The sequence below is a fragment of the Cyrtonyx montezumae genome, unplaced genomic scaffold (genome assembly GCF_038088225.1).
Source record: "Cyrtonyx montezumae isolate F1298 unplaced genomic scaffold, pur_monq_1.0 scaffold_0, whole genome shotgun sequence".
NCBI classification, from domain to species: domain Eukaryota; kingdom Metazoa; phylum Chordata; class Aves; order Galliformes; family Odontophoridae; genus Cyrtonyx; species Cyrtonyx montezumae.
The window spans coordinates 8,670,614-8,725,399 of record NW_027071824.1 but is presented as its reverse complement, the minus strand read 5'-3'; the positions used below and the strand labels follow the sequence as shown (position 1 = coordinate 8,725,399).

The window sequence follows — 54,786 nt, the reverse complement described above, 5'->3', positions numbered from 1 at the left end:
TGTTCACTTATGCAATCACAGTACTAATGCAAAGATGAAGCCAACCTGACTTTAGGCAGACAGAACTCCTCAAACACTTTCTAGCTATTATTGTATTGCTTTACCATTAGCCATTTTCAGAATGCATAGTGACAAACAGGGAGTTGACTGCAATGAATTAATCTCTACAACTTTTCTCCATGGGTACTGGCAATTTGCATACTGCAGTGCAAGGCCCCAGTTGCAAAGACTGCATGCTGTGAGGTCAGTCACCAGGCAAAGCTTTTGTTTTCTTCAGGCCTATTCAAGTTCAGTTCAAGTCAACATTCACCAGACTGACCGACTTGATTTTTGGTAAACTCTTATCAACAACCAGTCAATGTTTGTAGGTCAAATCACAAATAGAAGAAAACTAAACAATCCCTGTTGCTGTTATTAGGAAAGACGATTCTCACATTTAACATTCTACTAAACAGCTCACTATAAAATTAAAAAAGGTATTCCAACTACCTTATAATTCCTTATGTTTGTCAGATTATATATCAAGTATATCAGTATTAAATTTAATATTGATGGCTCCAAAAAGCATTGGTTTTCCAGTTGAAAAAGAAAGTAGAGTCCAATGTAACAATGTCAGTCACCTTTGCAGGGAAGTATATTTGTTCATGTGAATTCCAGAAACTTCAAACAGCTCTGTGCAAAGAGCAAAGATCCATTCCAGTTCAGATGACTGAAGCACTGGGGACAAACTAATCAGGTCTGACCAAAGGTCCATTTCTAGGAAGCAGGAGTGGGGGAATAAATACCAACAGTGAAATTTGGTCAGGACTGAGGATAATTACAGAAAATAACTCATATTCTCTCCACTGTTCTGTACCATTCAGCACAGCATACAAACCCCTATCCTTATGATGACATACACAGCTGTGCAGCTCTTCTGCTTAGCTTCCTTAAGACTGTGCTCAACTCAGATACTGAGTTACGGCGGTAATAAATATGTTCATGCTGCAAGCTAGTTACACCGTTTTTGCACAACAAGCAGAGTGAAGAAATAGCCCAATAATGGGAAATCCGAAAGAAGCAGCTGCACCACGATTTGCATCTAAGCTGCATTCACCCACACCCTCTGCAGACTCGCTGCCTGATTGTTCCACATCTGAAAAACACCATTACTTAATACAATACAGTTGTCTGCTAACAACAATTAATCATTTCCTTGGGAAAAGTTCACTTAAAGCTCCTGTTGGCATTGGTTAATTAGTAATCATTAATTTTATTAGATAACACTATTAGTTAGGCATTGAAGGTAGCCTTTCTCTTTGGGGTTCAAAATGAAGAAAGAGGTCACAATCCAGAAAATCCTTACACCTGTCATTTCACCTTAAGTTCATCAACCTAAGCTAGGGACAGACTGAGTGTGAATCAGAGGAAGACAAAGGGAAGAGGCTGAGTTACAACTGTAACATCATATGACTGATGTCAACAAGATCACACTCATCCTCGCACTGTAAATCCAAGCTAGGCCACTTTTATCCTGATTTAGACTAACAAGCAGCAAAAATTTAAGACATGGTAATCTTCAGATGAAGAGGAATTTTAACCTAGAGTGATGAAAGTAATGCTTTCACGTACTTCTTGATACAGACATCCAAGCCTGGTTTCTTCAAGCCTGTGCCACAAAGCAAACGTATGTAATGAGCAAATTTTCATGCCACAGAGTAAAGTGCTGCCCCAAAGGCCTGCAAGTTGGCATGGGCAGTAAATACTGGAAATTGTTCTTCCTAAAATACCACAATTGTTTCTCATCAGTGCCATTGATGCATTTCAACTTAATAAAATGTTATAAAATCCATTATACCATTGTTAACTGTGGCTAAGAAAAGCAATCCTAATGGCATGGGTGATTCCAGCCAGACCACGAGGGATTACAGAGCCTGATTTATCAGCCAAAGGCTCATAACAAAAAGGCAGAGGGAAGCAAAGAGTTCAAGATGATCAAGATAACTGTAATGCTACTTTTGATTAGATTTATTCATTTATGACATCCTTATGAGAAAATTAAAAAATGAATCAACATAAAAAACAATAAATTCCAAGTGAAGGATCCTTTCCTACACAAAAGAGATACAAGGGGAAAAGAATAACCTTTCAAACTTTTGCTTAAGTTATTCCTTCTTCCCATGTAGGAAGGCTCTGTCCTCAATTCTCAATAGTCCTCATTTCACTGATCTGCTCCTGACACACAAATGCCTTTTGTGATCCCAACTATCCAATCCAACCTGACACGAGTTTCATACCTGCTTCCTCACACTATCTCAAACCCAGCTTTCACTTCCAGTGCTCTATACGCTCAAGAATTCAAACAGAAGCTGGGCCCAAAACAGCCCAGAGAGGGAGGAGGCAGAAAAGCATAACCCAATCTGAGAGCACATCTGAGCAGGACATCCTATTTTCAGCATCCCCAGCACACTCAGATGGGGATGTAACCCCAGCTTCAAGGGAAAAAGAAAAATGTATGTAGTTAGATGTAATCATGAGACTGATAAACAAGACTGGCTGTTGGTAGAATGAGTCCTTCCTTTTGCTTCTGCTAACAGCTGTCAGAACTGAATACAACGAAAGCCACAATATCTAGGTTTTGTGGGGGAGGGGAACAGGAAACAGACTGATGTGTTGAAGCTCTGAAAAATTATCAAACAAAATGTGCCTTGTGTTAATCCTGAGCTGAGCAGTAAAATAATACATCACAGCAAATCCAGTATCGTAGAACAGTAACTGCTTATCACATTGAGCTGCAAGAACTCTGTACTTAATTGAGGTCAAGATTTAATCGCATGTCTTTTAGAAAACATTTCTAAATGGCAGCATCTGTCTGCAGAGAAAGCATTAATTAAAACCTTTTAGGCCAAAAAGTTACAGAGAAGCAGAAAGTTCCAGTGAGAACAAGAATTAAAAAAAATAAAAATATAAAATTAGAAGGATATCTGGTCATAAACTGTGTCTTGATTGGCAAACCATAAGTAAGGATCAAACCAGTAACATGCTGGAGGAATAACACAATATGGAACATAGTCTTTGGTATTTAACTCACTATTCAATGTTATTTTCACTGTACAAAAATAAAATGCAGCAGTCCAACAAATTGCATTGAATTTGTTATAGCTTGCTAGTAAGCAGCAGCCCTAGCTAGCTGCGACTCCCAAAGGCAGGAAGAAGTGGAAGCTGAGGCTTGACACCTTGTAAGCAACATTGGCTATTCCTGTCTCATGCCCAGGTGGAAGTCAACAATTTGGAGTATGCAAAATACATACGCCTTCCACTCCCTGTAACACATACTTAGTGTGGTCATTCCTCACTCCATGGAGGTAGGTTCAGAGTTGCTACATACTTGAGGTATTGATCACTTCTCCACTAAAGACAAAGCACAGAAGGGTCAGACAAGTGGCAGAGACAGCATCTAGAACTGCAAGCAGGCAGGTGTGTGTGTCCTCACGTATGAGGGAAGGGCTTAGAATGGAAAGATGAAAACACTGACTTGCAATCCGAGTCTTACAATCCTGCAGTCCAGAGAGCTGCAGCTGCTGCTTTCTCATTCTGTCTCTGGTCACTGTCTTTATGTCTATTTCATTTATCATGTTTTAAAAATACAATAGATTCATAATCTGTTCTGATAGGAAAGTGGTTTATCATAGAAAAACCTGAATACTTGCTGTTTCAGTTAAACGCCTGCATTTCTCCAATATTACTCCTGCTTTTCAATAGAATTTCTATTCTTTCTAGGTCTCTGTGTCCTTGTTAACTGCACTCTTCATCCTGTGAGCTACATTGCTGGGATCCTACCAAGCCTGTAGCAGCTGATCTGCTTCGCATTTAATCTCACTTGAATGGTTATGAAAATCCTTCAGGGTTTCTAACAAAGGTCATCACGATGTATACAAACGAGCAGCCATTTGTGTGCTTTCATCATGTGAGATAAACCGCATGAATTGTCAATCAAAAACTGTTCGTGTGAGCCTAGGTATTATATATATAAAACAAAGAAGACTTTTATATAATCTGATACCAATTAGTCAGTGACTTCATTATGCAGGGAAACATGAGCTGAATACTCAGATTTTCAGACTAGTCTTCAGTTTCCCATATACAGACATTAGCATGCATTCAGTTCTTGGCCAAGTCCACTCTTGTACATTTGTTGTCTTCATACGGAGTTCAACAGGGATTAATACAAACACAAAAATTCAAAATCAGAATTTGTGATACAGTTATATTGATCATTACAGAAAAAAATAAATAAAGCAAGAGCATGTAAACTCCAGCTATTCCTACCAGCTAGACTAAAGGATGCTTATGAAAAGATTCTAGCTTTAGCAATTCAGAAGTGCTTAAAGATTCCAACTTCTCCCTGCCCCTTCTATGAAAATACACTGCTAAAGGACATCCCAGATCTTCTCCAGTGTGCCTCCTTAGCACAGCTCATGCTCTATGCAAGCCACATTGTATCTATCCTATTGCAGGCCTGATGTTTATTTCGTATTGAGCTTCGTTGTTTCTAAGAGCTAAAGCAGGGAACTTCATCAACAGTTCTGTTTTTAGTCCCTAGTTCTAATTCTTGTCACATTGGACTTGATTGTCAAGTACACTTTAATTAGTTTTCAATCACTGAGTTTCATTATTTATGACATTTGGCTGTATTTTCTTAAATGCACCATTAACATCTTATTCCCCCAGCCACTCAATTACCTTGAGATCCTTCTCAAATTCTCATTTGGAATTCATCTTTAATCTTTGCTATTACAGTAATCTAAGTTTGTCTGGTCTCTCTTCCCACTTCAGAGTAACAGATGCTTGTACGCATACAAATACTTCAAAGACTTAAGTTTCTGAAGAAATGTTAAGAAGCTTTCATGCATCTCCAACATATTTCAATAGTAGAAATACTCAGTTATAGCTCCTTCTACCCCTAGGTTCTCAAATCAATAAAGAAAAAATTTAAATAATGACACCATTAATCACAAGTGCCATTCTTTGCAACAATTGCAATCTTTGCCATTCGCTGGATAACAAGTAAATATTTCACCATATCAGGCTCTATGTCCTGCCAGGTTTGTAATTGAAGCAGCCTAGAAGTTTTAATATTTTAGAGTGGCACAAATGAGTCATAGTCCTGTCTGCCTCTGCTGAGCATAAATTATGTACCTTGTTTTAACAGAAGTCCAGTACAGAACTATAGCAGAGTTTATACCCTGTGTCAACCGTCCTACGGCACTAACAGTATTTGTCCTACACTCAAAGAAACTTTTGACTATATTCTGTTCATACATTTGATCCCTGTGAGCTTCTTGTGGCTCCATCTTGAGTTACTAAATGTCTGGCAAAGAAGTTACATAGCAGGCAGCATATCTGTGGATTGCTGCTCTCGTTGGGCAAGGTCCTTCTCATTTTTATCCCTGTGTGATTTCCAGCCACCAGTTTTTCATTATCAGCAACAGAGTTAGTACTCACAGGCGATACAAATGAATCAGTGCACAACTAGCTCAACTGCTATGAGTAACCCTGGTTCTGTAGATTCCTCGGAAAAGTTGGCCAAAGTTTTCCCTTAAAGGCAAAAGTTAAGAGTTTTGTTTCCAGTGATAGCAATATTTCAATGATGTATACTCAGTGAACTGGAATTTTTATTAACTGTAATCATTTCCATGAGCAGGATCAGAGGGCACCTGGTTTTTAATTTGTGCAAAAGGTGTAGGGCGTGGAAGAATTAGGTGATGATCACAGTGATATGTTTTTAAATTGCTAACCTGACGCAGATAACTTTTGTCCATTAGCAAGTTTCACTCATGCACCTCCCACACAAACTTCCTCTTACACAGGTTTGAGTGGAAAACACTCATCTTGGAAAACTTCTATTTATTTGCTACATTTATTCATATTCCACTGTTCCTTTACTCCTTGAATGGCCAAATACGTCAGGCCCAGCCCAGCAAGACCAGGAATTTGAAGGCCAAATCTGAGCTAAGTGAATTAACAATATTGTTGGAAGGACGGATGATATTGTACGTTAGGTTCTCGGTGGCTGTTTCTTTTTTGGAGCTGCACTTCCTGGAGCCAAGTACTAAAAATAAAAATGCAGAACGATATTATGCAAATCATTATTTACAGCCATCACAACTGCGGAGAAGCAGCTCAAATTAAAAGCTCAAGAGACTAAAAATGGATTTTTTACTTTTTTAATTTATTCCAATTGCATCGCAGAGTATTTGAGGCTGTCAGTGCCAGCTCCTCCTTGGGCTGCCTCCCAGCCCTTGGAAGCAGCCTCAGATTTACAACAGGAAGTGGCCTCGGGCTCCCAGCAGTTTCTCCTATCAAAGAGCACTCATCTCTGCCAGCAGAAAATAAGTGGTTGGGCATAGCTGAGGACCAGGAATCAGGAAAGGTACCACACATCACAGACAAACAATGTGCAACTGTTTATTCACCCTTAAATATCATTATTAGTCATGACAATAAAGGGAAGAGCTCAAAAAACACAAAGCCCAAGAGAAGCAGAAAGGAGCAGCTCAGGTGATGAGGCAGACACTGCAGAGGGCTCTCCCATCTGTCTTATCACAGTGAGTGCTCATGATGTTTATACTACAGAATGGGCTTCATCAGAAACAGATTTTAAATTACCATATCCCTCTTGGTAAGCTGCCTTCTGGCAAGGCAGTGTTTACATATATGCATAAATGCATCCAATGAATCGCCAGCATTCTCATCTGCCATTTAGTACATTGAAAACATTGAAAAATAGACCAGGACACAAGCATTTGGCCTAATGTTGGCTTTTTTTAGAAGCTTTCATTAAAAAAATAGTAAAAAAAAAAAAAAACAACCCAAATCTTTAGAATTCTGAAGTACAAAACATAAGGAGAAAGCTCAACTCTCTGGCTCCTTTAAAGTGGGAAAACCAACACAAAGTAGTTAGGTGCTTTGCTTCTGGTCAGGCAGAAACATCAGAACGGCAACTGAAATTACAGCATTTAAGCTACTTTTATCCTTCCTAAATCTTCCCACATTCAAAAAATAAAAATCAAACAGTACCTTTCTGGTTTTAACCTGGGGTATGCATGATTACAGAAATACAGATGTCTACGTGATCCACACTGTGTGGGCTGCACTACTGTTCATGTGCACTGAGAATCACTCCTCTCAGCAACCAGAACCCAAAGCGAAGACTGTGCCCACACTTAGCACACAAACCCTTACAACAGACTAACCAAGGAAAGGTTAAAAACCAGAAGAAAAAATAAACTTACTGTATCAATCTGCACACAGTAGGCAGGATTAATTCACGTTGCTCTGGAAAAACATGCAGCAGGGTGACAGCTTTACTGAATGAAGTACAACAATGGGCATTATCAATTACAATAGCTTTTGCTCCTCCCTCACAAGACGGTCAGAGCCTTCTGAAGAAGACAGACAACATTTTTTGTGAATTATCAGAACTCAAAGAATTTCCTCTCCACCACAATCCATGCTGCTTTTTCACTTTACTCAGCAAGATGATGGCAAAGTTTGAGCACTGTCATTTGCACAGTGCAATTTCTGCAAATACATACCCACAAAACTAGTTCCAGGAGATTTTAGGACAAGTGACAAAAGCTTGGCTCCTAGACAAAACTTTGAAGCATTTATGGAGGAATAACAACAAAAGCTAAATAATAATGTGAAATCAGAACCTTTAACATTTGCATAGTTCAGGAGTTTGTTAAACTATGAGTCAGACAGTTGCCAATGCACACAACTGTTGGCTTTATGCTGTTGACAAAGTACATCCTTAGTACTTGGACATCTCAGAGCAGCCTTGGCCTCATCCTTGCTCAACTCAGGGCATTTCTTCCCTTTTGCTCTCTCCCTTTTTGGAGGTGACTCCCAGGGGAAGGGAAGGCCAGGCAGCCAGCTGGTAGCAACTGCAGTTCAGTGAACTCTGTTCTCAGACTGGTCACACAGAAATGTCACAGTTTAGATGCTGTTAAACAGACTGTTCCCTCTGGACTTGTGTTAAACACAGAAATATACCACACATGCACAATCAGTTCAACAGTTGAGTGTGACTTGTGGGATACACTTCCTCCACAGCACTCCCCTTGTACTGGCTGTGATCCACTCGCTGCAGTCAGCCTAGACAGACCTGCTGATTCAGTTGGAAAAAAACCCTAGCAAAGTGAAAGCCTCAACCAGATAAACTTATGATGTAAAGAACAAAGGCATGAATAAACAGCAGAGAGCCCATTTCAGCACCGAGAACAAACAGCCATCCTGCCTTAAGTGTGAAACTGTATCCTGAAGATTGTTAAACCATCATCTTTGGCAGCCTAGACTTTCACACATCATTTAGCACAACTACTCATTGTTTTCGCCCCGTAGTTAAAAGCAGTGGATGTTCATTCTTAATGCACTAATTTCAAATTAACCGTATATCTGAATTTAGTACTTCTAGGAGCTGGGAACAGACCCACAAGATAGGCTTTCAGCAAGCAACACACTTCCTAGAAATACATTTTAAACCATCCTTTATTTTATCTTCTTTATTTATGTAGCCAACACTAATATCCTTTAAGAAAGCACTCCACATGTCTTTTATTATACTACCTTTTACTTCATCAATCTCAGATCTAAGGGAACGTGAATGTAACACTTCCTATCCATTAAAAAAAAACAAAGGCTTCAAGCTGAAGTGGCTATTTCCTCAATTTCATTTCTATGCAATGGAAACAATGCAGCACCTCCTGAATTGCTCTACTGGATCAACAGGTTCAGTGTTGACAAAAGGGAAAAAAATGGACTTCTTGCTACAGAAGTGTCTTGTAGACTCAGCTTAAACCATCGCCACAGGCTCTTCTTACCCTGAGAAAGACTTGTTATTGAAGTTCAATGAACCCCCTTCTTCACTCCTCTAACAATCTCTCAACTAATGGTGAGGTTAACTGAAAACCCCATTAACAATGTACCCTTAATTTGGGCAGCGTTACTTAAAGGTGGGCAAGCAAGAAGCAGATCAAGACTTTCTCCTAAAAGCAAAAAAGGTATGCTCTATTTCAGAGCACTGTGCTGACAGGCAGCAGAGCAATTTTCTGGAAGTATGCAGTACAGCAGCAGCAATGGCTCACTGGAAACAGCTCACTGAAACACTGGAATCTGCAATTTCAACAGTGAGTTTGAGCAGCTGCTGTTTTAACAGGGAGGTGGCCCTAGGAGAACAAAAAACCATAAACTGTCTAAGGTTGCTGCTAAGATTTATTTCCCTGTAACACAAAACAGAACCTAATTTTAAAGCTCACATAGGCAAAACGTAATTAACACTACATAATATGTCTAGTAGGAAAAGTAATGTAATGCTTTCCACAACGGCTTTGGTCTCTACTGATCTCTCTGCCTTGGAGGTTAATAGGCAAGGTTCTCTGGTTTAGCATCCAAGCTTGTGCACCTGGAAGCATCTGTGTGGATGGAGAGCAGCTCTAATAGAACTGGATGCTGAATTACAGCAGTCAAGCAGAGAGAAGGACAAGTTTGTAAGCTCTACTCTCACCTCAGAACTGCTCTGTGAGCTACCAAGGCTCCTAAATCCACTCCTTCCACACTCTCTTACTTCTCCTGCTGGCTTCTGGGTACAGACAAGGCAGACAAAAGGCAGTTATTTTCCTTCAGTCATTCCAGGTACTATAGTAATCCATCTTGAAAGACAAATGGAATTTCACCAGACTAAAGGTTAATGTTTTAAATTCTCCTGCATGCATTTCATATTTACCTGCTCTGAAATCTACTCCCCAAACCAGTATAGACTTGGTATCTACACATATTCCCAGGCGGTGTAGTAAGAACATTACAGTGACAATTAACAGTCATACAAGTTCAGAATGACATTTTAGCTTTTAAATAGAGAGCATCCAGCTTCAAAAGTGTACAGGCTGATATATGTTGGTACTAAATAAAACAACTGCTTTTGATGCAGCCCAGGATATGGTTGGCTTTCCAGGCTGCAAAGCCACAGTGCCAGCTCACATCCAGCTGTTGGCTTTTTTTGTTCAATTTTTTTTTTTGCACATTCTCTTCATGTATTTGTATACGTTGTAAAAATCCCCTTGAGTCACCCATCTGTGAAATTCCTCCTTTGCATTCCTGACTGCAATATTCAGCACACAGCTCTAGAGCTACCATACTTCTGTAAGGGTTGTGCTATTCACACCACTCAAAATGAATTTCAGGAATGCAATGTATTTAATTAAAACCCTACTAATTTGTTACATACATAAACTAGAATTGGGACATTTGTAAATAAACTTGTACAGAAGTTTTCTGTACAGTGCTGCAGCTTTAACATCCTCACTTCTTGCTGAGTATTTTGAGTCATTAATTTCTATGAAAAATCTTGGTTGTTGTTTGCCAAGATTACCTCACCCTGTATGAGGAATAAAAAAAAACAGTGTTTAAAAACAAAAATACAGCCAAAAAATAACTTTACCATTAAATCCACCTAACTCAGAGCACTCTACTCATTTAAATGGAAGTTTAATACATTCAAAGCTTACACATTTAACTAGCCTGCAAATGAGCCAGCACGAGAAATCCTTCAGAATTTGTGGGAAAAAAAAAAAAAGAAAGAAGAATTCACTTACTTGCACAGAAAGCCACCTTCTTAAACAAGTTAATTCCTAACAAATGCTACATGGCATTCTCCAGAAGATGCTTCCCTTCTACCCCCAACCTCCCATCTCTAGTGTTCAGATTTCAGTGATTTGCCTGGCTTTAGAATTGATGCAAGTCCTTGGAGGTGTACATGCCTATCAGATCAGGTGAACAAAGTTCTTTAGAGAGAAGAAATGCATTTTTGAATTGTAGCAAGGTTAATCTTACTGGCTCACAGAAAATTAAGACTCATCCAGGGAAAGCCCTGACCTGGCTTAACTTTCATCTATTAGCATTCTCACATGTTCAGCTGCACACTGTGAACATCATCTGACCTATGAGGAAAGACTGCTCCCTGGTGTTTCTGAGCTGGTCTGGAATGCTGACATCACAGGTTTTCAGAATCACAGCTGTCCATGGCAGATCAAGAAACAAACCATTCATTATACAAAATAAAAAGCTGTTTGACATTTTAATCTGGGGCTCTTTGCTTTCTTTTTCAGTGTTCCAATAAGAAAGGTTCTGTGGTTAAGACAACAACCTGAGACTTCGACGAAGAAAGCACCAACCACAAACAGTTCAGATCTCCAGTCGCACGTACAATTGGTGAATCATCTCCTTCTGGACCTTACAGCTACTTGTGGTCATAGGTTTGTGCATACATGCATTTGGGAACACGTACATACACACACCCACAGACGTAACTGCATAACAGTCAAAGTGGGGACAGAAAACATCACTTCCCTTAGCCAGCGTGAAGTGGTCAATGATCACAAGAGTCACTTCCAGGAATTAAAACCGTGAGTACGCTGTTCTTTGTTGTTGCTGCTGTGATGGTGGCTGTCCTTGCTGTTGCTGAAGACGAACTTGCTGAGAATATGGATCCTCAAGAGATTTAACAAAAATAGTTGTTTTAGGCCCAGTTTTCCAAACAATACCATTGGAATCTATTACAGAGGACTCTACTGTAATATTATGGGTGCCAAGTATCACGAAGTTCAACAGAAACTGAGTGCTAAAGTAGTCGTTGTGTGGCTCTACCCTCTGCTCCATTTCATTGGTCATGTTGTCAATAGGAATCTGAGAACACAAAAAAGTTACTGTTACGTAACTGCTAAAATCAGTTTTCTGTTCTCTGTTTGAAAGAGAGAAAAAAAAAACACCACCTTTGTCCTGAATTTTCCTAAACCAACGCACATGCTTGCATCAGCTTTGACATACTTTCACAGATGAATGCAATTTTACATTTTTTTTTTAAGATTCCTCATTGCTCTAGTCTTACCCATACCTTATAGTCTTGTCCAGATTTGCTCTGCAGTACTGAAGATACATTTAGACAGACTGATTGGATTTTACGGAAGAGGCCTGGTTTAGACCCATGCTGAACCACTCCTTCTACCTTTAAGGCCAACTGCTGATTGTTCTGTACTGCAATAGGTTCTGCAGGGTTCCTCGGAGATGGGGATAGAGCAAGCTGTAATACAAGAAGGCAGACAAACATATAACCTTGCACCTTCTAAAAAGCAAAGATAATTACAAGATGAAACAGAACACCTTACAGTACAACTTCAAGGAAGGATTTAGTAGAGAAAAAACAGAAGATATAAACATTCAGTTTGCATCAGAAAGTGGCTACTGTAAAATTAATAAGCATCCTTAGCAATACCAGGCATGGTATTTGCATCTCTTCAACACCTTCAAAAGACGTAGAAGTCTTCTGTAAAATAGGTAAAACAAGTAGGCTCTAAGCCTATAATGATGAAAACAGAAGTAAAAACCTGCAAGATTAAATAATGTACACCTCCAGGCTTCCTCTTTTCCCAGAAAAAAAGGACCTTTTGAGTTAAAAATACAAAATTAGCTTACTCAACTGATATAAAATTAACTTACTCTTGAAGGTGTCATACTGCCATTCTTACTCAACTGATAAATATTACAACTTTTTATTCTATAGTAAATATTGCTTTTTGAAGAAAAAGGAAAAATCATGCAAGCTTGTAGAAGTTCTTTTCCCAAAACTAGAAAATTACTTAGCTCCGCAGATGCAGAATCAAGAAAAATTACCATCACACAGATTTTAAGATCTTGCAATCAAAGAGCAGAATCCTATTTGCTTGGTTAAGTCATAGCCTACTTGTTCATAACAATTACATATATATTCAGTTATGACACAGACGTTATTTAAGCCATTCCTAACGGGCAAGCCCAGATCTGTATTGTGGTTAAGTATCTTCACCAAAAGTACTGAAGCTGTGCCTTCAGTATGACTACTCATGAAGAGAAGACTCTAAAAGGAGAAATTTTAGGCTGCATTTGAGCAATACTTACCTTAATGCTTGTAGATTGCAGCTTTTGAAAGAAGTACCTTTGGAAAGAAAGGGGTACCTTCAGTAAGGCAATGACAGCACTGCACAGACAAGCCGTATGCTGCAAGAAACAGAGCCAAAGCAAATGAGATTATTTCAGACAATATGGAAATGACATGCACTTGAGGTGATGAAACTGCAGTAGCTTCTACTAAACATCCAGAAATATACTGAGAAAGTTACGTGACAACAGCCACTACAATGACAGTGACTACATTCTGCTTATGTTTATGTCCTCTCCTTTATGAAGGAGGTACTTTGCTCTGGAAAGAACAAGCAGGCCAAGAAAACGAAAAATCTAGGCAATTTCAGTCCCAGCACTAGAGTTAGCAGAGGAATATCCCCTTAAAACATTCATAATACAGAACTGATACATAAACCCTCAAATAAAGAATAACCCACTCCTGGCAAACAAAACCGGCACCACCCACAACTTCACAGGGTACAATAACTTGAGTTTTAAGCTTTTTTACCTACTCTTTCTTCCCTTGCTGCATTGTAACGTCAGTGAAGGCAGCACTACTGAAATCATCCAGCTGGGCTGGGACAGACAGCAACAACTAAGTTTACAGCACCTTGGCTACATTTTAGACAACACACTTTTCTATGCAAATAGCAGTTGTTAAGGACTGTTGAACTGAGAAAAAATAGGCAAGAAAGTACCAGTCCTAACAAGTGACTGCCCTGTATCCACCAACACGCACTTCAGCTTTATGATTTCCACTAACAGAAAAAGAAAACACCAGATTAGGGCTGTAAAGGAATACTCTTATCAGGTCCCTGTCTGCATTCAGCACACTTTACATTGTGTTCTCTGATGACCTGCATGGATAAGAGAAACATTATACTCCAGCAACACAGTACTAACTGCCAACAGCCCAGACACTGAAGCTGAGCTAGCCCCGGACCCTCCGTCACTGTGTGTGCTACAGGTGGAAGGAACTCCTGCACCACAACAGCATGAATAAACAGCATTTCAGTATTTAAAAGCAACTGTGGTAAGGGATTTGACAGAGACTTGGTATTACCTCTAGCTATCCCGACATTTATCAGCACCTGCTACGCTCATAGTACCAGAATTTTACAAACCCTGTTTTCAATCAGGACAGTCAGGTTATAGATGTTGAAAAAAAAACTTTTTTTTCCAAGTATTAGAGTATACCCATAGGGACCGAGTGTCTTGTACCACTAATAGCTTACATTTATTAATTGAAATGTGCTCTCTTATGTTGCTTGATCACCTAAGATTTCCTGAGGTTTTAGAACCTTCAACTACAGAATATATATGTAAAGCTATTACTTGCCAAGTAAGACACAGGAGCATACTTCCTGTTGAGGGATTCTACTTCTTCCAGTACATGATTAAATACAGACATCATTCTTCTTTCATATTCACTCTCAACATGTGCTGTTCCATTTGAACTGTATTCCTGGAAGCTAGAAAATAAAACATTCAGCTGTTTGCCTAATGTACTTTCCTCATCCCAGTCTCACTCAGAAACATGCCCAACAAGACCATCCTCTGTTACAACTTGAAATTCATTAAGAAGTAAATTGATTTATTGTTTCCCAGTCAGACTTGCTCCATACATTTAAACCCTTTCTTAACTTCAGCTTCTCCAGCACTTTGCATTCCCATCCTTTCCCAGTTAAAGCAATTACAGGTCTAATAGACTGGGTGTGCTTAACTCCCTGAGGAATTTTATTTCAGCCTGCATGTGTCACAATGATGCAAAGTCACCTTAAAAATCTTACACTTATTTAATGCATATATTTCCAGGACTCTGAAGGAAACTAACACATACCTGCTATTTCCACTTACAAGCATAAGAGTTAACACAGAATGACAGAAATTAAAATATATGGCAACAGATTAAAAGTCATTTCTTATTTTAATTCAAGTCTGTATTTAAGATGAGTGCAGTACAGCTCTCAAAATAAGTATAAAAAGCAGAACCTGAAATGCAGTCCCTAACCTGTCAGCTACAGCACAGCAGCAACATGTCCTTCAGCTTGTCCAGAGCAACATCTTAAGGCTCCAAGGTCACCAGGAAACTTTTCTGAACACTCCTTGAATTCCTATACTAAAAGTCTCCCAAGTGTTTAGAAACTAAAAGCAAAGGAGCAGAAAGTTAACTCTAAAACTTACTTTGCAGATTCTGGATCCAAAATCAGAGCTTCAATTGCATGTGAAATCAAGAGGCAGCTCTGCTGTTGTCTGATATTAATATTAAGGAATTAGGAAACTTACAAACTTTGTTCCTAAAACAAGAAGCACAGTACTATTTACCAGCACTTTTCCTTACTTCTCTAGCTTTTGTGAAATAATCCTATCATTATTCCTTTGGTAAACAGAATAAAAACTATGGAAATCCTGTTTTATGCTATTACAAGTTCTGAGTCCTAACTTATTCGTGAACTAATCCTGAACAATAGTATAGCAATGCCTTTTATTAAGCAACCTGACTTACATTAACTGCTTCAAAATGATTCTGTGCTAGCTTTCACCAGAGAAAGGACTGTTAAGCTTCATGCTGTCCTACTGACAAAGTAAGAGGACAAATACTGAGCTTTCAAAAGGATACAGTTCTACATTCCTGAGAGTTGCTGAGTCTGCATCAAAGGACGACTGATACAGATCTCCATAACGCACAGCCAGGTTTCGGAACTCCTCCATTGATAATTTCATCTACAGAGACAATGTTACCAGGCAAAATAACATAAGAAAAACAGCATACATCCAGAAAATCACTATTTCTTACTTTTAACTAGCATCAAATTGTCCAAGGTGTTTCAAAGCAAGGTGGAAAGGTTTTGCTGCAATTTAGTGTGTACTGAGTGGGATACTACTTACATATAGTAGGAAACTGTAAATGCTAGTGTGTGAAAAATCATGCACACACAGTCAGCTTGAAAACAGTCTGGTTCAGCTACAGAAGAAAACTACGGCCCAATACTTACTCATGCTTTTCACGTGTCCTTCACCAGATATCACAGAACAGCTTAGGTTAGAAAGGACCTAGAGGATCATCAAGTTCCAACCCCCTTGCCCCAGGCAGGAATTGCCAACCACTAGGTCAGGCACCAGCTCAGGCTGCCCAGGGATCCATCTAACCTTGTCTTGAATGCCTCCAGGGATGAGGCACCCACAGCCTCTCTGCGTCAGCACCTTACCACTCTCCCTGTGAAAAACTGCTCCCTGACATCTAATTTAAATCTATGATATGTCTGCTGAGAAGCAAAATACATACTGACATCATAAACGTAACTATACAAGTGTGCAACAAGAACACATGCCTGGTTTGAGATGCGTCCACACCTCTGGAGATCATTGCCTGATGTCATGGCAATCGTTGTGGCAATCGCAGGAGGTGGACTTGTTTTCAGGCTGTTGCAGGTACAAATAAGTTGAGAAAAAGCTTGCAGAAGGTCAATCCTGAGTTTCACAAATCCACACTGAAAGCTCAGAGGATTAAGCGGCGTACTTGCAGCCTGAAACACAGCAATCGTAATGTTGGCAACTGAGGTCAAAAGCAAACACTGTAAAATAAATCTGCAATGTCACTAAACTTTCTTCTCATTGAACAACTGAACTCTCAAGGCCAATACTAAAGCTGATTTAAAAAAACAAATCTAATAACTCTGCTCAATTTAAATCATACTGAACATAGGGGGTAGAAAAATTTAGGTAATTACTAAGCCATACTTTGAGTGTATCACACTTAAAACAAGTGTGACTTGAGCTATTTATTTGGGCACTTACTTCCCCTTCTTTAAAGCACAAGCCATTAGGCCTCTAAATCCAGGCAGTCCAGACAGCCCCTACCATGAGAGGGCACACTGACTTGGAAGGCAAAGAAACACAGAGAACTGACAAAGTGAATCGCTGTATGAGCAAGAGGATAAAGGATCAGCCAGCTAAAGACACCCGGAACTAAAAGCAACAGCAACCATCTTTGATTTTCTTCAAACTGCGATATAGACAGGAACCACAAAGGCACTGAACCTCATGTCTGATGAGGGCAAAGACAGTTCACTGACAACCAAGAATGATAAACAGAACTCCATGAGGAAAGACATGCTGCTATTATTCTGATTATTCTACGCAATTCTGTTCCTTAAGAGCTTATCTGACTTGGAGAAGCACTTGTGACTAAAGAGACACCCAGGAGGGGCAAACTTAAGATGCATCTAACACATTACCAAGAACTATTTTTTTTTTCCTGGCAAAAAAGCCAAATAAGTCTATCACAAAACATCCCATCATCTGAAAACTGGCCTACCACTGATGAAACCAAGGAAACATCAACCAACCGCAATAAAAAGGCAGACGTTCTCAGAAGTGCAAACTAGACTTGATTCTTGTAGATGGAGATACAAGCTTGCCTCATTAATACTGCAGTTTATATTACCTGCTACCAGTATTGCCACAGGCAATAACTAAGTTACTCTTCTTTTTCTGAAAATGACAAAGAAAGTTCTTTGGCTCAGTTAAGTTCTTCAAATGACACCACTTAACATATTTAGAGTCAGTGCGGCTTAATCATACAAATGCTTTTTTCAAGTTCTGGATCTTCTCTAGATTACCAGTAGTCAAAAAACAAACACAAGTTTCTAAGGAAATGCAAGTTCTGTGTCAAAAACAATAGGTCCTATTGCAAAACCTTTGCTAACTATGCAAGAAAGCACACAGTGAAACAGATGGGACTGCAGCTGACAAACTTTGTAACTTCCTGTCCCAAACACTTCTTTCATCTGTAAAGTAATTGGATTTATTCCTTGAGAAGAGTAACTCACTTGAAAAAATAGCTCGCATACAGCAATGCAACCTTCCCCTTCCATGTTACTGAGAAACAGCCTGACAAGATCAGACAGTGTCTGGATATATCAGCATTGCAGAACATCTGCAGGATTACCAGGCGCAGCATTGTGCTTACAAGGTGGTCCAACAGAACAAGCTTCATCACATGCACTAATGGCCTGCAGCACCAATGGTACTGAGTCATGCACTACACTGGAACAGAAGCAACAGAAAAGCAGAAATCACAGGGAAGTGACAGCTGAAGTATTCTGCAGTTAGATTACCACACACCCTTAATGACACTATGCTCCTCTTTTTAAACATTGAATTATGTAGATGTAAGCTGAGAGCTGCTCCTTTTACAGCTGAGATTTGAGCACCTGGAGAAACTTGTCCAGAGCAATGCAACAAGTCAGCAACAAGCTAGCAATAAGTAAATAAATAAATAATAACAGTAATAAAAATAAAGCGGCTTCCTCTTCTCTGGCTTTCTGTAACCTGTGGGCCAACAACTTACAAGGAAGCCACAAGAAGAGATGAGGAAACAACAAAAGAAACAGATTCTATGGAAAGATAAATTAATCTTCTGAACCACTTCCCTGCCTGTATTAAATATTAATGCCTAATTAAATGTCCCCTCCAATGGCTTCTACACGTTAAAGAAGTCTTGAAGTGTTGAAGAAAAAGCCTCGTCCAACTTAGCCAACAACTTAAAGGCAAATACTTATGCCTTTATCCTCCAAGAGAAAGCTCCATAAAATTTATGACCTTCCATGTTATCCAAGCAGCTGTTTACTAAAAAACAGCATATCTGAGCCTTAATAAATACTAACACTTAAGCTGACATAAAACTGACAGCAACTGCAAAAGAAGTTAAGCTGCTTCGTTTAGAAGACATACAGAAATCTATATGTAAAAATTTATTCATGGAAATCAAAATATGAAAGTGTTGTATGAAGCTGGATCATCATGGTTGTATGAAGCTGGTTAAGATGACAGCATGCAATGGAAGTCCGTACTCATTAATGCTCTTGTTGCTTTTCAGAGACACACCACACACAGCCTTCTTATTTTCTCTACTTTAGAGAAACAGAAAATACTTGCAGGTACATAGGTACTTCAAAAGTCCTGTGGATTTGATAAGACTGAACTGTTCCCACTCCTTACTGAATTGGTGTGGCTTTATTATTGTTAGGGTTCTGTAGGATCCCATTGTCAAATACAAGGATATATGAACTCAGTAAGAAGAAGGAAGATAATCAAGCATTGTAACTTTAAGTAAAAAAAAAAAAGAAACATGATTTGATCAAGGCAGGAAGTGAGGAGTGGGAAAACAGAAAAAAGAAATCACCCTTAAAACCTTTTAAAGAGGTTTAAGAACAGAAAGTAAACAGATCTGTCACGGTACACAGAATCATCACTACAGTAAAAGCTCTGTGCTAACCGTCAGTGATGCTATTCCTTTGTGATATGATTTCAAAGCTTCAGCAATGCAGGAAAGCGCTGAGCTGTAGTTGTCCTCTTGCAAACCTGTCAGACACTGCTCTGCATGGGAGAACTCCTTCAAACTGTTCAGCCAGAAGTAAAAGTGCTCTGAAGCCACCTGAGTCAGCAGGCTTTGATACAGTTCTCTGGCCATGTCATGGTTACCCTGTAATGATAAGGTTCGGAAGAGGGGAGAAGAAAAAAAGCTGTGAGTTTTTAAGCAACTTATCCAGAATTAGTCACACTTTAAGAATAAAATCAGTGAACCTTCAATTAGTCATTTGATCATGACAAACCTAAATGAAACCACAAAGCCTTATTTTCAGGAAAGTTCAGCCTGCATGAAGTAATTATTTCTACAAAACAGTTTAAGAAGATGAGAAACAAGTCTAAAAATTAATTTAATACTGAAAACATGTATTTTATCCCTACAGTAACACTGAGTTTGAAACTATTATCAAGTCAGCCCACAGCTGGAATCCTGGCTGATGTACTGAAGCAGTGCTATACTCAGTGTTCTCCTCTGCAACACATGCCTTATCTGCATAAAATTACCCCAGCACCTTGTACTAGGCTTTCTACATAATTCCAACCCCAGCTATGATTTTATTGAAGGGGAGATAAAAATCTCTCTTCACATTGAAGAGAAGCACACAACAGAACAGCCTGTAGTACTTCCTAACGATCAACGAGAAAATGAAGATTAGACACGCTCATAAAAAAATAAAGACTAGGTCATTAGCTTCTCTGTTCTCAAACACTTCAGCTAGGAAAACCACCATAATGGGATGACCACTCTGAATGGAATTAGCATTCCAGAGAATTAAGAAGGAAAATGATACATTCCACAACCACCCATGCTGTTTTTGTTTTTTGTTTCAAGTCCTATTATTTTCCTTCCTTACATTCTTTTTCCAGTTCAAAGAAATCACTAGCATCCTTCCAATAATACCAAAATATTTTCCTCCGGGTATTTTCACATACCATTCTGGAAGCCTGCCTGGCTATCCTGTAGGCTGTCCATCCATTGGAAGCATTCTCAAGCTGCTGCTTGATAACAGTTTTAATTTCTGGAGACAAAGCTTTTTGACTGGAAACAAATATCACTGTGGCAAGAGAAACCTATAGAAGAGTGGAGAGATTAGGAATAAGGTTTTATTTCATGAACAAACCACCACCAACTAAAAACCCCAAACCATCTCAGCCTAATACTATGCGCTTGATTTTGGTCTTAGAACTATACAGAAGACTTAATATAAGTTTTAACTGAAGAACTCTTCTCAGTCATGTATCTTAATATTTGGGGCAACTAAAATATTTCTTATAGATGAAAGTCATTTTAATTTAAATAACCTTTACTGCTGCTTTTCACTGGGATAGTTCAAAGGTTCCAGATAAATAAACAGGAAGCATGTAATTTCTTTCTCAAAATTTAAATTAATATCTAAGTAGATGTAGTAAGAGCAATTTTAGCTATTAAACTACCACATGTTAATTGATATAACTGCCATCTTTCTCTTCCATGAACCCTATTTTACCAACTAGCCCCATTATTTTGTCTAAGCAGTGCCATCTACTGGGAAATCTAGTGGAATACATTGCATGTGCCAACATACAACTATGAAATCACACTTCATAGCTAGAAATGAACTATCTTTAAAAATAAATAAATAAAATAATAGGGGTCTGTACTGGACTGGCACTTCATTACATTTTTGTCAGTGACATGAACAGTGGGATTGAATAGTTCATTGAAGACACCAAGCTGTGTGGTGCAGTCAACTCTCTGGGGGAAAACAATGCCACCAAGAGGGACCAGGACAGGTTTAATAGGTGGGCCTGTATGAAATTCTTATTCAATAAGGTCAAATGCTACGTCACACACTTGGGTTGGGACAATCCCAATCTGTATCTGTATCCATGCAGATACAGAATGAGAAGAAAACGGAGAGAAGTGCTGAGGAAAAGGACTTGGTATTAGTTGAAGTCAAGCTCAATGTGAGACAGCAGTGTGCACTTGCAGCCCAGCATGCCAACTATGTCACAGACTGCATCAAAAGCAGTATGACCAGCAGGTCAAGGGAGGTGACTGTCTCCACTACTCTGATCTTTAGAAACCCCACCAGCAGTAATACATGCAGATCTGAGGCCCTCAGGATAAGATGGGCACAGATCTGCTACATGTGGTCCAGAGGAAGCCACAAGGATGATGGGGGCTGAAGCATCCATCCTATAAAGAAGGCTGAGAGCTGGGGCTATTCAGGTTGGAAAAGAGAAGGCTCCAGGAAGATCTTAATACAGCCTTAAAGTATCCAAAATGGAGACTACAAGAGAGCTGGAGAGGGACTTTTTACAAGGGCATGTGGTAATAAGAGAAGGAGTAGTCACTTGAAGCTCAAAGAAAGTAGATTTAGATTAAAGAAGAAATTCTTCATTTTTGAGGGTAGTGAGGCACTGACACAGGCTGCCCTGAGAAACTGTGGATACCTCATCCCTTGAGGTGCTCAAGGCCAGGCTGGATGGGGCTTTGAACAATCTGGTCTAGTGGGAGGTATCCCTGCCCACAGAAGGAGGTTGGAACTGAATGGTCTTTAACATCCCTTCTAATCCAAACCGTTTCATCATTCCACGATTTTGCTTATCAATGGCTATTCACCAGACAGAGGTCTTACCAAGAGTTCCTGTTTTTTATCTGTGGTAGATCGTCCAATCACTTTATAGAGCTCCATCAGATCTCCTAGCATCCCATCGGCTAACACAGGCAGCTGCATGGCAATGGCTGCTAAACAGTGGCACATGAGAATCCTAGCAGCATCCTGAGCACTGTGCAGCTGTGTCAACAGGGATTCAACCACTGACTGGCTCAGGTGAGGACGGCACTTGACCAGCTTCACCATACAAGTTAAGGTGATCTGTAATTCACAAACATCAACAGCTACAATTAACACAATGCTTACTTAAAAGTAAAACCAAAACAGACACTTCTCTGCAAGTGTGATTACAGAAACATACAAAAATGAGATTTCTTTCGAGCATAAGCCTATCTCTCTAAACTCAAACCACAAGGATACAAAGAAACAAATCTTCTCATGCCTTCTTCCAACCCCTACAATTCTGTGACTTGAAGGTTAATTATTAAATAAAATTACTGGTAGCAGGTCATGAAGTGGGACAATTAAAATAACAGTTCATAGGAGTGTTGTTATCTTGCACATTGCATCCCCACCTCAGAAAAAAATGGGTTCTCTCTCCCCAATAATTTCTTCATCCTCTAGAGATACCCCCATCCCTTGTTCAAGTTTATTACAGCTGTACCTCAGAAAAGTTCACCTTCTCCCCCCTCCATGAAAACAAACTTACACTGGAGTTGAAAGCAATTGCACTGCAGTCATGAACTATCACTCTGAACTTTTAACTACTGACAAAATACAGAAAAACACCAATTTATTTTCAGTATGTTATACTTCTACCAGAAAGATCCAGTGCACTTTAGCTCTTCTGCTATAGAAACGATTACTATAACTTACAGTTCTGCTAATGAAACAACAGTACTGTCACCTTTAAGGTTGCTTGAGCTCCTGGACTGTCATCTTGACTACAAAGAACAAGAAGAGATTCTAAGCCAAAAACTGCATCTTGCTCCAAAGGCAGAAGATCTAAGAAAAAGAAACAGTCAGCGAGTTCCCAGTTACAGTTCCTGATTTTAATTGACATAATACTCATACTGGTGTTGCAGTGATGACAGATGAATATTTTCCTAATTATTCTGACTTCCTTTAATTGGAAGCAATTCTGCGTCTCGGGTAATTATTCAGCAGTCACATTAACTGTGACATTTGTAAGGTGAGCATAAAATTCTGGCCTACAACTTCTAAATGTGCCATTATTCCCTTGCAGCAGACTTTGTGCTAAAAGTCAAAGGCCGACAGACAATTCAGTGGTTCACAGCAAAGATAAGACAAGCCTTTATTTTAGCAGTTTTAGTGTGTCCACTAACTTTCTATAAGATAGCAGAAGACAGAATCTTCCCGACCATTCATAAAATCCTACAAAACATTTGTAGAGATTATGGTCCCCATTCCCCCTAACCAGCATGAAGGATTGGACAGATTTACAGAAAAACTCATGAACCAGACCAGTTAATATGTGTTAAGTGCATAAGTCTGATTGCAAATAGATTTATTTAATTGTCCTTGCTTTCATTTACCTTTCTCCTGACAGGAGGCTGATATATTTGTCAGAATTCTTACTCCATGAGCTGCAATGCCACGGTTATTATGGTAACAGCACTCCTGTGCTAATTTTACTAAATCAAATGACCTTGCAGTTGTAGCCGCTGTTCCTAAAAACAGATAAGGCAAACCAGACATATAACAGCACATAGCTTAATTAGACTATGAATCTTTCAAGTATATTCCTGCACAAAATCTATATTGATTTATGGTGCTTAGTTTCTTAAAATGATTTTATTTTACTTCATATGTTTTTATCCTACCATTTTAACATATATTCCTATATGTTCAATAACACAGAGACTCTCTGTTCTTTCCTAAATGCAACTTAGATATATACAGGAAAAGAGTATTCATGTCTATAGGCTGACGTTTCAGGGACATGGAGATGTTAAGACTCGTCCCTAAGATTTTACTGACAGAAAAAATCCTATCAAGCATATAGAGACTAGAATCGAGCATATTAAGACTATTCTACTATGTAGAATAACCGATGAAAACACGGATGTTTCTCTTCTGCAGCCAGTGTTGTTGAGCTGATTACGCTCATTAAGGCACAGTGGCTCTCAAGAAGAAAAAAAAGAAAACAGTATCAACTCCATTTTGAGAATGAGATACTTTTACTCATTTCAGAACATCTACTATAAGCAATTATAAAGCCTCTATGCTTCACCATTCCCTTCATTCACACTGAAACCCTACACAAGTGCATGGTTTCAAAGTGCCTTAAGGAGAATACAAGTTATCTATTTAAGAGGCAAACTGTTGCCTGGTTTATGAAGAGAAGTTGAAAATCCAAAGGTAAACAAAAGTTTCACAGAACTTATTAGCCACAAAATCTACAAAAAAATCTATCTTGGACAATAATTTCATTAGTGCACACTCCCTCATTTCATGTTCATGTTTAACAAGCACAGTCTGACTCGCAGCTAGCACTGTAAATTCAAAAATACTTTTAGAATATGCAATGATTTTAGATTAAATTGCCCTGTTGTAGATAACCAATCTACCAAAAATGCCAAAATTTGTCATCTAATCTAGTTTTCTTACCTGGAGCACTGCTGAAGTACTGTTTAATGGCAATGGTCCCTGATAACGTGGAAAGAACTGACAGCATGCCCAGCTTCAAACTGTCATATGGAGTGTGAAGAGCAGATTCACACAGTGCCTACAGGTCAAGAGAAGGGAGAAGATACAAAGGGACAGAAGTTCCATGAACTGTCTGTATTAAAGGTCTAGTTGCACTTGTTTGTAAGAAGGAAAGACCTACGACCAAAACAGGCAAAATTGAAATCAAACCAGAACCTCCTTGCTCATCTAGCAAGCACCTAGAAAACATCTTGCATGCATCCTAATGAAGTGCTCTAAGTTTCAGCATCACCAGGTTCTAAAGCCAATGACACATGCTTGTCCTCAGTTATATTACTTCAGTTGTTCATTAGTATTTGGCTACTCGGCTCGGTAGATTATGCCTAATTTAAGGATACGGAGACACATTCTTCCTTCCTTCCCCTCACAAACTGCTCTTTAGGAAAGAATTCCAAAATTAATTGCAAGAGTTTCATAATAAGCTTTTGCTTAAAAATGTATAAACCTGAATATTTTCTCTACTCCACGTATGTGGCATCTTGTTGGCCAACAACTTCAAATCTTGGATTGCAAGCCTCTTCACAGCCTTCCTTGGGTCATTCTTCAAGTATTGCAACAAAAGCTGGACCTGTAACAAGATAAATTCATCATTTAAGAGGAAGAGATCATACTAGAAGGGAGCCCATTCAAAAATATTCATGAAGATATTTCAAGAACACTCATCTGAAACTACAATGCATTACCTGTCTGCTTGCTTCCTACATGGTAAAGACTCTACTGCAGTTCCACAGCCAGTGGAATCAATCCAATAGCTGCTTTCTGCTATCCTCCTCTCTTGTCTGCTCAAGGACACTTCTCTGTACCACCCTGTATACCCTAAGAATCCCTGAGAGCAATTTCAGCTCTCACAGAAATACTGGTAGAACACTCCCAAGGACCTCAGTCAACACCTTACATTGTCATGATTATGCTAGTAGGAAGTATTTCAGGCATTAGACACTAATTCAGGTGTCTGCAGCATCTGCAGTCAACAGAGAGCAGCACAGATAGACACTGCATCTCTCAGAAAAAAATTAACAAAAAAAACCCCCACACACTGGCTGATTTATATGTGCAACATAGGCTGCTGTATTGCAGAAATACAGCCTTAAGTCCGTGTTTACTTTCATAAAAAGCATGTAAAGTGCTTGAGTGTTGCTTCAGTTAGCTCAGATTCAGTACTACTTCTGAAAGTCAGCCATTCCAAAAAGCTTCAAACAGATCAATGCCACAAGCTGAGCAGACATCAGCCTTCCACAGACAAATGGGATTAAAAGGCCAATAGATTTTTATGGCTTTACAATAACTAGTTAGACAAGTCTCAAATGTCACAGTGCATTCATACTTGCCATAGAAATCACATTTGCAAGGCCCATTATCTGAACATAAAGGCACTGTATTTTGCCCATCACTGTTTTTTCCCCACAACTTGGTTTAAAAACATAAAACTAGCAATAGACTCAGTCTTTCAAGAAAAACATTTTAAAATGTACTCTTCGCTGTTGAATTATTCATTTCCTTGTAAGCAAGGATGGCAAAAGGCACACCCATAATTAAAAAAAAACATACAGCAGGGAAAACATAAAGAAGGGAAGCCTCAGTTCTAGAGGCAAAATGAAAGTTGTTTTCTTCCTTGATTTCATCATTGACCTATAAGAAAGTTCATGAACTATGAAAAAGGTCTCTTGGAGGGAGTTATCTGGAGGTGACAGCAGTTGCAGAGTACTCTGCCCCTATGGCACGTAGCAATCACCTTAGCATATCCATCATAATTTATCTTCAGATGCCAGCCGACAGCGAAAGTTTAGTGTTTTGTTTTGACTTAAATGTGCTTTGTACGCTCATTTGAAAGAATTACCTGTTTAGGAATGTCAACCAAAGAAGAAGCAGCAAGCAGAGTGAAGGTGTGCAGAGTAACAATGACCATCTTGGTGGAAGGATATGATGTTACCAGCTGCTGAAGCAGCTGCCGGGAGCTGGAGGCCAGGCTAGCATCATGATGCATGTGCTGCAGAATAGGGATCAACTTCAATTTCAAGTCCACAGGTGTAGCTAAACCTGTAACAGAGACACTGCCAAGTCATCATAGTGGTTTCTAGCAGTACTAAGACACACGACATGCATTACTGAATGCAGACTGTGCAGACTCCTGCATTAGCTTCAAGTAACCTGTCCACTGGCCTAGCAGCTTAAACACAGCACTATCAAGTATTTTAAGAGTTTAAGAGTGTTCTGAAAACTGAGATTTTGAGAGAACGTGTAGAAGAAGAGATACTGGATTATCTAATTTAACTATAAAACTAGAATCATTCGTAGATAAGGGCAACAGTATACTGATATTTTATACAGATGTATAAAAGAAGAACTTTCAGATACCATCACTCAGTGTTTGTAAATACCTTGAATCATCTCACTGATTTTGTTACATATTCCCGCAGCAAAGTCCCTGTAGGGAAAAAGACAAAGCACCAGGTGAAAACAGGTTAAAACTCAACAGAAGAATCAAATGCTGCGTTTTAACAATAAAAATAATCACATTTGCCAAAACTGATTTTAGAACCCCTACACATGTGCATGATCAAATGATAAAATGATCATTTTCAGTATGTTTCAGAAGGTTTTTTAGACTTGAATTCAGATCTCCCTACAGTACAGTTATTAATCACAACAGCTGTAAAGGATGTCGCTAACACCACTGAAGAAAAGACTCAGTTCTCTGGGTAACAATGGAGTTCTTATTCTTTGTAATGTGAAAAATGGAGGTGAAAAAAAATCCACCTTACTTTGACTGTGCAGAAAAGTTGGCAGCAGCAAAAATAGCAGCTTCAACTTCCACATTATCATGGGAATCCAAACTCTGACGAATACTGTGATGTGCGTTCTTCCTTTCTGGAATAATAGATGCCATGCTGCCCAACATCCTACAGACACAGATCAGGAAACTGAGGAAACACAGTGACTATCAAGTAATGCAAGATTAAATCAAAGAGAAGCGCAGGACTGACTTAAAAGTCTCAATTTTTACATAAGTATGGGCTATTTAACATTGACTACAGAAACAAAGACACACTACAGTAGACATATAACTAAAATGTGAAAATATTGTGTCTTATGATAGTTGCTTAACAAAAACAAGGTAAAAAAAGGTAAAAAAAAGGGCAAGTTTTTTTTTTTTAAAGTAACTGTATTTAAATAGTTCTGGATTGATATGAGAAAAGAATAAGCAAAGGAGAAGGAGTGCTCTGCATTTTTATTCAGTTGCAAAGAAATTGAAGATGCAGAGAAGATTATCACGTTGGGTAGTGTTAAGAGATACAGACACCAAAGCAGCAGGACAGTGACATAAAAGATAGCTTAAAGTGTGGGAGGGTATTTTGCCCCTTTGATTCCCAGGATGACCAGAGCAATCAATAATAGAAGTATAACTCCTCAGATATTATGGATTAGAGACCAACAAGCAGTAAGCCTCTAGGACAACAACAAATGAAGAATAAATGAAAGTATTCATTATGAAGTTCACATACATTAGTTTAGTTTACAAGTTAACAAAAGTTATTTCGACATAAATGGAAGCACTTTCCTTCTGGTCTTGCTCTAAATATATCACACAATGCATGCAGGTTACATACAGATACTATCTAGGTTACATGTACAACAGTTTCCTTCTCCTGAGGGCACAACATCTGAATATTGCCAATCCTCTCTTGCCTGGAGCCATCCACACGACGCTCACATCATAAATACATTCATGTGAAAACCTTGTTCTTCCACATACACATCCCTGCTGTTCACTCTCTGTGAGATGTCCCTGCTTTTATAAGAAATGCAGAAGACAGCTCCCACACCTCATTTGGAGTAAGTGCTGATTTTGTTAGAACAGATTAGCACACCAATAACGAGCTACAGCTTTTAAATAAGTTAGGCTCGTTTCTGTACTACGTACCGAAGTGTGATAGCCCGAGCAACGGGATCGTTGCTATGAATCACTGAGAAAACTCTCTTCACAAACTCATCCACGTTGAGGATCTTCTCCAGGTGCTTCTCACTCTGCTGAGTAACTTTCAGCACGCACAGCCTCAGGAAGTTGTTTCTGTCAGAAGACACACACTCATCTTTACTGAGCTGTTTTATAACAGAGACCTAAACACTTCTAAATCAAATGTATGAGGAAAAACTTCAGAGTGTTAATCACAACAAAGAAGCTCAATGCTTTATTAATGGATTAAGTGGGCTGATATAGTTAAAGATAGGATATTCATGCACTATTATTCTGATGCGCGAGTGAGAAATTTCCTCTTGTTTCAAGGCACAAGTAACATACTATGAACGTGGGTTGCAGATATGGGTCAGCTTGGCACCGGACACCTGGAAAAGCTCTGCTTGAGGCCTTGTTATTCACAGTCCTTGGAGATCTACAGAGCTGATCATTAATTTATTTGCTACGATTTTGAAGGCGCCTACAGAGAACTGCCAGTGGAACTAAAGGCACCGGCACACCACTCACCCGACCCTGAAGACGTCGGCCAGCTTCAGGAAGGCCGAGTTGATGAGGATGGGGAAGGGATACTTCTGGAAGAGCCGAGGGAAGCGCACGACAGCTTCACACTGCTCGCCGAGCTTGCCGGACCGCAGGCCTGCACAGAGCACCACAACGCTGATGCCACGGCGGCGCCGCGCCTTGGCACCCCAACCTCGCGCTCCCCCAGCCCCGGGCCTCACCCTTGTCCAGCTCCATGAGGGCGGAGTTGGCGTCCAGCTCCTGCTCGCCGTACCCCGCATCGGCCAGGAACGACTTGCCGCTCGCCGCCATCGCGAACCCCGCAGCCGTCCAGCGCGCATGCGCGGCCTCCCTCCCGCCGCACCGGCCCTGCGACGCCTGCGTGTTCTCCCACGCGCGCCAACAGCCGCGCCGGCCCCGCCTCCCCGCCGCAGGACGAATCAAGGTGAAGAGAGGGCGGTCCGCGCGCACCCGTTGCCCAATGAGCGGGCGAGATGCGTTTGGCGGGTCGGTCGGTGGCGGGAGTTCGGTAGCGCTGTGCCGGTCCGCGCGCTCTTGGCCATGCTGTGCCGCGCACTGCTCCGCCGCGCCGCGGGGCACCGTGAGTACCGTGCGGCCCCGAGCGGAGAACGTACCGCAGTTGGGAGCGGGGTGTGCGGCCCCCGGGCCCTGCGCCTATCGGGTCGCGGTGCCCGGCGCAGTCACGGTCCGCTTGTCTCGTTTCAGGTCAGTCCTCGCCGCTTCCCCTGCAGTATCTCCTGGATGGCTACAGGTGCAGCCGGGAAGATGATCACCTCTCCTACGGAGAAATCGGAATGCCTGTCCCTCCCTTCGGCTGCTGCTTTTCTGCAGGTACGGCCGCCTTCTGGAATGACTTGGAGTGTGGGTCCCGCCGTAAGCTCGTTTCTGTTGAGTGCTTAAAGGTTTATTGACGGGGTTCAGGGTTAGTATGAGCTGGTAACAGGGAACGCACACCTCCACGTCGTATATGTTGTGTCCTGAAGACGTTTAGGGCAGAACTCTGGAGTGCAGTGCTCTGGTCGTGCCATGAGGTTATGGCAATCACAGGCTGTCCTGAGTCGCAAGTGACCCGTAGAAATTGTGGAGTACAAGTCCTAGTTCCACGAAGGACCACCCAACAATCAGATTGTAAATGCCTTTTTCCAGGGCAGCTTTCTGCTCCTCCATCTCTTGTCTAAGGAAAGCGCTTGGAAAACATCCAAGGGATTAGGTCATAAAGATGGAGGAAAGAAGCTGTAACTAATGCTGGTGAAAGAGGACATTGTCTTAGAAGTTGCTCCTTGACTCACTGCATTTCCCACGTACAACTGTTTCAGAGTGGAACACCTAGAAAGAAATGCTTGGCAATATTTCTGCATTTTGAGAATGGAAATCACTGTGTAAATGCTATATTGCTTTTTACATTATTTATATTTTATCCATTTGGAGTTCAGCCCATTTAAAGTGCCTGTACTCCCCTCACATAGTGCAAAGGCATGATTATGGATCGGCCTTGTAATAGGTGATTACGTTTCAAATTTCTTTTCAGCCCCACATTTTGAGCACATATTGGCAGTTGCAAATGAAGAAGGATTTGTCAGACTTTATGACACTGAAGCTCAAAATACCAGCAAACTGATCTCTAAGGGTAAGTATTATATGGTCTTCATTTGAAGTGACGAGTTTGGGATGTAGTGGAACCAAGGAAAGCTTTGTGCAGGCTGTTTAAACTTAATCTGGAAGTACTCATATCTTTTCATATACTTCAGAGTCCTGTTCACAAAGCACCCATGTGTGTGCTCTTATAAAAGCAATGAGCGATGAATGGTTGTGTTTGCCATGCCTTAGGGAAGCTGCTAACAAGTAACCTGTTTCCTGACTCTAATGTCTGATGATTGTTATCCTGCAAAACTCTATCATGCTGACCTGACACGTGCACTGAACTAATTTTGGGTTTTGTTCTCTTGTCAGAATGGCAGGCTCACTCAAATGCTGTTTTTGACCTTGCCTGGGTACCAGGAGAGCACAGGATAGTAAGAAGCCTTTTCCAAACTAAGTTTATTCTTAATGCTTTGGCAATGGCATGCAGAAAATGATGAAAGCTTTTTATTCTTTCCTCTGAAGGTCACTGCTTCAGGAGATCAGACAGCCAAAGTGTGGGATGTGAGAGCTGGGGAGCTGCTTGGCATATGCAAAGGTCACCAGTGTAGCCTCAAGTCAGTTGCTTTTTCTAGGTTTGAGAAAGGTAAATGTTGGCATTCCCTCTGTCATTTTTTTTTCCTTCCTCTTTTCTGCTATAACTTCTATCCTTATGGGGCTAAAAAAGGGCTTTGGAATCAGTTGTTTGCATGTAGCATGGATGGGCTCAGCAGCAGCCTAACCAGAGTTGGAACCTTGTGGTGGTCTGATGCTGTCTGCATGTTTCTGATCTCAAGCACCCTTAAGAAATGGCACTGAAGTCACTCAGTCCTTATTAGAAACATAAGTATGGGAATACTCTTTGTAAGATTTTTTTTTGCCCTGTGATAGCACTAAGGAAAGACCAGGAAGAGGAAGAATAAGGAAACTAGTCAGAAAGCACTGAAGGGCTGACTGTTGTAGTTCTAGGGGCACATAGATGGCATTGTGCTAGATCCAGTTTCTTAACTTCTGGTAACTAATAGCTCTCTCTTTCTCAGCTGTTTTCTGTACTGGAGGCAGAGATGGAAACATCATGGTTTGGGACACCAGATGCAACAAGAAAGGTAACTCAGCTTCAGATATGCATTAATAAAGCTCCATAGCTTGTGTAGAAATAGTGCTCCAATGTATTTATTGAAGTAATGCTTTTGATTATAATACAGATGATACTTCAGAAAGAAAATTATCAGGTACATGCTTTAGTATGGTAACAGGATGGAATAGGTAGAATAGGTTAGACTATGTCTAATGTTTTTTCACTTTGCAGTTGTCTCTGATTGGCAGCTTGATGTCTGTGTTGCCTTGATAATACCCTGTGTATTGTTAAAGAGAGAAGGCAGTACAAAACACATTGCTGTGTAGGACAGCACTCAGATGGGCAGGGTGAGAGCAACTCACTCAGAGCCATTTGGGGGGGAAGGGGTAATCAAATCTGGAAAATTTCCAACCAGTGTAGGAAGAAGCAAAGGAGCTTGTGAGACCTGGAAGCAACTGAATGTGTCGTGGGAACACCTAAGTGCAGGGTGATTGTTCTACTCTTCTCCTGCTTCCTGGAGCTTCTCCCTCATCAGTCAGCTCATGCACTTGTACTTCTTCTGAGTTCCCTGTCACTAGCAGTTTTTTGGAATGTTTTCTCATCGTTTTTGTACATAACTTGCAGATTATGTTTTCAGACTACATTACTGATTTTAAAAGCATGTCTCAGCTGCTTTTTGGGATTTATTCCAAGCTGCTGCCTGTTTCATGAATACAGTGGCAAAGCTATATAGGCATAGAAACTGACAGTTTACATGTCTTTGTCTTTCAGACGGATTTTACAGGCAGGTGAATCAAATCAGCAGGGCACACAACGTGGTTGACAAGCAGACTCCTTCCAAGCTGAAGAAGAAGAGGCAGAACCTGAGAGGAATTGCTCCCGTGGTGGTAGGTGCCAGGAGGACAGGCAGAATGGAGGCCTCTGATGTGAGGACAGCGTTATGCATAGTGACCTTCCTAAGTAATTGCAGTTAGAAATATTTGGCTTGAATTCTGTAAACACTGTAGTTTATCTTTGCAGAGTTAGGTTTTTCTGTCATGGTCAATTGCTCTGGCAAATTTCAGACATTGTTGTCTAATAATTTACATGCCACTAGAGCCATCTTTGTGCAAATGCCATGTGAAAATACATTGTTTTTTTTCCCAAAGAGAAAAGGAGTGTATACAATTTCTATTTTTGAAGGGTGAGAAAGAAAGGCCTCTGATTTTTTTTCTTTCTATCCTTTCCTTATTACTTCTTCTACACTACACCTCCCAAATGTGACCTCATAACAACAGCCTCTCCAGAATAAGATCTACTCTTATTTAATTGTTATCTCTGACCTGTGAGGTGTAATCTTATGCTGCTGCACAAATACTGACTGGTCCCTGGTAATGCTGCTGCTGGGCGTGCTAAATGAAATCTGGTATTCCACATTCTCCTACCTGTAATGAGCAGCTTGCTGGAGAACACAAAGCAGATTCTGGCAGGAGAGAGCCCTGGAAGCTCAGGCTAATTCTTCAGCCTGGCCTATGACCAAGAGAAGTGTAGATTTGCTGAGAGATGGTAACCCCAGTATTCACTTGGCCTTCAACTTAGCAGCAAGATTCTGCTGACCTTGAAAGAAAACAAAGTTCTTTTTTCTTTCCTCAAGGATTTCCAGCAAAGTGTAACTGTGGTGCTGCTTCAAGATGAGCATACTCTTATTTCTGCAGGAGCTGTTGATGGGTAAGGAATGAAGATGCCTGTTTTTCTGTGCTGTTCTGTCTGTCTTAGTGACACAAAAGGATTAGGAGATCTTTTTCTAAGATCGCAGTGGCTCACAAAAGTACAATTACTACATAGCTTGATCCAAAAGTAGTGCCTCCTATTAATTTTCATGAAAACTGCAACAGGTGTAAAGAGCACAGTTAACACTATTTGATAGAGCAAATTCTCAGCTACAAAACACTAATTTCCAACATAGTCACCACCATTATTTTTCCCAGTGATGAACAAGACCCTACATACTGTGCTCACAAAATTCTGCACCAGTAGGGGTGACACACTGTTGCTGTTGCCACAGCTGAAACATAGCTCTTATTGCCTCACTGTGCTTGCATCCACCATTTGGTGCAGTGTCCTCCTCTGACATCATGGGTCAACATAACAAAATAGAATGCATTACTTTTGGGGCAGCCCTAGTGTTAGTCAGCTGAACTTGCTTCCAGTTTGCATTGCCAAAGCTCAATAGTGATTTCCTTCCTTACTTAAGATTGCAGTGCTGGAACAAATTGTGCCTAAATAGTTAATATCCGTTTTAGTGTTGCAGCTATGGGGCAGTAAGACGACATTTCCTATCTCTTTTTATTTTCATGGACCTGTTGGATGGCAAGTAAGCATTGTTAGACAGGGAGCTGTTTTGGGATGCGAGAGGGAGATTGGGGCCTTAAATTTGTGTGGGTGTGCTTGAGAAAATGCTGTGTCAAGTTACAAAGGATGCGTTCTTGTAGAAGCCAGATCTGTTACAGCATCTTGTAGCTCAGGAAAATGTCTTGGTGTTTAGCATGGAGATTACCCTTTCAGGTCTTGATTATATAGCAGGCTTCATTGTGGTCAGAGCCTTTCTGAGACGCATAATATTGACTCTTCATCCTATGGTTCATGATAGAGCCTTGCTCCTAGAGAGCAAGAAAAACATCAAAGGACTTAATTTTAAAAAATGAAATATAAAAGCATCCTTGTTATTTCCTTTTACTAGTTGAGGAAAGTTGCCTTGTGGGCTTGTGTTTTGTGTTAGTTACACAAAACAACGCTGCTTCCTCATCCATGCCCAGCAGAACAATTGTGCTTTCAGCACATCCCTGCTCTACTCTTGCCCCGTTGTGCATTCCTTATTACTGAGCAACCTGTCTTCCCGTGCTTTTAGAGGGCTCTGCTGAGTTGCAAAAGAAGGTTTGACTTTTGGCAAGTTGTAGACACCTATACTCATATATTTCAGTGTGATCAAAGTGTGGGACTTGCGCAAGAACTATGCTGCTTACCGTCAGGATCCAGTGCCTCTCAAGTCTTTTTGCTATCCTGGTACCAGTACTCGCAAACTGGGTAAGTTATTGGGTGGTTCAACTCTTATTTGCACTGTATCTTGCAAAAGACAACAGAAAGGATGGGTTTTTACATCACAACCTTTGAGAGCAGAGCAATACTTGAAACCATTTGGTATAAAAACAATAGTGTTACTGTTTGTATTGCTCTTACTTTGGACCTGGCACCTTACAGTATGACACAGTAATTGCTCATGACTTGTCTAATAACTGTCTTGATGTAGTAATCATCAGTATTAGTCCCAAGAACATGAGGGAAATCTTCAAGGAGCTGACTATGAAATAACTTGCCAACAGGGAAGAACCCTAAATCATCAGCAAATCAGTGGGTGGTGTAGGCCATCGATGCCACAAAGCATGAGGATTTATGTTTATTTTTAACCTCTTCTTCTACAATTGGATGTTCTACTATCCATTTGAAATAAATAAGTCGCTTGCCTGGTCCAAAGCTGAAAATTCTCTCTAAACAGCATTCTGAATCCTCCTGAGAAAATGTTGATGTGCTAAAAATTTTTGTTCTCCAGCAAGTGCTCTGGCAAACAAGTAATCTTTCCAAATACAATCCCCTATGTGACAGAGAGCCTTCCCAAATTTCCCTTTCTTTATATTTATTTAACAATGTCTGTTTTCCAAAATATTTTGGAGTTAATCCTTGGGGATAACTTCTCTCTTTGTTGGTAGGATATTCCAGTCTGGTGTTGGATTCCACTGGTGCTAATCTGTTTGCTAACTGCACTGACGACAGTATCTACATGTTCAATATGACAAGTTTGAAGACCTTTCCAGGTACGAGTGATATCTGAGGAAATAACCTGTAAAAATAATATTGCATATAATAAGGTTTCTGAGATCAGGCATCTATTAAAATGAAGCAGCTGGCTTGTTTCACTTCTTCAAATTTGGTCTTGATCAGCAGGGAAAAGAGCACTGTAAGAGCTGCAGGCATTTGATGGCACAGATGCAAAGAGCTCAGTCCCAGCCCTGGGTGCTCACAGCACTTGATGGAGCCCTGGTGGAGCAGTTTTGCCAGACAATAAAGAGATAAGGACCGTGTTATGGACTGATGCCTGGCATTACTAATGAGATATTTCAGAGCATAGAAAGACAAGTTTCACTGCCTGCTTGAAGCAATTTTGAAATCTTCTACTCTGATCTCTCAAGTTTTTAGCTCCAAATCCATGTAAAGGGACCACCTCTTGTATTGTGCTCATTTTAAGGTGTCTGTTAAATTTAATTTTTACAGCAGTTTGTGGGAGAAAGCATCTCCAGCAGGTTGTGGAGATGCTTTGTTTTTTTCCAGCTTTTTAGATTCCTTCAGCTGTCTGTGACCTTTACATCAGAAAGATGGTTCGCAGATTTTGGTGCACTAAAACTTCTTTGTCATAGGCCAATGGCTGCTTCTCAGAAAGCAGCCGATCTTATTAGATGTGTTCCAGACAGACATGATTTAGTTTCCGTTGCCTTTCCTCAGTCTTTCAGTTAATTGAAATTAAATGAACAATGTGTTCCTCTGTATGCTCTTCAGGAAAGCGCTCTGTTGGGTAGGGATGCTGCCAAACTGGAGAAGTAGTGCAAGTATTAAATGTTAATAGGTCAGTTGTTGGTTTTAACCCTGTGTGCTACTGCTGAGCTATGGAAATACTCCCTGTCTGTCCCTCTTCCAAAGAAGGACTATGAAGATGGGGAAAGGTCTGGAGGGCAAGGTGTGTGAGGAGAGGCTTAGGTCTCCGTGTTAGTTCAGCCCAGAGCAGAGGGGAGGCTTCATGGCGGGTACAGCTCCTCATGGGGAGCAGAGGGGCAGTGCTGAGCTCTGCTTTCTGTGACAGCGACAGGGCCCAAGGAGCTGTGTCAGTGGAGGGGCAGTTGGGGTTAGGGAAAGGGTTTGCACCAGGGGGCAATGGGCATGGCACAGGCTGCTCAGGGTAATGGGCATGGCTCCGAGCTGCTGGAGTTCAAGGAACGTTGGGACAATGCTCTCAGACATAAGATCTGATTTCTGGGTGTTCTTGTGTGGAGCTGAGAGTTGCACTTGATAATTGTTATGGATCCCTTCCAAATTGGGATATTCTGTGATTTCTAAGAACAGGTTCTCTGAGATCCAGGCTACCTAATTTTATGTTCAGCTGTCATCTTCTGTTGACTTGTGTCAGCAAGTTAGCAAATAAAACCCGGAGACAAAGCTCAGATTTTTGGAATTGTCAGGGGATCTGTGAGCCGGCCCTCCCGCAGAGGGCAGCACGGGCCTGTGGCTGGCACGAGCTGCTGGGAGGACGCTGGGCCTTCTGCCTTGCTGGGCTGAATCCAGGTGGCAGCTGCTCCCATCTAAAGTCGGGACAGCAGTGTTAGCTGGAAGAGGGCCGTGGAGGAAATCCTTCAGTAATAGGATTTGCCTGTAACCGCTGCGCGGAAAGAGCTGCAGGTTAAAATCAAAGCACGTTGTGGGATCTCACAAGGTTCTGAAGAAAGCCAAAGGCAACCAGGTGTCCTCCAGTCTGTGGGTCACCTTTGTCAAAAACGTGATGGAAAAGAGACTAACAGTCCTCTAACCAACTGCTAACTGCTCATGGAGCCTATGGTATTCATGGTGTCCCTGCTTCTGAGTGCCTTGTGCCAGGGCCAGCCAAGGGTGTGCCAGCCCCACGTGGTGCTAAATCAGGAAACTTGCCCTTTCCACCCTGATAAGAAGGCTGGGTGTAGCATGGCCAAGTGCTCCAGATGCACGTTCAGCTCCTGTGTTGGCCATCGACTCTTCCGGTGCTTGCAATAGGGAGAGCAGCAGCTATTTGGAGGCTCGAGGTGAAGTGTTACTGGGACGTTAAATATAGATGATTGACGAGTGTAGCTGACATGGCATATGTTTGGCTGACAAAGAGGCTGGGAGCAGGGGAAAGGAGTAGCCTTGGTTGCTTCAGTGGAAGCTTTCTGTGCAACTGTCCTTGTTAACACAGCAGTGCTGGTGGCAGTGGGAAGAAGCGGCAAAGAGTAGCGCAGGTAATGTCTTGGCCTGCTTGTGACACGAGCAGAGGAAAAGCTTTAATAAACCTGACACATCTTTCTAATGCTGTGAAGAGAGCCTTTTGGGCAAACCTGCTTCGTGCACAGAGATACAAGGGCTCGAGTGATGGCTCCTGCTGCCTGCTGGCTAGAGCTCCCAGCCCTATAGCAAGGAAGCAGCACAACCGCTTTCTCTAGAATATACATGGCTAGGCAGGAAAAGCCTGTCAGATCAGCCCTGCTTATGCAACCAACTCCCACACCTGTGTGTTGAGTGCTGTATTTATTTTCACTGTTTTTCTCACAGTGGCAGTTTTCAGCGGACACCAGAATTCTACCTTTTACATCAAATCCAGCATCAGCCCAGATGACCAGTTCCTGGTTAGTGGCTCAAGTGACTGCAACGCGTACATCTGGAAGGTGAGACGTTTGGGAGAAACCCAAGTGTGCAGCCTCAGGCTGCCTGCCCAGAACTGCTCAGCTCTTTGGTATCATTTGCTTTTCATGTTCACGTAGGACACTCCCTGCCTTCCACTCCTGCTTAATGCAGTGCGGGGTTAGATCCTGGCATGTTGTGCCCAGAGTGTGTTGTCAAGGCTAGATCTATTTAATATAAAACTATAGAACTATTTAATGTAAAACAGCTAACCTCCTGCCATCAATATGTCTCTCATCACTGCTGCTTATTGCAAGTTACTGATCTTATTCTGGTTTTAATGTGCAGTATAAACTTCTTTCAGTCCTGTTCATTTAGGTGGCTATGGCAAGACAGTTCTTGGTTCATATTTAGCAATATCAATGTTAGTAGAGTATGTTAGAAAAAACCTTAAATTTTAAGTGTTTTAAAGAGCTCTCTTTTCCTCCTCCCTTTTTCTAATTCTTGCTTCAGACTTTTTCTCATATTAAATTTACAGTAGTTAAAGCCTTTGTATTACTGCAAGAGCTCAGCCAGAGCCTTCAGTAAAATTCCAAAGCACTGTCTGACAGCTGAGAGGCTTAGTCACTTGGCATCTTGCGCTGACGTGTAGGAAATGCAAATGTCACAAAGCTAATAGCAGGGCCTTCAGAATAAGGTGTGCTTCAAGTTCTGTTCTCCATAGTTTACAGCCATTCAGGAATAAAGTGGACTTCTTATCTCAAGTAGAATAAACAGCAGTCATGGGTGACTGCACATTTCAGGTTTGGGGTAATTCTGGGAAATGCTGACTTGTTTATTCCTTTCACGATGAGTTTGAAAGTACAATATAAAGCTCTGAGGGCAGAGAGTCTCCTACTCTGACTGTGGTTTGAGCATGTAGTCCCTTTGTTTCTGAGAACACTTGTAAGCAGCTAGGTTGCTTACCCAGGACAAGTAGAGAGCAGCAACATGGCCAGTCTCATGTCAGGCAGTATAATTTTAGTCTTTCACACTTCAGTGCGAGTTCAGCAAAAATACCTGTGCAAACTTGGGCTGTGCATCCTGCATTCATGTGTTTTGACACTTTTGTGGAAAGCTGTCTGGAACTGGGTCAAGAGCATTCAAGGACATCATAGCATCTCAAAGTTTAAGCAAATATATTTAAATGCATTTGTGTATAGGAGGCATCTATTTCTATCTTGTGTGGGTGACAGATCATTTTGAATATTTATTAAGTAAATCATCAGATAATCACTTTTAATTCCATAGTCATGTTAAGAAGTGGGAGTTTCAGCAAAACTTGATCCTTCCTTTCTAATCTGCCATATTCAGAGCCTTCTTAATTTGTTTTAAGTGTTGGCAGATTTTAGTGACACTGAAACCTAAGTATATTTTCTGGGATGAGGATTTACTATGCCATGAAAACACATGCTTAGAAAGTTGCAAGCAATTAGCAGGTGATGCTGGAAAGAACTTAAAGAAGAGTACTAGCTTTCCATATTCAGAGAGGCATGAAAGGCAGGCCAATTTCTTGTTGAGGAAAGGAAAACAGAATGAGACATTGTCTACCCAGATTATTTCTTTGAGAAACTTTGTAAGCAGTGCCAATTTGCACTTGGGTCAGCAATTCCCAACAAATACTGTGGCTAGAATGAATTGCTGACAAGGGTACTGTTTCTGTCTGCTTTGACATATAACATCACTTTCAGACAATAAAAGCTCACTTTATTACGTTGGTTGTTTTAATTACTAGTCTGTTGATTAATGAACTGGCTCTCAGACGACTCTAAGAAAGCCTGGGAGCAGAGAAGTTGCTCTCTGTAAAATGGTACCTAAATGAGCTACCTCCCTGGTAATTAAAAATAAGCTTTATAGACTTGCACTTCTGTAGTTCCATTCTCCTCTGAATCCTCTGATGGTCCTCTTAGAATCATAGCATCTCTTGCTGCAGAAGTCTCCATTCCTTAGAAAGCAAAGCTAAAAATGGACGTTTCTGGACTCTAAATACTTTGACATCCCAAGGAGATAAAGAAATACAAAGCTCTTCCTAATGCATTTTTTTTTCTCTCATCCAAAGATGGGCGGTGTCATCTAGCCTCTTCCTCCCTCTTATTCTAATGAACACACCATCCTTTGGTTCACAAAATTGTAAGTTGGGTGTAACTGGTTTAATTTATACTAATGCAGTGTAACATCAACTTGGCCCAGCAAGAGTAATTCTCTTCCTCTGCTTTCTTTTCAGCAGTCAGTGACTACTAAATTGTTAGGCGTGCAGTGCGAGATTTCTATTAAATATAAACAAAGATGTTTTTCACACCTCTGTCACTTATTCCCTAAATAGGGATTTCATTTCTATGGCATTACATGTTTTGGTAGAGAGGGGAATGCACTGAACAAGGCAGTTAGTGGATACTTAATCAGTGATTGCCTCTGCTATGCCAGGAAATAAAACGTGGCCTGTTATGAAGAGCTTGTTTATATCAGAACAAATTCAAGATGCAGAAGCTGGGTATTCAATTACAGCTGTGCAGGTTGTTGTAGGAGGAGATCCATGAGAAAAAAACTCGTGTGTAAATCAGAAGCCTTCCCTGATGTTTTGCATCTCTCTTTGAAATCTGTATGTAACGTCTACTCCTTTTCCCACACAGTAAAGGATCTGTTCATTCACTTAGTCATGTATGCAAATCCCCCTTATAAATCCCCCATATAATGTCACGTCCAAAATGGTGACTCATAGATCTGGAATGGATTCTCTGCTGAAAGCATGCAAAACTTGGATATAATCTGTATGCATGTGTGTATGTATGTGTATTTCCTTCCTTGTGCTACCTAATGCTTGAGCTTCAGTCATATCTGTCACTTACACAAACTGTAATTGAAGAGTATTAATAAGAGTAAAGATTAACAATGAAAATGAGAAATGTTTATATGAAGGATAAAAAAGTGCCTGAGTTTAATGAGCACGTGTGCTTTAGGGAACGTTTTTATCAACTCTTAGAGGCTCTCTGGCTCATTTGATTGGCAGCCACCTGTTCTGAAGTCAGTAAATATTAATATACTGGACTTGGTTGCTATTTTTCTTTTTTTTTTTTCTTTATAAAACATTTGTTTTAACGTTGCTTGTAAAATAGCAGCTGAATATGTTTACCTATTCTCATTCAGAGTGTTATCTTCCCAAACTTTTAAGCATCTTACCTAGAAAAGAGTTTCTACATGTAGGAAAACACGTGTGTAGTGTTCTGTGCTGACAGCTGTGGCAGAAATCCTGTGTACAGTGTTTTGGAATTAAGTGTTTCCACGCAAGTCAGTGCGTCTCATTGCTGAACAGCTGCTTCACCTCTAGCAGTGAAATGTGAACAGAGCCCTGTAAGTCCTTGTCCCTCAGAAGAAACTGCCAACAGTATGCAATGTGGGATTTTTATTTTTGAGGAAGGAGGGATGTTAGGATGTCTCTGGCAGTCCATGAAGTGCTGAAGTGAAGCTGTGGACTTGTTTTACGTGGGCTGCTGAACAGCTATCATGGAGTAGCTGTCCTTACTAATACCATTCCTTTGAAAGTGTTCCCTTGCTTTGAGGCATTCATTCCCACAGAAAGCATTGCCTTCACACAGCTGCAGAGCTGTGGTGTCTCCCAGGAAGCTATGACACCTCCCAAGGCAGCCAGTGCCAGAAAGCAGTCTTCAAAATTAAGAACAGGGATAGAGGTCTGGGTTTGGCTCTCAGCTGTGATGGACCATGATTGTAGGCAGAAGGCAATTGGATTAATCATTTGTGGCCCTGAGGGACGTGGTTTAGAGGGCATGGTGGTGATGGGTTTATGGTTAGACTAGATGATCTTAGTGGTCTTTTCTAACCTGAATGATTCTATGGTTCTGTAATCTGTATTGCATGCTTCACAGGTGGATTGTGGAGGTCTTACTTTGTGGTGTATGTGTCTTCTCATTTTGTACTTATTTTCCTTTGGAATTTCAAAGGTTTCTGAACCCAGCCTGCCTCCGCGGATCCTTGTTGGCCACTCTCAAGAGGTTACCTCCATTGCTTGGTGTCCTTCAGACTTCACTAAGGTTTGTTTTCTGGAAAATTGTCTTCCCTGTGAAACAACAGATGTGCCATGACAATGTTAGCTTTTCAAAATTGCAGCAATATTTGTTTATTCGGGAGGAAGTTCTTAGTTAATTATTTCAAAAAATAATGGCAGTGAACCAAGCTTGTTGTATGAATGTATCAGAACTTCTTCATTATTCTTTAATAATTTGGGCTATTTGATAAGACCTAGCAAACTGAAAATGAATGAAGACTTCTGCTGAGAACTTGTTATGCTACCTGTGAGAGGCAAAGTTGTGAAACCATTTCAAAAGGTCTTTCAAAAGCCAAAAGCTTGTTTTGTGGTTCCATACATAGCTGCCTGACCAGTGGTATATCTGCCAGTCTTGTACAGAATGGTAAGAAGTTTTGAATGCCCTTTAAAAATCACGTGGACTCTTCCCTCATGACTGTTCTTTTAATCAGAGCTGTTTTCTTAACAACTATTCGCATAATACACCCAAAAATTCACAGTGAAATTGTCAGTAATAATACCTCAAGTATCTTTAGAAGGAAGGGAATTGCAGGAGGATGTTGGATTAAATGACTGGCCTTGCTCAAAATGAGAAGTAATCCTAATAAATGCTGGACAGTGCCTTAATAATAGTTTCTTGCACCCCAGATTTACTAAGCAAATCAGACACTTTGCCCAGCTTTCACTGTAGCACCAGGTCTTCAGAAAAGCTTTACACAATGTAGGAGAGTAAGAATCTTGCAGGGGAAGAGGGATAGTTGTTCTGGTTATGTGTGATGCACAATAATACATGAATTGGCAATTTAGATTAAATCTGGTGTGTGTGTGTGACCCATTGTCCTGGTCATGGTTTGGAAATGCGGACTAATACAGCCTTTAAAATCTATACCGACACAGACAAAAAATAGTTAGCCACACAGCAGATTGTGAGACATGAAGAAAGTGAAGACATGGTGCTAAGAAAGGTCACGGAGCTGCTTCAAGTGATTTGAGAGGCCAAGCTGCTTTCTGTGAGTGTAATATTGGTGTCACAGAGGTCACAGTAGAGGCACTTTCCTATCCAAGATTACTGTGATCTTCAGCCACAGCATTTCCTTCTTGCTGCTGATTCCCTGAGTCACCAGATAACCTGTCCAAAGAGAGCAGTACAAGAGTAGATTAAATGCTACTGCTTGTTTGAAATAGATTGCACAAATCATTTTGGAACACGTGAAGCCACAGCAGGAATCTAAGCGAATGTTTCCAGCAGAGTTGGTTTCTCTGCCAGATACTGCTGACATCTGAGTCTGTAGAGATAGTGCCTAAGGCTAACGCAACAGCCTTCCAATGTCACCTTCTCTGTGTGTTGCGAAAGTCTGTCCCCAGGCAGAAAAGGTCCTGAATAACAGACAGACTTGAGATGCAGGTGCAAGAAGCAGCATGGCTACTTTTAGCTGCTGAGCAATGGAAATAGCAAAATATGCACTAGCCCTTCCTGAGCACGCTGTCCTCTGTTACAGAGCTGTACAAGGCAGATGGTTACTGGTGACTGGGATTTCCCTAGAAGAAAGATTTGATTTCCCCTGCAAAGCAAACACTTGTCTGTAGTACAGCAATGGGATAGAGTCAGGTTCTGTTTGTTTAATGGGCAAATCTTGAATCCTCCTTGACCATGTTGTGTTGGGTGTATAACCTAGCTCATTGGGCCTGTGACCCACAGCATGTGCCTTGGTCACTCCCCAAGTACACTTACATTGTAGATTGCCACATGCTCTGATGACAACACCGTAAGGATCTGGCGCCTACATTGTTGTCCTGAGGAGGAAAAATCAGTATCCAACAAAGCCAGGTTGGTGGGCTGGGTCACACAGAAGAAATCAGAACAGCATGGAGCAGGTAAGGCCTCTGTGATATCTTGCTCTGCAGCACAGCTTCTGAAATTTGGCTGCTCACCAATGAAATCCTTTGGCTTGTTCTAGTCTTCTATTTTTTCATATTAGGCAATAGTTCATAAAGCCAGCCAAACACTTCTACTTGTAAATACTTCTACTACCACCAAGATGAGCTGGCTGAAATAGCTTACAGTATGCTGAAGTCTGCCTGACCAGCCTGCAAAGTAAATATTTATTAATACAACTTGTCAGGCAGCCAGCTCTTCAGTGTGCATCAGCAATGTTTGATAATTGAACAGCCAAAGGAGATGTTATGTGTGCATGGACTTCTTCAGATGGTGGAGCTGGAAGCCAGAATCACCTGCTTCACAGCTGCATTCTTACAGCTGCAGCTAAAGAGGATTTGATCGTCAACTGTAGCAGCAGGTCATAGTTTTTCATATCAAATGATAACTCAGAACAGTAAGATCATGTTCTTTTTCCAGTTTCGTATTTTACCCTATAAAGGACTGATGGCACAGCATGGGAATTCTGAATTGTTTCCTCCTGCCTAGTGGTTAAACCGTGGACAGCATTCTTTGCTGCTGCTATTAATTTTAAGTCTCATTGTAACTGATTATCCATGCAGACAAATGGCAGTTAGTGAAAGTACTTCAAAAATGCATGTAGACAGTCACAATGGGATCTTAATGTTCCAAAACTGATCGGTCTTGTTCATCAATTCAGATGCAACACTTTTGTACAAAGCCTAGGTGATGAGACAAATCATCCAGCATGCTCTCACATCAGGCAGGCAGATCTTTGCCACACTGAAAGATGTCTAAGTTTGGTCAGTATCATTATAATACACATGAAGAACTGCTGGCAGGAAAACTCAGTTAGATGTCTATAGTGTAGCCTTGGTTGTGAATTGCTGCTGCTCTCTGAAAGAGAAGCAGCCCACTAGGCAGTTCCCCTCAGAAAAGAAAGGAATCCTGCATGATATTGCTGCTTTAACTTGCCTGAAACTTGCATTCTGTTACAACAGAGTGGGAGAGAGGCAAATAACTCCGACAAAGTAAAATAAGATGAGCATCTCTGTGGTGTGGCTTTGAAACTGATAATACAATAGCTTTCCAGCAGCTGTTGGTGCAAGTTCCTGTGTTCTACCTATGTTTTCTAGTCACCCTCTGACTGAATTTCACCTTGGCTAACACAAATCAAGGCTGAAGGTCTCCAAATCCCACTAATGGGATAATATTACATCTAACATTTTGCCAATGAGTAACAGTCTTGCAGGAAGTTTGCAAGACAATAGCAGGGAGAGTGCCAGCTCTGCTGTGCAGGTGGTATATGGTTTGTGTGTCCATTCACACTGCTTCAGAGGGGGCTGAGAAGTACACTTTGTGTATTAATTTCAGCAAAAGAGAAGTAAGTGTGAGTCTAGTGTAGAAGTTTGTAATTAAAGTGATTCGTATGCTGAAACTTTATAAGTCAGCTTTGGAATTATACTAGAACAATAGTTTACTTCTCCTGGTTCTCACTGCATTAAAGCAACGCAGGAGGAAAAGGGAAGTACACAGACACTGCAAACACAAAAGTAGGCTTCCTGCTGACCTTGGCTCTTGAACACAAAGCACGTGCTGTTAGAATAGAATATAGGAGTTATCTGCAGAGACTGATTCAGAGCTGGCAACTAAGTAGTAATTCAAACCCGCTGGGATGAGATCTAGATAGTTCTCCACCCATTTGTGTGGAACGAATTGCAAGGCTGAAGCTGTGCATTAACTGTTGACCTATATTATGAAGTTTAGGAAGCAGAGTTTCCTTTTCTTTGGAAGCTGTTTCTGTGGTTTTCCTAATTTGCAGTACTTTCTCTATGCTTTTGTGTAACCAAATTTCTGGAGCAGGCCTGCACATGGAAAATTCATGACTCTTATATCTGGAGGTTCATAATATCATTCTAGAAAATTTGTAGCAGGCAACTGCTCAAATATCTGCATTGGTGTTGTGCAGGTTGACTGCAGATATTTAGAGTACGCAGAAACATGCAATACTAAGTGAAATGGCAGCATGAAGGGAAACAGCTTGAGTCTGGCTCAGAAGAAGCCTGAATAATGTATGCAGTCTTATAAGAAAGCTTTGTGTTCATCTTCCTTGACTTAAGTTTGAGGATGTAACTAGTTTGCTTTTTGCCATGACACCCCTCCAGCTCTCCTAACAGCTTTTTTCTGTTGTCCAGGGTCTCCACAGTGTAGCTTTCACACTGGTTTGGGATTGAGAGTGCTCAAACCCAGCTAGTCATGCCACATTTCTGCTGTATGGATTTGTAGATGGTCATTAGAGAATGAGAACTGCTGAGCTTGCTTCTTTTTCTCTACCTCTAGTAGCTTAATTTTTAAAATGCATTGGGTTCCCCAACTGAGATATTATTGTTCTGTAAGTGCTCATTAAAGTGAAGATTAAGAGAGCCAATCTTGGCAGTGATTTTCTCTTAGTCCGAGTTGAAGTAAGTCATTATGAAGTAGCACATTTTATCTGGAAAAGAGCCCTTAATTCTCCTTGTGCTTTAAGGTTATTTGTAGTGGGATCCATTAATACGGTGTCACATTCCTTTTGCTCTGATGCACCAATCTTTTATTTTAAAGGGCTAGATAATGTAATAAAAGGAAGGATCAAAAGAAGCTTATTATGGTGTCAAAGAGTCATGTAGGTGTTTACTTGACATGTTATTTGTGAGACAGCCCAACATCCTAAAGAAAATGGCAGGTTATTCACACTAGATTTCTCATTGTCCTAATGAAGTACTTAGCAGCAACTAACGTTGAAAATTAGGAGATCAGATTAAACGTTTGGAAAACAGAAAACAGTCAGAGCTCTTGTGCTCAGGAGTGGAAATGCTTGGAGTAATTAATGTGCTATCCTATTTAATTGCATCACCTCAAGTTAGATGAATGAGAAAGCAGGCATCTGAGAGACCTGTTAATGTGTTCTCTGTTGGAAGGTGCCATAAAAAGAAATCACTCTCTAATACCGCTGCAGACTGAGGTCTTTGCTATGTATGATTCCCACTGTTACTGTTAAGGTCCTCAGGACGTCTCAGGTGAAAAGCTAACTACTGTTTTTAATAAGCTGGGTTTTCAGAAGCTTCTGCTTTAAAAGCAGGGGATTTTAACATCTTGACTAGTGAGCTCAAATGCCATCATGACATATTTTTCTGAGGATCATTTGTTTTAAAGAATTTAAGTACAGTGACATTTTTATTTTCTTGGGAATTTAAATCCTTGCTGGGGAGGTGAATAATTTCTCACATGTCACTGGGAGTCGTAAATAACTACCATCTTCATCCTAATATGGTAATGCAGAAAATTCTCCATCAAAAAGACAAGGTGAAAGTATGTACTTTCCCATTCTCACTTTTATTTTTTTTAATCTTTAAAAAATTACAGTTATTAATGCCTGACTAGGGAAGCATTGTTCATATGGTATGGCATTGCAGAATAAAGCTTTCCTGGTACAATTAGCTGTGGGTCTTGCTTATGGTACCTTCGTCCCTTAATTCAATCATGGAACTGTTGAAGATTGGGCAGATAGGGTGCCAGCCTTGTTTTCAGGCAACTTCCCAAAACAGAGCTATCTGAACTGAGCTATTGCAAAGCTGCCAGCAAGGCTAGATAAACTTAGAAGATTCAAGATCTGTTTTGTCTATCCATTCTAGTCATAGAAGGAATAGAAGTCAGACATTAAACCAATGTACTGTATCATACTTAGCCAAATGATATAGGATTCTAAGAAGGACTTGTATCAATTGAACTGAAATAAGAACTATATGCAGTCTAATTCAGCAAGGTATATCTGAGAATCAGGGCCACCAATAAATTAATCTCCTAGCTGCGATGGGTATTTATGAAAGGGCTGTCTTTAATCTGCTGCTCTGTGTTTCTCATTAGACTGCATATTTTTCCTCCCATCAGGACAATCAGCCAGCCCACAGAATACTCCTGCCAAGGCCTTCTCAGTGGGCAACCTGTGTGCTTCCTCACCACGTCCAGCTGCCTGTGCTCCCAGTAATTCTGGAGACCTTCCTCTTTCTACTAACACTCCAACAGTCTCTCTCAAAACTCAAATGGCCACAGTCTGCACACCAGGAAAGCTGAGTGGAGCCAGCCCACGTGCTTCTTCCAAACTGATTCCTCCTTCCAAAATGTCCATTAAACACTGGATTGCCAGGACTCCATGCTCTTCTCCAGAAGTGGGGATAAAGACATCTTCTCCTAGAAAAGCGCTGGCAGAAGTCACACAAAGTCTCTTGGAAACATCTAGCACTCCTAAAGCATCACACTCACAGGCTGAAAAGCGTGCCAAGAGAAGGCTGGACTGCAGCAAGGAAGATGAAGTGGGACAGAAGTGTCTACAGAACTGTAGCTGTGTGATTGAGTTGGACCGTGTGGCTAAGAAGTCCAAGCTAAATTTATGTCAGTTGGCTGCAGGCCAAAGAGCTTGTGATGAAGGCTCTCTAAGTCTGGCTGACTTGGATAATGAGCATGAAGACTTGAGCCACAGCCCAAAAGAGCTTACTTTTCCTGGAAGCCTTGTTAATCCAGCCGGCACTCAAACTCCCCCTCTTGTTTTACAGTCTCCCTGCGAGAGAGGCACAGATGTAGTAGATAAAGAGAATAGTTCACCAGAAAGAAAAAACTGGCTGGCTGTTCTGGGAGAGAAGCTAAGGACTGGCAAAGCTGGCAGCCCCCCATCATCCTACAACTCCAGTGCAAAACGTCAAGAGGCTGCAGTAGTGACCACCTCACCAAAAACTGTAAGTAAGATGATTGGGGGCAGTGGTAATGAGAGAAATTCTCCCTAGCTACTACTCTCTCCTTTCTACACATGGTCAGCTCTCTCTTACTCGAGCATTTGGAGAATTGTCTGTTCTCTTTGACTATGGACAAGAGAGATGATTTCTGACCTAATAATCTAGGTACATTAATGCTGTTATATACTAATCCCCTCCATGCAGGAGAATTCTTAAGACAGTCTTGTCCCTCCTTTGAAAAGGACTTAGAGCTCACAGAAGCTAAGAAATCCTCATAGTTCCCAGCTGGATGTTTGAAGGATGTAGCTGTCTTCTGAAATACAGCTCTTCTCTGAGAAGCACAATATGACAGCACCTTTCCTGGCAGATCTACAGGTTTTGTGTTCAGCATTTCATCTGCATGTTTATATTACTGAAAAGACATTTTAACATTGGAAGAAAGAGCTAAAATTTAATCTAGCCCAAGTAGCAAAACAATTTGTTACCCATGTTAAAACCATGAGCTGAATAATTCCTCTTTCTACTGAAAACTAACAGAAAACAAAGGAAGAGTCAGCAGAAGAGTCAGAGAGTGGGATTTGACCTACATAATCCTACTTTCGATATACAAGAAACCTGTCACTGAGCTCATCCTAGGATCTGAAAGATAAGCTTATAAAGCAGCTACAAAAGTTGGAAGTAAGGCTTGAGGATACACTCATACTGAGAAATGATAATTACATATTTAAAAAACAATCCAAACTTGCATTTTCTCTGAAACTGGACTCTAGATCCTAAAGTATCTTTGGCTGAATATTATTTCAGTACTTTCTAAGTAAATTTCTAATTGTCAAATTTTGGTTGTACTTTCAAGTGAATATTTGATGCTGGAAGTTGTTGCCATGTTTAAGGCTTATTTTGCTGAAATAGCTCACTTCTTATGCAAGTTCATCTCTTTCAGCACTTCTACAAGGTGTGAAATGTGCAAACCACCAGACATTGGGTTATAGCAGTTGAACTCTTCATCTTGAAGTTGTACCAATAAAATGTACAAGTACTTGTGTTTTACAGTGTTCCTGTTCAAACATAAGACAAAGATTTGCCCTGGAGAGCAATTACCATGCAACAATTCTCTCTCATGTCTATTATATTCTAGCCCAAATTTTGGGATGCCAATGGCCTCTATTGTGCCCAAAGCTTGTCAAAGTGGCTAGCATCACTCCTTGGTCTGTTGCATCTCAGAGATCCACAGCCCTGATATCTGTGGTAGGGAAAGTGAAGCTGCAGTCAGACAAACCCAATTTTAGGCAGTGTTTCCTGTAGGTAGTAAGCTTCTTATCTGTGAGACAAACAGATTACAGTAAAGAACCTATCATTTACTATCTTATTTGGGAAGCTAAACAAACTGGAGCTGTGTTGGAGGGGGGAACTTTAAGAATTCTCCAGCGTACAAACTGTTAACTCAGAAACATTTCTTGTTGGTTTTGGTTTTTTTAGGCTGTAACCACTCCAGTTTCCATGAGGAAGATCTGCACATACTTCCACAGAAAGCCACAGAATGACTGAAGCATTGTGTGGCTGTGGCACCTGATGAATGTTGGATGTTGACACTGTGGTATCAAGACCAGATTTAGCAGAGCTGGCAGCAGTATGCCAGAGTTACACAGTTTGTTGTCGGATGTCAGTAAACTCCTCTGTTTTAAAACCTGTTAACACTTGAAATCATCAGAACCTGGAAAATTAGCATGAGTCTCTACATATCATACTCTTTTATTCACTTCTAGTAATGGATCATTTTTAAAGAGAAAACTGCTATATTACAAAGAGAGCAATAGCTGTGATGCACATTGCTGACAGGCACATGAAGCTCATCCTTCAGTGTTACTAATCAGCCATTGAAACTTGCTTTATTTAAGAATACTGTGGGAAGCATTGCACCCTCCAGAAAAGCAAATGTGTGTCCAGAAACCCATACTGGAGGACGAACTGAACCGCTTTGTGCTGAATGGTGTTTCCAGTTATTGTCCTATAGCACCAATTACTCAATTCGTGCAAGGAAGTTCTGAATGTTTAAATACAAAAGAATTCTAAATGCCCCTGTATCCATCTCCATCCAGTGGCACAAATGGCAGTTATAGACTAAAAGAAGAGAGGGTATAATCAAGTACTTAATGCCTTTACTCTTCTTGCCACTCGTTTCTTTCTCCAAGTCTGAAAACTTCACTATTTACCAACATAATTGGCTTTTGGACCATCAGCACTAGAGCTGTTGAGGCCAACAGCTTGTCACTTCTCTGAAATAAAATACTGGCAAGGTGTGTTAATAAATGTTCTTCCCAAACAGCGTTGCATAACAACTGGTTGCTCAGTGACTTCTTACAGTTTCAGCCTGCAGCAAAGGCATTAATAACTGCTTATAAAATACCTTTCTGACACTTTTATAATATGGTATTTATTAAATAATAGCTTGTAAATGGGGTCCATTTCACATTTTAGAAAGCACTTCGCAAAGTATACATATTAATATTTTACATGCTTTGCCACCTGTAAGTCATCACTGGTACTGGTAGAACAAGAACACTGCCTGAAATAAGATCACTGGCCTGCTGGCTAATGATGCTGACTCTGAGGTCATTGTCTCCACAGAGGTAGCTAGTAGAAGACCTGTATCTTAGATTTGAGCATTTACTCTGTCTTCTGGCATGATGGTTTCTATGATCTTAAAAAATAAATAAAAGCTACCTCTGAATCCCAATTAAGTCTTTATACTGCAAAAGTGCGGAGGTATTTAAAAGGAGTGTGTTCCAACTAACCTGTGTTTTTTGACTGAAGTTTTCCCACCTACTTTACAGCCTTGAAAAGTGCAGCAACTGAAAGGGATTAGATGCTAGGGTTTTTTTTATTTGCTATGGATTTAATTTTGCAAGAAAATAAATGACATGAAAGAAACTGGCTTTTGTAAAAGTTCTCTCAGCTACAAAGCAAAAGTAAATGGGTAGTGTAATTTCAAAAAAAAACAAACACTATTCATCATCAAGCTGCAGCTTTTAGTAGGAACTCTCCCTATGTGCAAAGGCCAGAAGAACTTCTTGTTCACTAATTACAAGCCATCATCATATGAGCTTTGAGGAGATGTTAGTAAGTTAGAAGAAAACAGAAAAGGAAGTGTAGTTCTTCGGATATTTTTTATAGTTCTTAATTTTTAAAAATTGGTTTTTAAGTTGATTATCTGAATAAGTAATAACCCGAGTAAAGCAAGAATAAAAAGTTCCATTAGTTTAATATTAACATACTTTGTATAGATGGAAGTAGCAAAGAAATATAACAAAAGCAACCTAGGAAATTTGGGGTTTAATTCTCTCTTAATTGCAATTAATCAGAGAAACTGTGTAGCTTGCCTATAGCTAGTTGTCCATGCAGGATTTTTCTATTCAGCATGTAAATAACAGGTTGCAGAATAAGGAGAAGTGGACCCTCACAAAGTACTTGAGTGTTTTGTCAGCCATTTCAACAGCGATGGGGTTTCATGTCCCACCAAACCTTTGACAGTATTTTCCTTTGGCAGGAATGTTCTACACCCAAGGGGTTACCTCCTGTATATTCTCAGTGGCTAACTATTGATGGTTTGTACTAATGGTGTTCCTCTTAAATGAATAATCTGAACCGGGGATGTGAGATTTTCTCCTTTTAAATAGTTCCTGTTTAGTGGAACCACATGTTTTGTGGACCATCAGCTGTAATTTCTTTCACCTTAAGTTGATACTAGCCTGGTTCAGAGCCAAAAGAAGTAAAGTAACTCAAGTTTTCATTCTTCTGTGTCAAAGTGACTTGATCTGAATGTGATAAAGTCATGACTGCAGGAGCACAGAGGAAGGATCGCTAGTATTAATCACATTTCAAATAATTTAAGGTAAGCAGTGCTCTGTTTCCTTGAGAACTTGTCAAACTAAGCACTGAGGGCTATGTTTTCAAGGAACTGCGCTCTTGTTTTGAGCTGGCAGGCTGTATCTCTAAACTCTTTCAGCAAGTTTGATAAAAACTTCACAGATGAGAGGGATCTCCCAGACCTTATATATATGTAGGTCTCATCTTCTGCATCTTGCAGGTTTTTCCATGCAGATCATACTGCTTACTGATGTCTCTCTCTGCAGGGTTTACCTTCTAATTGCCAAGTGTGATTTGGGAATGACCATGACAGCTTTTGTTAGTACTATTTCCAACTAAACTGAACAGTCAGTCATTTTAGTTTATCAAGCAGTTTTGTAGTTTGACAGTGGCTTGAGTTAGCCTGGCTTGTCAAAGCTGAAGGGTTACTCCCAGGTTCTGTAGATGTGCATGGTCAGCTAGCTTTGGCAAGCATTTCTTCTGTTACCGGAACAGATTTCTTTTGTTACCAGAAGAATCCCATGGGGAGGCTATCTACAAAGGAAAAATATGAAATTGTTGCTGCTCCCTAAATCAGCCAGTTATACCAAAACTGCTGAGAGGACAGAAGTGGGAGTCTGGGGACACCATTACCCACTGAAGGGGATGGTGCAATTAAACTGTTTCTTGAAATACAGAATTGGTAACTTTCTGTCAGCCAGGGAGTGCTGAAGTCTTTTGGCACCGTTGTTTCTGCAGCCACTGACCGTGATTGAAATCTTTTGAACTGTCCATCTTACTTTCAACAAAGCTCCTGCTACAGTTCTTATTTTTTGAAGTAGTTCATTCTTGAGTTAAAGACAACATGTGATCACAGGTCCATTACACTCATACATAAATGATTGTAGAGATGAAATACTCACTGCGAAAAGATTCTGATTTGCATCTTGAACTGTCAGTTATTAGCTCAGATTATTCTTTTTCTTTTTTTCATTTGGGTTAAAGATATTTCTACTGCTATAGACCTTTCATCCCATATGTAAGAAATCCAGATATTGACACTGAATCATCAGTTTCTTTCATGAGCTAAATAGATTCCGCATACAAAAGACCAAAATATTCCCAAAGCCTAAGTAAAAGAGTGGAGAGCTCCATTCCTTCATACCAATGTATGTACCTCTGTAGTTGTTCTACCAGTATTAACACAAAGCCACTCTGTGTCTTTCATTCACCTTGAGGACTCAGCTTTATGATGTACTTCTCCACTGTTAAGCTGAATTGTTTGGTAAAGTACTCTTAAACATCCACTCCTGTAATCATGCCTGAATTTTTTATTTGGACCATAAATTTCATAACTCCCTGCCTGCCCTGTGAGTGTGTTTTCACATGCTGTTGGAAACAGCAGAGGAGGTGAACTCACAAATCCATGGAGTGAAGAGAAAGCTCACTGGGTAAAGCTGGTCATTTTCACATCAATTTACCCATAACTGTAATGAAATACCAGTACCCTCTTGTCTGTTTCAGGTTTCATCCTTCTATCCCTGACACCATTAGAATAAAACCTCTGCTTGTATTCTATTTCTGTTCTTTCAATTAAGCATTAAAAACAAAAAACAAAGAAACAAACAAAAAAACAAAAAAACACTCATAATAGCTTGTACAACTTTAAGGTCACCTGTACCATATACTGAAGCATGAGCAGAGTAGGCTGTGCTGACAAGAGCTTATAAAATAGCATCAAAGTGTATTACTGAATTATTCAGTGCCACTATTATTTTTATTCTGCTAATTTTCATAGATTTACTGATGGAGGAGGTGACAGTGTGTATATGGTGAAATTGATGAATCTATTGGATTCTTAAAAACTTGTGTCTGAAATAAATGAAATGAGCCTTGATTT

General features: G+C 40.5%; 2 protein-coding genes across 2 annotated transcripts; one reads left to right on the top strand and one right to left on the bottom strand.

Annotated features, from left to right (window-relative positions):
* Window positions 1-10,744: 10,744 nt before the first annotated feature.
* INTS7 (integrator complex subunit 7) lies at window positions 10,745-29,471 on the bottom strand. Its single transcript, XM_065747905.1, has 20 exons — window positions 29,376-29,471; window positions 29,161-29,290; window positions 28,600-28,746; window positions 27,440-27,577; window positions 27,056-27,102; window positions 26,515-26,714; window positions 25,123-25,245; window positions 24,579-24,696; window positions 23,504-23,638; window positions 22,855-22,952; window positions 21,969-22,208; window positions 20,281-20,418; window positions 19,256-19,462; window positions 16,308-16,502; window positions 15,596-15,699; window positions 15,160-15,228; window positions 14,315-14,447; window positions 12,973-13,071; window positions 11,933-12,118; window positions 10,745-11,724 (listed from the first exon to the last, which is right to left on the bottom strand). Exons 1-20 carry the CDS (start codon window positions 29,464-29,466, stop codon window positions 11,437-11,439), a joined length of 2,886 nt encoding a protein of 961 aa, XP_065603977.1. The 5' UTR covers window positions 29,467-29,471; the 3' UTR covers window positions 10,745-11,436.
* Window positions 29,472-29,662: 191 nt separating this feature from the next.
* Window positions 29,663-51,960, top strand: DTL (denticleless E3 ubiquitin protein ligase homolog). The gene is made up of 15 exons (XM_065747778.1): window positions 29,663-29,755; window positions 29,881-30,006; window positions 30,704-30,802; window positions 31,126-31,187; window positions 31,279-31,399; window positions 31,833-31,898; window positions 32,642-32,757; window positions 33,504-33,577; window positions 34,830-34,933; window positions 35,614-35,718; window positions 38,234-38,346; window positions 42,298-42,387; window positions 44,120-44,255; window positions 48,205-49,046; window positions 50,520-51,960. The coding sequence occupies exons 1-15, from the start codon at window positions 29,716-29,718 to the stop codon at window positions 50,586-50,588; spliced, it is 2,163 nt and encodes a 720-aa protein (XP_065603850.1). The 5' UTR covers window positions 29,663-29,715; the 3' UTR covers window positions 50,589-51,960.
* Window positions 51,961-54,786: the final 2,826 nt, after the last annotated feature.

What these genes read in the sequence shown, in the direction of transcription:
- INTS7 (XM_065747905.1), bottom strand. Translation starts at nt 29,466, where the DNA reads ATGGCGGCGAGCGGCAAGTCGTTCCTGGCCGATGCGGGGTACGGCGAG. An exon ending in AGCCTCCTGTCAGGAGAAAG is followed by an intron (nt 22,953 to 23,503) that starts GTAAATGAAAGC and finishes TCTTTTTCTTAG; the next exon opens with ATCTTCTGCCTTTGGAGCAA. An exon ending in AAGGAATAGCATCACTGACG is followed by an intron (nt 16,503 to 19,255) that starts GTTAGCACAGAG and finishes GCTGTGTTTCAG; the next exon opens with GCTGCAAGTACGCCGCTTAA.
- DTL (XM_065747778.1), top strand. Translation starts at nt 29,716, where the DNA reads ATGCTGTGCCGCGCACTGCTCCGCCGCGCCGCGGGGCACC. An exon ending in GCAACGCGTACATCTGGAAG is followed by an intron (nt 38,347 to 42,297) that starts GTGAGACGTTTG and finishes GGAATTTCAAAG; the next exon opens with GTTTCTGAACCCAGCCTGCC. An exon ending in TGACCACCTCACCAAAAACT is followed by an intron (nt 49,047 to 50,519) that starts GTAAGTAAGATG and finishes TGGTTTTTTTAG; the next exon opens with GCTGTAACCACTCCAGTTTC.